This window comes from Haemaphysalis longicornis, unplaced genomic scaffold (assembly GCF_048455015.1).
Source record: "Haemaphysalis longicornis isolate Haplotype H1 unplaced genomic scaffold, Haemaphysalis longicornis Haplotype H1 scaffold_118, whole genome shotgun sequence".
Taxonomy (NCBI): Eukaryota; Metazoa; Arthropoda; class Arachnida; order Ixodida; family Ixodidae; genus Haemaphysalis; species Haemaphysalis longicornis.
The window spans coordinates 269,049-341,137 of NW_027526223.1; positions in this window are offsets into that span (position 1 = coordinate 269,049).

Below are 72,089 nucleotides of genomic sequence, written 5' to 3' on the forward strand. Positions count from 1 at the left end.
ATACCCCAGCATTTTGTAGATTACGGTTATTTTCTGTACGGCGTTTCTTCACTTTAGGAGCCCAGGAAGGATTACGGTCTATTAAGATTTCGAGGAAACTTAGGGTTCGCACATATTGTAGGGTGCGGCCTTCTAGAACCGGTGGATATAGTTTCTTGTGCTTGCGACTAAAAGCAATGGCGACACTTTTCTCGGAAGAACGTGGAGTCCTCTCGGTGAATGGTACGCAGATATTTTTGGGAGAGCTTTTTGTAGCCTTTGGGTGCATGGTACGGCGCGATCCCGACTCACTCCAGATGCAGATATCATCCGCGCAAAGTGTGACATGGACGCCGGGTGGGAGCACTCGCTTTAGGTGGATAAGAGTAAGGTTAAAGAGCAGCGGGCTCAAGACGGCTCCTTGAGGTACTCCTTTTTGTATAGTATAGTAGGATGTTGGGCCATCTGGCATGGACATGAAAAGTTGTCGCCGTTGCAGGTAAGTAGAAATCCAAACGTAGAGTTTTCCACCAAACCCAAGAACAGCAAGGAATGTAAGAATGGCATCATAAAAAACTGAGCCAACTGCCGATTTAACGTCTAAAATACGGCAATAGGAACGTATCCTTTATGTAATTCTTCTTCCAGATATGAAACTAGAGCAATCACGTTGTCAATGGCTGCTTTGTTTTCGAGAAAGCTGTTCATCTGAGGCGGATAGAGTTTTTCGCTTCTAAGGTACTAGGCCATTCTTCTGAATATCATTTTCCCCATAATTTTACTGACACAGCTTAGCAAAACTATTGGACGGAAGGAGTCATAAGTCGTTGGTGGTTTACCAGGTTTTATGATGGCCACCAGCTTAGCTAGTTTCCATTGGGAAGGTACTGTGCCACGGAGCCAGATTGTATTATAATATTCCAGGAAACGCAATCGAGAGTGATGGGAGAGGTGAGAAATGGCCTCGTAGGTTATTTCTTCTTGAGCCATGAAGAACGTTTGTTGGCTCGAGAAATGGCTGCGTTGAGTTCCTGTATGGAAACCTCCTTCAGTGAAAAGCCACCTCTTTCAGTGAAATGTCGTCGTGCAGCGATAACGCTCGGAATGGGTACAGGTGCTGAACATCGCTGCGCATTCCTTAAACGACGTGCCAAATTCGCGATAGAGGTTTGCGAACGTCCAGTCTTGAGCAGAAGTCCCGCCATCGCTGCCTCCTCAACTTTTCCAAGTGGTGTCTTACCTGCCTCTGCATTCAGCGAGCCTCTCGAACGTCTTCTGATTTCTTTGTGCGTCGCGCCTTACGTTCCGCACGCCTGAGAAGGGCTCGTAATCTTTCATAGTCTTGGTCTGTCTTCAAGTAGAGACGTCCGAACGTGGATCGGGAGCACTTCTGAAGGCAGTTGGTCATGATTGGAATCAGATCTTCATCTCGAGTTGCCACCGTAAATTAGATATTTACGTGGGCTGTGTAGGCTTCTTAGTCCCTGAGTTTGATCCTCTTTCCACCTCGACGCACAGCCGCATTAGGAGAGAATATGAGCATGGGATAATGATCGCTCCCTCTCGTTTCTATATCTGTTCTCTAAGCAAATTTTCGTATGAAATGGCTTGATACAAACGAAATATAAATGCAGCTGCTGATTGTAGCATTTTCCAGGAACGTAATACTGCCGTCATTCAGTGGCTCTATACTATATTTCATCATCAGCTCGGCGAGTCTTGCTCAGCGGGAATTTGATTCTGCGTTCCCCAAATTTCGTGGTGTGCATTAAAATCGCCGCAGATTAGGTCTGCTGAAGTGCTGGTGATGATACTTTCAAGCCTGGAAGAATCAAAGGCAGTCTTTTGCTCTGGGTAGGCAGCAATTAATGTGAATGGTTGAGTGCCAATTATAGTCCTCGTATCGACGTACTTTTCGGTTTGATGAGGTGGTACGGCCACTGCTGCAGCAGGTACATCATTGCGGAAACCTTTGAACAGACGGCTAACATAGTTTAAAGGATGCGATTGAAGAATATAATAATTTTTTAAACGAAATGGATTTCCAACGCGAGATTCGGATATCACGATAAATTGAACTTGGTGTAGACTTAAAAGTTCCCGAATGTCCGCATGTTTCGAACGCAAGCCAAGGGCGTTTTACTGAAAATTTGGACAGTTCTTGAGATGGGTGTTTGTAGACACTTTCGGATATGGGGACGGCGGCTGAGTCGTCATTGTTGGGGTATGCCATCTCGCTGTTGAATAGTGAAGTTAGAGGCTATGAGGGGCTCTAGAGCCAGAACAGCCTCGACTTAAGGGAAGTGCCGAATGGAAAGGTTAGCCCGTAGCAGTACCTTGATGGGTGCGAAGAGCATTGGAATAAGCAGATTCACAATGTCGGTCTGACCGGTCGGGCTTGTTGATTTCTCATGGTCTCTTCGAGAGCGTCGTATCGAGGGAGAGGATTGATCCTTAGAACTAGCACCAGAAGGGACTTTTGAAATTTTGGTCGGTGACCGTTCTTGGTATATTCCCGCATAGGACTTCATTGGAGATGCACTTTAAATCATACTCTCATATATATTTTTACTATTCAGAAGAAGGTCACATAACTTGTTATAAATTGCCAGCTTGTTCACCAATCTCTGCTCGATATGTAATATTTGCTCAGGTCTACAACTGCGACCGCCGCAGATGGCCATGGGACATTCCGTTCACCTGCATGTAAAAGCACTAACGCTTCCTCGGAAATTCCAGAATGTTAATAATGCGTGTCAATAGGTACGTGGAAATGCAAAGGTAATGGTAATAATGGCGTGGAAAAGTGCTAGTTTTTTGCCTGGACCCCTGTTCTTTGCTGAATACGAGCCGTTGACACGTAAGGTGCCATTTGCGCGCGCACAGGCAGGCGCACTAGTCCACACAACTATTTGGACATCCCCCCACTCTAGAACAGTTCCGCGGTAAATTTAATGCAGTAGCGCGCATTGAATGTAACTAATGACGGAATAATGTCTTTTTGAAGGTATATACGGATGTCGGAAGCTTGAATTACTGAATAAATTTATTGCACTGAAACTTGACAAGAAAGACCACCTGCGGGCATAGCTTGTCACACCTAGGGATGGACAATGGAACGCCTGTTGGTGTGGACGATGCGGGAAGGGGTTAGAGAGGACGGTAAAGTGGGAGAGAAGCTACAAAAGAAAGAGAAATGATAGAGGGGAGAGAAAAATTGGAGGCGAAAAGAAAAAAAAAGGAAAAGAAACTCACGCACAAACACACAAACCCAAGAGGAGTTATACAGAATCCCAGATTCACTGAATTAACGCTGCGAACGCTGATGTTAACGATGAAGCTGCACTCGGGTTTTCTAATTGCAAGGCTAAGCTCATAAAACTTCTCAAAGACAGAAGATCGATTCACTGTGAGCGCCAAATCATTTTCGCCGTGTTCCATTGCTGGCCACATCTGCTGGAACCTTATGTTACTTTTGAACTTAACACTGGCACGAGCGGCATCGCAAGCGTTTTTCTTTTTTTTGCGGTGTATTTTTTGTTTTGCTGTAACAAAACGTGAGGGGCCATTTACTGTTTAATAAAAAAAGAATGTAAATATTACCCATGGTTTAATGTTTTCCCTCAAATATGCTTAATACTATCGTTTTGCTCAGCAATACAGAAGTATTAACATTGCCACCACACTCAGTAGTTTAGAAAAGCTTTGCCTATATGAATGTCTTCTTCAAAGATTTATTTCAGTTGCTGTATGTGTGTGTGGCAGGTGCTGCCCTTCTCAGTAGGCTATGCCCTCTCCAGATTGATCTGACAGCGACACGACATTTAGTCCTATGAAAGCTTCGGCCAAAAATGGTTCGCTTTAAAATTCTTCAGTTCTTCATTCCGTCCAAAGTTATCGGCCGCTTTCTTGTGCCATATTTTTGGTTTTCTCAGGTTGTAAGGCCCTAATCGTAAAAACATTCTACCACAGTTTCGGTCAGGGCAACACGGTAACTTTACACCATTCAAACATTTTTTGTTGCTACAAAATTTATAGATGAGATGCAAAAATTTGTACCTCGCCCGATAGATATAAATATTTCTTTTTATTTGGGGTTATATACCACGTATACACCGGTAATTATCATTCTTACATGTTTTGCATGGATGCCACTGCAGATTCCTTTCAGTCAAGGAACCTATATTACGAATAGTTAGCTGCCAGTGAAGTAATACAAAACGTTGGCTTCCAATGTGCTGGAAACTCACATACATGACGGTTCGCAGTGTTCGAGCATGTTGCGTTACAGGGACTGCTAGTGCTTCGCTTTAAATGTCCCTTAGAACAAATGACACGAAGTTCTACCGATACGGCTATCTATAACGATGTTTGGCTTCGTCTCATTCATAGCAATACAACAATACATATTGCGTTTTATAAACGTAGCACATGACCACCTTGTTTATAAGATCCGTTGCTGCTAAGGAAATGCACATTTTCCCATGATTTAGTTTGTTTTGTGTGTCCAGAAAAGATGGAAACCCCAATGTCCTCTCTGACACGCCAGAAGTTTCGTAAGCGCAACAATCGCTACGAACAGGAAGCATCGATGTCTCCTGGCCAGTAGCATCGAACATGCACCGCGCTAACCGCAAGATGCAAGATGTGGGTACGGCTGGTACTGGCAAGCTTTTGTGCTTCATACAAGTTGAGGGCAGTGGGGCGTAGCTATGTGTGCACGTTTATAGGAGATATGAATATGCGGGTACAGTAACGTAGTGTATACAATCACAGTTCCTCAAAGGTTAACGCATTTTTATTATTCGTTCGACGATGGAAGGCCTGTAAAAAAGTGACGTGGTAGCGCTTCTTGGGAACTAGACCACTTTCTTTGAACTTAACTGCATTCGCAAAAACGTGTTATTGGCTTATTCACAGCTGGGCCGGGTGCGTTAAGATGAGCTGGCGGGAAATTTCTCCGTAATAGTTTATGTCTGCGTGTCGCACGTTTTGAGAGCTCAGTGTGAATAGTGGTGAACTTGAAATAATTTTCTGTTGGGTAGACCAACATAAATGCAGTGTACCGTTGGCAAATCGGAATTTCATGGAGGAATTATTATTGCTACATATCCTCGACTGACCCATCGAAAGAAAAGAAGAAGAACCACTGCCTTGGCGGAGAAAAGGTGATTCGCAACAGGCCTATTGACTCGGGAAATCGGCTCTGAAATCAACTCGAGAACTCCAGGTGAGAAAAGCCGAGATTATCTAGAAGTCAGGCCGCCCTCACACGAACATAAGACCAAGGATATACCGGGCTATGAATTGAAGTCCGTTCCGATGCAAGAGCAAGTGGCTGCTCGAGGCCTCCCCGAGCAGGGACAGCTGAGCCCACCCGGCCGGCTTCAGAACGACCTGCCGACTACGACGAAGCACCAAATCAAGAAAGCAACGGTGCGTCCCAGCAGTCATCCAAAAAAGAAAGAAGGGATTGGGTCTCCGCAGCAGCGGCGACGAACTCTGCACAAGAGCCCACAAGACCATGTGTTACCACCCCTCAACCTGTCCCCAACGGAGCAAATCGTCCGACAGAAGATGCTGCGACAGCCAGTGCTAAAGGAGAGGCAACGAAAGATCATGACACCTTCAAGTCGGCCAGGACAAAAAGCTACAAAGGTCGGGTGTGTTGTGCCGGGACGACAAAGCAGCGCCATGGACCCGGCAGCCGAAGCCTCAAAAAATGGTAGACAAGGGGACGAACCCGCCTTGACGATGACGCAGCGGAAACAAACGAGGCGTCAATCCCTCGATGGTGACATCCGGGGGAAACACCAGGATGACCGCCAAGGATTGCTTGAAGTGCGAGCTATACAGCCCAGCTTGGTGAGCGGTGAGCCTTTGATCAGTTCACCTACTTCAAGCACGCAACGTCCGGCATCCCTGAAGTCAGCACGGAGAACTACGCTCGGGGAAGCAAGCTATTTCTCACATTTTATATCTTCATTGGGGGAAAAAGTTCGAGGCTACAGCACAGGTTTTCATCCGTTTCATCCCGCCGATGATTTATTAGCAACCGATCTGGATGAACAACGGAATCTTCATCACCAGGGTGGGCATCTTGCGGGGTCTTTTCTAGTCCCTGGCACACACGTGGAGACCGACCATTCTGAGTTGATCGCAAAAACTTCCCCTTCACGCCAAGATTCGTCGCCCCCACGTCCCATCCTACTCGAGCGCTACCTGGCATTGCCCGAGCAGCGTCGCTCACCGAAAGGAGTGCAGCCTCGGTGGGCGAACTGCATCAGGCGGGCGCAGTACATCTGCCTCGCTCTTTCCGTTCTCGCCATTGCTGCGCTAAGCGCCTCAGTCCTCTACACCGTCAACACGTACGCTGCTGCAAATACCAACCCGCCACATGAAAGCGACGATGAAGTCCTGCCTACTGTTACGCCGAAGGATAAGAGTTCTGAAACCTCTGCCACTAGAGATGTGATAAAATCGACGAAGGGAGAAAGTCCAGAAGCAGAGCACATTCTTGAAATTTATAATGATCCTCGAGGGGCCGTACTGCCCCGTCAATCTGCCTCGAAAACTCCGGCAGGTGTTACATTGTTAACGGCTCCGAGTAAGAACGTGACCGCTGAGTGGGGGCCGTCTTCCACCTCTTCACCCCCAGACAAGAACACTGAAGAGTAAGAGAATTGTCTGCCGAAGAAAACAAGGGCTTTAGGCGATAAACCTTTCACACAAGAAAAATGCCTCCCGACTGTTAATACACGATTGTCGTCTGCACTATTCTTAAACGACCGAGTAAAGATCGAACTTAAGCTGGTATTCTTGTATTTTTTTGTTTTGGGAAATGTTCCAGTATGTTCGCTTTAAAGGGACGTTTGGCAGTTCACAACCCAACGAAATAGACAAACCCCAAAGCCCCTTGATACGCGTTTATTCCGGGTGCCAGATTCATTCGGAAGTATTGCTGGGCAGTATTTTTGTTAGTCCAGATGGATGGGGGCTTTAATGAGAGAAGAGCAGCGATCAGAAGAGCTAGCCGGGAGAGAAGAAGAACACACAGCAACGAGTCCGAGCGTCTCTCTCATCAAGCCGAGCAGCCGCTTGGCGGTGGCAGCAGCTTGCTAAAAGTGTGAGCCCCCGAATGCCATTTCACGTGGTATATACCCCCGTTCTTTTTCAAAGCATCGTCGCGATGCATAACAGAAGCAATTCGGAAGTAACAGTTGAAAACGTGACCTGGATGTACAAGGTATGCAAAAAACACAAAGCAAAAGAGCATGGCCCAACACACACAGACATTTTTGGGGCCACTGTCAGCGCGAGTGATACCGCTTGATGCGGGCAACATGAACCAGTTCAGGCAGTGTCCTACTACGCGTTGACTGCAGTTCCTTCGAGAAGAACTCGATAGTTCCCTTCGCTTACTTGGCGTATCACTTTGTAGGGCCCAAAGTAGCGTAGTAAAAGTATTTCCGAACGTCCTCGGAGTCGCACAGGGCTTCATACTGAGAAGTGGTCACCGGGTGTGAAAGTTACGTGTTGATGCGGTAAGTTGTAGCGGGGGCGCATCAATTGTTTGTTGGCGACGGATGCGTTGTTGCACCAGTTGTCGGGCCGCTTCGGCGCGGCTACGTATTCCGTGGCGTCTGGAGCAAACTCGTGGATTTTATCCGGAAGCAGCATCGCATCCAACATAGTCGCCACTTCGCGGCAGTGGACGAACCGAAAAGGGTGTAGTTCGTCGTTTCTTGAACTGCCATACTGTATGCAAAGGTCGCGTACGGCAGTATGTCATCCTAGTTCTTCTGGTCAACATCAACGTACATTTAAATCATGTCAGCGATTGTCTTGTTCAGCTTTTCGGTCAACCCGTTTGTCTGGGGTGATATGCAGTGGTTTTGCGATGGTCGGTATGACACTGTTTCATTACCTCCTCAGTAAGTTCTGCAGTGAACGCTGTGCCTCTATTAGTTATCACGACTGATGGGGCGCCGTGACAGAGAACAATGTTATGGACAAAAAATCTCGCAATTTCAGCCGACGTTTTTTTGGGCAATGCTTTGGTTTTGCAATAGGAAGTAAGATTGTTTGTAGCGACTACAATCCTCGAATCTCAGCTGATGACGTTGGGAATGGCCCTAGCAAAACCACGATGACCTGCTTAAATGGTCTGCTCGGTTGATAAACAGACTGAACAAAACCACTGGTTTAGTGGGCGGTGTCTTTCGCTGCTGATAGTCACGGAACGTTTTGACGTAGAGCTTGACTGTGGCAGCCAGGTTTCACCAGTAGTACTTTTGACGATGTCTTGCTGGTGTGCGGGTGAAACCCAGATGTCCCGACTATGGGTCGTCGTGGTAGGCGTGTAAGATGGCATCACGTAGTGGTGTTGGCAGCACAAAAAGGTTGGGTGCTCCAGTAGAGTCAAATTCTTTTTTGTAAAGGACTCCGTTGTGCACCAAAAATAACGGCAACGAGCGCTGCAAGAGCCGTGTAGGACGGGAGCTGTGACCTTTGTGGTACTCAATGAGGGGCAGAAGTTCTGGAACCTTCTTCTGTTCTTCAGCGAGGACTGATGGTCCAACCCTCCTAGAAAGGGTGTATCGTCTTCCTGGTCAAGAGTAATTCGCTCCAGCGGAGATCGTAATAGGCAGTCAGCGTCGGTGTGGCGTCTTCCGGACTTGTATAGGAGCGACACGTCCAACTCTTGGAGCCGCAGGCTCCACCGCGCGAAACATCCTGATGGATCTTTTAGGTTGGCAAGCCAGCACAGGCAGTGCTGGTCGCTGGCCACTCGAAGCGCTCTACCGTGTAAGTACGGACGGAATTTCGTAACTGCCCATATCACAACCAAGCACTCCTATTCAGTCGTGGAATAGTATGCCTCAGCGCGTGATAACCTGCAACTTGCGTAAGCAATCACGCGTTCAGCCCCATCCTGCTACTGTACTAGGACTGCAGCGAGACCAATGGTACTCGCATCGGTGTAAAGTTCGCTGTGGGAGTCTTTGTAAAAGTGTCCTAAGATAGGAGTGCTTTGCAGACGCGCCTTAAGCTCATCGAAAGCTTCGATCTGCTGAAGGCCCCAAACAAATGGCACGTCGTCCTTTGTTAGATGAGTGAGGGGCTCGGCTATCTTGGATAAATTAGCCACGAAGCGCTGGTAGTAAACACAGACGCCCAAAAATCGACGCATGGATCGCTTGTCAATGGGCGTCGGGAACACGCTCACCGTGACCGCCTTGCCAGGGTCGGGGTTGACACTCTCAAGACTAACCACGTGGCCGAAGAACTTGAGCTGCTGAAACACGCAGTTATAGTTTCTGGTGTGAGCGACAGTTCCGTTGAACAGATCGTGTTCAACACGGCATGCGGGCGATCGAGATGTTCGTCGAAGGTCTTTGAGAAAGTGACAATGTCATCCAGGTAAACTAGGCAAGATAGCCATTTCAGGTCTGACAGTACACTGTCCACCATTCTTTGGAAAGTCGCAGGGGCAGAGCAGAGACTGAACTGGAGCACCTTGAACTCGTGTTACCCATCTGGGGTGATAAATGCAGTCTTTTTTTCGGTCCCGCTCATCCACTTCGATCTGTAATTATCCGCTCCTTAAGTCGATGGTGGAGAAGTACCTTGCATGGCGTAGTCAGTCTAAGGAGTCGTCAGTCCGAGGCAGAGCGTAAACGTCTTTCTGCGTAATTTTGTTTAACCTCCCATATTTCATGCAAAATCAGAGAGTGCCATCTTTTTTATGCCACCAGAACCACGGGTGACGCCCACGGACTCGTGGATGGTTGTATAACATCGTCCTGGTACATTTCTTGGTCCTGGCGACGCATTGCATCTCACAAATCTGCAAGCACCTTTGGCGGGGCTTGCAGACTTGTTTCGCTCGCCGTTGAAACCATCATGTCCCTGGTTGGGGCGGACCTGGATAGCGCTGCAAGGCTGCCGAACTCAGGCTGAAGGCTTCGCAGGCGCCGGCTGGTTTTGTTGACGGGTTTTTGTCCACTGAGGTGGAAGCAGTAGCGAAGATATCGTCCGGATCAAAGTTCATGGACAGCTACCCAGCACGCTCCACCGAAATGTCACATCACACAGTCCGGTCCGAATGAAAGGGGGCTTTAATGAGTGAAGAACGGCGATCTCAACAGCTAGCAGCCAAAGCCAGGAGAGAAGAAGTGCATTGTTGGCTTATGCATTGTTGGATTGTTCTATTGTTGCAGAAGTGCTTTGTTGGCTTGTAGAAATTCAAGGAGGTTGCTTAAAGTCACTGGCGCCTGCAGCACGTGTATCACCACCCCCCCGCCCCCCCCGCACGTGTGTCGGGTGGCAGCTTCATTTATGTGAAAAACACGTACCCCGTGTGTAGCATTTGCAGAGTTTCGGTATTGCTGAACGTGCTTCTGAGCTCCGGGTCAGCGGTGCTCGGGGCGATGCATATTCGGCCTAGGTTCCAGCACCAGCTTGACGAGATTATAGAGCCTCAAGAGTGTAATTTCGCACTTCCCGTGCAGTGCTGAAGTCCATTCATGGGTGGTTATCTGGGTAACACTTAGACCTACCGTGGGCTTGTAGATGACGGCATAATTACCGCTGCTATCCGTGGGTTTTGTTGCTGCTGTGACTACAAAGCCGCGCGGCCGGACGTGACGCCAGCCCTTGGGTTGTCGGGCAGGCGGGGACTTGCTCTTTTTCGAAATACGTCCGCCTATTGGTTGCAAAGGTTAGGCGTTTTTTCTGCTGAGAAGGTCAAACTCTATGTTGAAGCACCAGTGGCCGTCGGCGCCAGGGCCTTCTTTATAGAACGACGTGGCTAAGTAGATAGACCTGCAATGCATGTCTAGCGACGGCGGTGTGGGTCGATAAATTCAGATGGCAGTATCTTACCACATTTGAAGTCGAATGATTCGTCCTGGCGCCAATATGTAGCTTTTTACTTCCGTGTCCACTGGGGTGGTGGTTATCGCTTAAGGTACGCGTTAAAAATGAAGCAACAAGGCTGTATCCCTTGCGAGGTAAAAGCAAGCACAAAAAAATTACACCATCTTCCCGTGGGGAACCCTGATGAGGATGCGAAGCATCGTGGCGGTTCCGTGTGGTTCCATTGTGTTGCCGTTATGTTGAGTGATCTGGTTTTTACTAGCGCCAGAGGGAATTCCGCGTCCGGGTCCACACCGGTGGCAAAGGCACGCAAGTGCTGTTGTGTTACGGTGAGTAGGCGGTGGTTCTCGAGGCTCCGAAACTCGTCCATCATGTTCTTGTCGATGTTGTCTCTGTGGTAGAATCGGTAGTCTCTGTCAGCTTTGGTGAGGTAAAGGTTGTTGACACTGGTGCACCGGCTGAGAGCAATGTACACGCCCTCCTCTTCGCAGCTTTGTCTTCTCGTTCTTCTTCTTCTTCTTCTTCGGCGGTTCCCCTACGGGAAGATGACGACGGTGGTTGAACGCGAACTTATCTCGTGATGGATTCTTTGGTTGGCCAATCCCTAGGGGCATCCTGCCACAATCAGCATCATAGGCACTGCGGACGGGGCTGGTTGAGCTGCAAGGCGCGTGGCGCCTCCCGCCACAACTTTCCCACGGGAAATTCAACATCCCCCTCTAAAGTTTTCAGTTCGTCGTTTCCGTTGACGTTCAGCTTCGCGTGCCTTCGTTGTATCAGTAGCTTCTTGACGTAGTTTGAATGAGTCAAGGACATAAGGCGTGTTCGTAGCACTTGCTCCTGTCCCGGATTTGTAGCGTAGTGGAAAGAGCACCGCGTACCTCCCGTTGCGGCCAGAGAGTCGTGGGATCGAAACCGGGCGCCGCTAACTACCTGTTTTTTTTATAGTGTAGTATGGCGGAGCTGTGGGTGTAAGGAGGAGAGTTGCGCATGCGCAGTGAGTATGTGGACGGCGGCGCCATCAACGACGCAGGACAAGGCGAGCCTAAGAAATTCTCCGCGTTTAAAAGAACTGAGATCCCGCCCGCTCGTTCTCTTCCAGGCAGAACAAAAACAAGAGATAGAAAGGATGCGCACTTCCCGAAAAGATGACGCCCGAGAAGTGGAAAGGCGGAAAAATTGAATTCTATTGAAGGGGGTTAGAAATCTAGGAATTATATACGGGGTTAGCTGGGTGGCGTGGCTTCGTGCCCTGAGCCATGGACGCCATCTTTGAAAGTTTGTCGGGCTCGCCTCAGGTTGCTGTGAAGAGGCCGCTTTTCCGCGCGTAGAGGCGAATTTCGTCGAAAAAAGGTGCACCGCTTTGTCATAATACCAATGGGTATTTAGCTAATTAGGGTCTTTCCACGTTGCCTGTAAGGCATCCCTACCACCGCTGAAGCTTGAGCTGCGAGCCTCCTGACTATTAAAAAAGACAATCAATCAGTCAATTCATTGAACAAACCTCCATCCATTTCATCGGCAGAGGAGGGAGATGGGAGAGTAAGAGTGAGGGGTGGGAGCTGAGTGCAGAGGAGAAGTTACGGGGCCGGACTGGCAGAAGACTATAGTATTTGGACTGTATTCGCAGTGAAGCAAGGTCATAAGCGACCAATTTTTTCTTTGATATTCGTGCGGTTATTCTCGGAGAGAGAACAACGCAGAAAAAGGATAGTTGAAACGTATACCCTTACACCTTCGCTGCTAAAACAGTAAATTTTTGTTTTTCGCCGCACATAAGCAAAATCATGTCTTTACAGCACACTGTCAAATATTGATGGCAGTGAACGCAGCAATAATTGGCGTTGGCTGTTTCCCGGGATAGGAAATTCGTCGGGGCTTTTAAAAGTTTTATGTGTTTTGAAGGCGAAATCTCGGCTTTACCTTTTAATTACTGCTTTACTGCCACTTCAAGTTTCTGTCTCTTTCATCGCTTTCGTTTCTTTGGCTTTTCGCGCCAATGACTTCAACCGGCTCCTCTTCTATTCAAGTGGCGTCACGTTAAGGTGTCACGCGAGACGCACTAGTCCACAACTTCTGCGATTTAACTTAATAATTAAAATCGGGAATTTTGTCTAGCGGGACCTCCTGATTCCGGACCAGTTCTCCAAGTGGGTGTGGGTCACGAAAAAAGGAACATTTCTCTTGCCGCCGGTAAAGTACAATGATAATAACACTAGTACTGAATCGGGCTGCTACTCTGGAGACTTAGTTTCAAATCCATTGGTACGCACATGCCTTTTTATGTATTCGCACTTTACCTCAGCGGCGGTTTTTTGTGGACTCAGCAACAACAATTAAGATTTTAAATGTGCAAATGTGTTTGGATCCGCGTGCTAGAACGTATCAATTCTCGTGTTACAGCGAAAAAGAGGCGGTACTGTTGCGTTGTGTGCATGCCCATCATTTTACAAAGGCGCTGTCAGGACGGGACCATCAAGAGTCTCTCCGTCAGGCCACGTATTACCTGTGTCAAACTGCATGTTCAACGAACTGCTACACACACATCGCTCCCATTACGTAAGCTGTTATAGAACTATCCCGTCGTTTCGAAGGTGAAAGAACTAAGGGCTGACTTAGGCAACGCGGCCACTGCTTTTCATCTTTTCCCTGACCCTAGCAGGACGATCGCCCATGAAGCGCGTTGGAACGCACAATCGCACCTGTCGCACAATCGGAATGCTCCCCTATATGGGGGAACTGAACGGGCGAATTAAGTGCGGGGAACTGAATGAATACCAAACTATGGGGCATTCGTTCCTCAGAATGTGGACGGTGCAAAGCCACTGTTCGTTTGCATTTTGCGGGACATCGGATAATCTTGGTGTCATTGTAATTCCTTTTATTGTGACTGTTGATGTAGGATAGTTCCAAGAGGAAGTAGGGCAGGCCAGTTATTTGGGAACTTGCAAATATTTGAGAAGGAATGCTAGAGGCCAAAACAAGACCACCGACAGTACTTGCTGTAGACATCCGGCGTATACGAAAAGCCGATGTGTTTTGTATGTCAAAACGCTAAATGAAGGCGGGCAAGTTACTTAAGAATTGTCGAAAAAATTTTATGCTGCATAAGACGGCCGATTAGTGCACGGCGGGCCAACGCAAAAACCTACATATTTCGCATGAAATGCGTAAATGTAGGCTAAAGTGGTTAAGCGCTACAAATGAAATGTAAATAATGGTTACATCCGGCACACACACCCTTAGAAATCTGTACAAAGTAACGAAAACAACAAAGTTCCTCTCGCTAGATATGTTGAACAAGGGGTGGGATTACGCTGAAATTAGCTGAAGTTTATTTCTACAGTTGGTGCGCGTATAGTAAGTTTCGGATAGTTAATCAGTTATTACTGTACTCACGAGATTATGCATATATTGTCGGTTGCGAACCAATAACCGGCATCCAGGAACCATTTTGCCAATGATAAGCAGCGGGGCACGGATAACCGTTGCCTAAGTGTACACGGTGTACCGTTCACGGTGAGCAGTAGTACAAGAATCACTTACCTTTGCTATAAAGCGCCGTGAACAAGGCCACCCTTCAAGAACTACCTTGCCTGTAGTCAGACTGGCGGTTTCCGAATTTTGAACAGCGCGCGGCAGGCAACCCCTACCGGGTAACGTATTTCCGAACGCTTACCCAGGCGGCACAGAAAGTTTGCCCCAAGACCGGCCCGTCTATGGCCGCTTTCTGGCATGTCCGGCCAGCATCCAGGTTCTGGCAGCCACTGATCATGCGTTGAACGGCCAACATTCGGCAACCAGCGCTTCGGTATTTTTCCGTCCGCCCGTGTCCGGACGCACAACGGCAGCTAACCGGCTGCCAGATATTCAGTTCTCTTACGGCTGCCGATGTTGAGAAAGAGAACGGCCGAAGTACGGCCTTAGGGCATCCGTTTTTTCTTCGGGAAGCGGTAATCGGCCGAAGCACGGCAAGGACCGGCCACAGAATATGCGTATTCTTGCGGCAGTTGGTATTCGAAATGAGACCGGCCGGAGCGCGGCTGCCGTGCATTCGTTGTTTCAACTGTAAACCGCGCGTCCGGCGGTAGAATATTCGTTTTCTTCTGGCAACCAGTGTTATGAAGGATACCGGCCGACGTACGGCCCCAGAATATACGTTTTTCATTCGGTTAGCTGTCCTCGGCCGAATTACGGCAAGCGAATGGCCACAGAATATTTGGCAACCGGTGTTCAAGAGGAGACCGGCCTACGTAAGGTATCTGGTTATACGTCATTTTTTCGGCAAACGGCATACAGCCGAACAACGGCACGCGCCTGGGCGCCGAGAATTCATGCACAGACGTGTTTGGAAGGAGACCGATCGGTTTTTTCCTGGTGGGAGAAAAAGCCGTTAGGGAGCCGAACGACGGGGACGCGTTTTTCATCCGCTCCGTGTTTCTACGTTTTAAATGAACGAACATCGTTTGTCAAACAGTAATGAGTGTTCTCGGTGAACGGGCAAGGTGCAAGGACTCACTGGACATTAGCAGGGAACCTTTTAGGCCATCGAAATGTCATTTATTGCCACAAGAAGATTGTGCCACACCGACGGGTGAGCTAAGCCTCGCCAGTCATCGCCGCTACCACGCATCTGCCGCCAGCTTCGTCGACGCATCAGCTCGAGGCTATTCGGCCCCTCAAGAAATGGAGAGCATTGGAGACATCGACCCGGCAGAGATGTCCGATCCGAGATAGATGGAGATGGTTCACTTCACCAGAATAACTGGCCTTCAAGGGCGTCGAGCAAGCGGCCACCACGCAGGAGCTAAACCGCCACCATGTCAAGGACTCCCCACCAAAGAAAGGCAAGTGCGAGCGAAAGCGCAAGTTATTCTGTTTATAATTAAATTGCTACAAGCAATGTTGCACTATGTTGTTGGTGATAAACGTAGAAGAGACTCGCTCGTGCATTGGTAGGATCAACTTCATGCCCTGCACTATGTTACTCCATGGGATTTTACGACTGCCTATTTAGAAAAAAATATTTTAAATTTGCGATAACCACAGAGCCTTGTCACTGACGAAGCCTAGCTGTTAAATTACTTCCGATGTTTGAAGGTGAGCTTAGCTGCTCTTGGGATATGACTCATTTGGTTAAACATAATCGCCAGCATCCTAGCAAACACGGATTTTGTCAGGATTTTCTTGCTCAACGCAGATTGTTGAGTTCACGCACGATTTGGCTCTTGCAATAGATAAGCTTAAAGTGGTTGACTGTATATTCTTGGACTGCAAAAAAGCAAATGATGGTGTTCCATATCACCTTCTGCGTAGTACATTTCATCCTATAAACTGATGAATCGGTTTGTGCATTGTTATTACTATTGGCCCTATAGCTTTGTTCAAAAGTACTGTGTAGTTTACCGGACTGTAGCGAATGAACGTGATTCCGTATACCCGCAGCTTTATTCGAATTTAATAACATCCTGGTGTGCTGATTCAGAAAAGTTTTTGGATGTTAAACAGTGTGTTGACGGCACCTTTACAAGAAAACCTTCATTCCAATTGAATACGTATACCGTAAATTATGCTGCTGTGACAACGGCCGAGGAATAAATACCTAGGAGTTTATTTAGTGAGTGGTTAGAGGTTAATTAGGCAGGTTCACACCATAAAAGTTACGGCTGCATTTGTTTTTGGCTTTCTGAGACGAAATTTCAGTGAACCTCCATCTAACTGAAAAGAACAACCGTATTTCACTCATGTGCGCTCAATCTTGGAGTACGCATTTGTTTTCGTGGATCCCTACACCAAAGAGCTGGTTGATACGCTCGAAAACATACAGAATATGTCAGTGCGATTCGTATTAGGTAATTGGCACGCTCAACTTAGCATGAGAGAAAGTAAAAGTAAACTGAAATGGCAGGACGTGAAAAATCACAGACGAAACCACAGGTTGAACTTTTTTCGTAATATCTATACATTGAAAACAGGAGTAGAAGGGGAGAAGTATGTCCAAGCGCCATTCTACATATCGCAATGTGGGACCGCTAGCTTAAAGCAAATTATTAACTTTCCTTTAAAGGTGACGCCTTGCGCGATTCATTTTATTTTACATCAATACTGCAGTGTAATTATCTTCCACGTATGATTGCATCAACTGTTTATATTGACGATTTTCAGCGCGCTTTGTAGAATTATTTTGTTATTTTGTCTCATATTTAATGCTTAGTGTTATGTATCTCCCTTCTGTAATGCATGCAAAGGCAAGCAGGCATCAAATAAATAAATAAATAAATAAATAAATAAATAAATAAATAAATAAATAAATAAATAAATAAATAAATAAATAAATAAATAAATAAAACAATGACTAAATAAATGAATAAAAATAAACAAACAAACAAACAAATAAATAAATAAATAAATAGTAAATAAGTAAATAAATAAACTTCCAGAGGCGCAAGTTTGCCTCCGACGGGTTCAGAACCCTACGCATTCAACCTTGACCAATAAAATATTTATTGCCTTATTCGTTGCAGTATGCAAGGTTTCCTGTATACATGCTACCATTGCTATGTTATTGGTTTAAAACAAATTATGTAACTCTAATTTTACGCCTTTCCTTGCGTGAACACAGAGGGATACAACTGCAGCCACCTGAAGCAGGGCGTCATTCGCAACGCGTCTAGAATTTTTTGAACGTAGTATGACATTACAAGAAAATCAAGTGCTTTTGGACTATTAAGTGGTGTGAACGTATGCTCATGAAAACAACATTAAAATAGATTGAAAATGAAAGTACCTGTTCGCTCCTTCTTAGGATCAGCCCTGCGCAAGATCATCAGAAACGTTGATCGAGTAGAAAATGTCTTTGCAAGAAAAATGGGCACAAACTGGACATACTTTTTTGTGAAGGAGTTAAATTAAATGCTCCTGAGTGTTTTGTTGAGAACCAAAACGCTTCGTAACGGCATTCACGCCGGTTTTATATACATCAAAATTGGTCAAGCAACTGTTATAAAAATAGTTTATGTAGTCATAGCATGAAAGTGTTCCGGAATATTGCCCTAAAAGAAATTGGCTAAAAGCGGCGTAATTTATCTCTCTTAAATTCAACCCACTAAAGTATGCGCCCTACGCCCCCCCCCCCCCTCCTCTTTCCCCGTTTATTACAGGTAAGCTGCCCCACAGAGGATATCAGGACCTGGACAATACATCTATTCAAGCTTTACAAAGAACTGAACATTTCCTGTGTTCGGCAGTAAAAGAGGCACAGCAATTAAAGGAACGACAATTTATGAGCACTGTTTAATAAATGAATTTTGCTGTCAACTGAGGCTGGTAATTAAGCAAGGCTGCGTTGAAAGCTTGACGGCTGGTGGTTGCGCGCGAGCTCACTTTGATGTGGCTGCATTGGACGCAAAATGCTGGGTTTGTGCTGCTGCTGCACTGCGCGAATGAGTCATCTGCTTGCGCGACATGCAGTGACCGGCCTCAGTACAGTTAACGTACTCTGGCTGAACTCCAATGCCCGTAGCACGGCCGTATTCCCGGCAGCTTTAGTCCGGCCGGAGTCCGACGGCCGCATCTCGGCTGTCCTCCGGCGGCCGTACTTCGGCCGTACACGGGTGCCTTTGGAATGGCCGGAGTGCTACGGCTGGAATATGGCCGTATGACCGTAAGCCGGTCGACTGGCCGACGGACACTGGCCGTTGGACAGCCATGGGAGTACGGCCGTATACGGCCAAAAGGCCCACATTTGGACATGGGCCGAACATGGCTGCCGGAAAACGGCCGGGCAGAAAATCACCGGCCAAAGTACACCGGCCTGTTTTAGGCCGAACAGTCCTGAGCTGCCTGGGTTAGCTTCCCAGCTCCTTCCAGGTGTCATGTTGCAGAATGTTAATAATATAGTCACGACAATGGGTCCATTTGTTAACCGACCGAACCAATGACAAATCACCGTTAAATGCGCACAATTGGTATCAGAAAACATTTGGGCAACGAGGTAATATAATCATAATGTTTTGACCCGCTGCGGCTTGAACTCAGGCCGTAAGCACCAGTGCCCAGAACTTGCTTTTTTCAAGCAATGAAGGACCCTGCCAGAACCATAGCTCGGCAAAACTGGATGCCACTCACTCACACTCACTCAAAAAATATATTTATACTGAAGCACTCACTCGCACTCACGCTCGCCACTCCGTCCTCACCACTCGCTCTCACTCACACTCACGCTCGCCCCTCCGCTCTCACTACTCGCACTCACTCGCACTCACGCTCTCCACTCGTCCCCACCACTCGTACTCACTCGCGCTCACGCTCGCCCCTCCGCCCTCACCACTCGCACTCACTCGTGCTCACGCTCACCACTCGTCCCCACCACTCACACTCACTCGCACTCACGCTCGCAACTCCGCTCTCACTACTCGCACTCACTCGTGCTCACACTCGGCGCTCGTCCCCAACACTCACACTCACTCGCGCTCACTCTCACCACTCCACCCACAGCACTCGCACTCACTCGCGCTCACGCTCACCCCTCGTCCCCACCACTCACACTCACTCGCGCTCAAGCTCACTATTCGTCGTCACCACTCGTACTCACTCGCGTTCACGCTCAACACTCCGCCCTCACCACTCGCACTCACTCGCGCTCACCACTCCGCCCTCCCCACTCGCACTCACTCGCGTTCACGCTCACCATTCAGTGTCACCACTCGCACTCACTAACGCTCACGCTCACGACTCGCATTTCCTATTTACACTCCCTCGCAATCGAACTCACCCCTCGCAATGGCCACTCACACTCACTCGTACTCACCACTCGCTTCCTCCACTCACGCACTCGCCACTCCCATCGCCCGCTTACGCTCACTCACGCTCACTCACAACCGCCACTAATTCGCATTACAACTCGCTTTGTTCCTTTGCAGAACGGGAATTTAATTTTAACTTCGCTTTGTTTGTAACCCAGATGAATCGTTCCATTTTGTGGAGACCTTAAATGTGGCCATATTGACACCGAGACCACAGTGATGTCGTTTCATGAAGCGAAAAGGAAATTCGGTGTTTTAAGAGCTTCACATTGGCTATGGGGCGTGCCCCATAACAATCGCTAACTCCGAAAAACTTGATTCAACTGACAAAAAATCAAACTGTTCTCTTAAGAGAATTAAAACTCGAAGCTTTCTCCCGTGCAAACTGAGTCAAAGCCTCAGTTTAAAATCCCAACGGATTCAACAGTGTCGAAATGGCGCAATCGGATAGACGTCGGCTTCATATCGCGGGGGACCCAAGCGCGATTCGCCCCATTGGAAAGGTTTTTTTCTTGAGGCGCTTCATGTGCCTTCGCTTATCATCATCATTGCTTTGTGAAACCCACTATAAAGTTCGCTTTCCTGCGGTGCTTTTTACTCAGACGCCGACGCCACCAGTGAGGAATGGAAAGCTTCATTTCAAAAATGGCGAAGCTTGCATTAGGTCGTGTAAGGCTTGAACCACATCGAGCTGGGTGATTTCTTTCTATGAAAGCATTGATTGGCCCACTAACACGCATTGCATTAGGTTCGAAATTATTTATTTACACGTTGCCAGAATGCAATCCGGGAGTTGTTTTCGAGATGTGCGATTTATGACTCTTCGGAGCACCCAAAGGTGGTCGTGCGTACTAGGATGAGGTCTGAAGCCGGTTAGCGATGGATGAAACCAACCAGTGCGCTCGAGATGGAACTGAAGTCGGTTGTTAATTAATCGGTCGATGACCTTGCACATGATAGGAGTTAGTGAAATAGGTCGCAGATTTTCAGGTTTTCGCGGGCGTCTTTACTAGGCTTCGTGATGGGATGAATGATGGTCGTCTTCAAGTGCTCGTGGACTTGTCCCGTTTCCCATGATTCGTTGACAACACTCAGAAGGGCTTCATGGCCGTGCGTTGGCAGATTGCGGAGATCTTGCCAAGTGATTTTATCATGGCCTGGAGCGGATCTAGATTTGCCTTGAGCGATGGCAACGTGAAGTTCTCCCAGGGTAAAAGGAGTGTTGAGTTCGTCTAGAGGGTGTGGTATGTCTATGTCGGGAAGAGATTTTAGTGCCGTTTTATCCTTCGTAGCATGCGGAAAGAGAGTCTTGATAATAGTTTCTTCTACGTCATAATAGTCAGACTGCAGTCTCATTTCTCAATGATAGAAAGCTTTGCTTTACCGCAAAGGCTGCGAAATATGCCCCATTATAAGTGAAAAAGGCCTCTCCCTCTTGCCGGAGCCGATGGCAAAGATTTTGCCAGTTTTCACTTTGTAATGTCTTTTGGTAATCGTTGATTTTCTTGTATAGTCGTTTCAGTTTAATGAGGTCAGGGTGACGTTTGCCACTTTCTTGATACTACCTGGTGGGACATTCAGCAGTTCGGAGCAACCTATCCATATGGATATCTGGGTTGTCAACCTCAACAGTGCCGATGACAGATTCGGCAGGAGATGTACGAGCATCGGAGACGTTATGTATAAACACATTAAAGAAGTCAGCACGAGTGAATGCAACCTTGCCTTTGATAGCTTTCCATGCTCTCGCTTGGAACGCGTGGCCGAACTATGTACACTTCGGGGAACAAAGTAGGGCAGTAAGCGGGATGCGTATTGACCGTCTTGACATTGCTTTTGGCGTCACTCGCGAAGTGCTGTGAATGCATATTCTTGTACCGCCTTTTGGTATCCATTCGGTGCCGTGAACCGTGAATGGCGCTAAAAAAAGGTTACTGCTGATAAAACAATAGTGGCGGAAGCGGTAATACCTTGCGTTATGCAACTACTACGACGGCATGCGCTATCGCAGCGCGTGATGTGTATGAACACTGAAAGCAAACGTTTTAGTTTTACGGGCCTTCGTGTCTGCGCTGCGCATAAAGGGTAATCGTACTCATAAGTTTACTCCTTCCACTGACAAAAAATGTCATGACTTTTTTTTATTTCCGTGACTTTTCTTACTGCTAAAATCATTTCTTGCGACGCTTATTCTCCCACGGCTGCCCGAGCGAGAAACCTGTACAGAACTATGGCATGCTGCCTTTCGCGATTGTGGCTGCCCTTCGCGCAGCAGTAGCGGCGCTGCCACTACTTCTTTCCTGCAGCCTTTTGATCCTTTCAGACCCTGCAACTTGTAATTATAACTGTTTCTTAAAAAACTTCCGCAACACAACGTCGAACCGCACGCAGCGCGTGTGTTTTTACGTGCGCTGAACGTCCGGTCGCGACATCCACGACCCAGAGTTTCTAAGCGGCGGCGAGAGGCGGCGCTGGAGTCGCGCGCAAACTGCAGTGTCCGGTGCGAACGCGGGTTTTCTTCTGCGGCATACCGGGCATACGTCGCGTTGGCGATCGCGGGGGCGGCGGTGTGGCGGCGGCGGTAGCGACCTGCACTTTCTCGTTTCTGCCGCGCAACAGATTGCCGCGCTGTCCGGGCGCCTGGTTGTAGCTTACGAGGGCTCTCCTACTTAGGTTGGCTTCCGAACAAATGCCGCCAACATCTCCTAAAGTTATTCTCTTTCTCTTTGTGTATGGAGGGAGGTGGGGGCGCACAGTTTATCGTGTACGACTGCGTGCTGGGCTGACCAGCAGGCCTTCGGCGACCGTCGACAAAGTCCCGGGCAAAGGCGTCCGTGTGTCTAGACGGGGGGGACAGTATTTCAAAGGAGTATTGGGGGGGGGGGGGGGGGGGGGGTGGAGGAGGCGAGGATACACGGCGCGCCAGCCAGCCCGTATGCGCGAACAAGCGCTGTTTCGAATATGCGTCGGTGTCGCCGACTACGAGAAAAGGAAAACAAAAAAAGCAAAGGGTGGGGAGAAAGCAGGCGCCGGCTTGTAGGCGCCGCCGAGGTAAAAAAAAAGAAAACTTCGTGGAGCGAAAGTGGTGGTGGGATCCCCCACGACAGATACCAACGACATAGAAGCGCGGTTACGCGAAGAATGGACCCAAACTTAGGACATAATTGCAGTACGCGCGTTGCGCAGAAATGTACCGTGCTTTTGATCAGTTGAGCCATGTTAAAAATACTGCTTTACTGTTAAATTTGAGGTTGTGAAAGAATTATAGTACAGCGTGACGTGGTTATAACAAAAGCGTGTAGGAAGCTGCCAGATAATTCTAAGCGTGCAGCTGTGGCAAAACTGCAAAACAAGAAAATGTTAGTTGAACTTGCACAGTGCTTGCGATATATTAAACATTTAAAATTCTAATATTTGTACAGTAGAAAGATCTAAACAAAATAACTAACTGTGCGGCCGCTGCAAATATTTTACTTTCTCAATGTGCTTTTTTATGCTGTCCGTTTCTTTACCGATTTCAACAACTTATTTTTTACCTCTTACGCAACCTTTTCTTTACCCTCTGGTATTCTTTAAGAAAACGTGTAGTGAAAAGTTGAGTTTTATCTGTGCCATAACTGAACTTGCTTGTGTATATCTTTTTTTCTTTTTCGTCCATACTGCACGTGTTTGAAATTGAACGGTTTGGTTCATATTTTGCTTTATACTGTCATTTTACTACCAACTATTATTGCATTAACAATATAATTTGCCAATAGGTTTTACATTTATTTGCATTTTTAAAAACAAATCCTTTCGTTTTTAAGCGAAGCTTTCTTTGCCTGGCTGATGGAGACCGTTTGCGAAAACGCACTGCAGGAAAGCCAACTTTTTGACTATGATGATCGTGGCGGGTGAAGTGAAAGGAGTTTGAACCCCAGCGATAAAAATTGAAACCCCCAACGATCAAAATGCACGCCTCAAAAGCTTCGCGTTTCAACCTTATTTGTCGTTAGACAAATGACATTTGAGTTTTACAACAGCGAATGCTGTTTAAAATGGTGGTTGGGCCGGCGAACCTGCGCAGAAATACCTCGCCGAGCGAGGACGTCGTCGTGCGCGCCGACACCGCTCGACCTTGTCGAACGCTCTGCCCCAGCCTGCCAGTCATGGAGAACTTTCAGCGGCAAGTTCGGAAATCCATGTGAGATGCAAAAGTCCGGTCTGTAATGAAGGGAGAGATGGTGCAATAGAAGAAGAGCGCCACTCCCAAAGACGAGCAAGCGCGGCGCGAAAGCCGCTACGCCGCTACTCGAGAACGGAGGAGACGACTTTGGTACAATCCCGAATATCGCGCCGGTGAAGCAGCAGCGAAACGTCCGATCCGGAGTTACGAGCTCACGTGCATTGTACATACATAATGACCGAGTGTTCATTGCTCTTTTGGGGCTAACCACGACACCACGCAGAGAGCTTGACCGTGTCTCAAAGCATAACCAAGCAAAAAACTTGGCCGAGCCTCCAACCATAATGGCGGATAAACTTAACCGAACCGAAAATAAGTCGGGTGGGGCCGCCAGTTTCGCTGTTTGTCCACTCTTCGCGCAACTACAGTGCGAAGCTGCTCCATTTTTTGTTAATATTCTGCATTAGGCTGTTAGCGTAACTTGAGCGGGTTTTCGCATGTGATCACCGTTATGTAAAAATACCCTTTCACAAGGGAATTTATTGAATTGTAAAACAATAAAGAAGTAAAGAAAAGTCGCTGGTTTTGTGAGCAATAACGATGCGTTCCTGATTACTTTGTGTGTGCATACACAGTAATCCCCCGTTATAACGAACTCAGCGCGACGGCGAAAAATTTCGTTATAAGCGGTATTTTGATATAAGCGACCACTCGAGAAAACTAAACTCGTTGAGCTTTATTTGCGCCACTACTGCGAGGAATCAAACACAATGTATTCTTTGAAACACAACTTTATTCAGGTGCAAGGAAGGCAGTGAGCTTTGGCTGTTTCATGTTCTTGCTGGGCGCGAGCAACCCCTTCTCTAATGTGACCAAGCAGTGATTGGCGTCCGCACGCCTCGCAGACTGCAGAGCGAAGGAAGAGGAGAAGGCTGTGGCCGCTTTTACAGGGGGGTGGGGGCGCCAAGGAACGCTACGAGAGTTTCGCGCTGGAAAGCGCCGCAAATTCCACAGCTGGAATCTGAGGTTGTGTTTGTTGAGCTCAAAAAACGTTTACCCGCTCATTGTGAGCACACAGCACAATCATGAAAACTGACCGGTTTTAGGGGCTCTGCATGATTACTGGGCAATTTTTTCCCGAGGTGTGCAGCCGTGAAGTTTGCAAAACGAGTTTTTGGGCACCCCGCTCTCGACGACACTTCGCGCACCGTCGCGTCCACGCCATGGACCAATGTCTAGGAAGAAAATTCAATCACCCTAACACGCATATCGACCATTTGTCTTAAATCGGATGGCGCAAAACGACTATGACGGGCTCGAGAAAATCGCCGGGGAAACACCAGCTTGTCAACTCGCCATATTCACCGCCTGACTCGCCGCTGGGGCATCACTGCTCGGCGCCGCCTCCGCTCGCCACTTCACTCTAAGCGGGTCCAGCTCTTCGTGCGCTTCGAGTAATGCGGCCTAAAATGCATGCGTTTGGGTTGGGACCAGAAGAAATTTCGAATAAAGCGATATTTCGAGTAAAGTGATTTCTTCATAATGAGGGATTACAGTATATGTGCGCGCGCTTATGTTTTGTACGCGTGGTTTTACCTCTTTCCTGTGGAATTCCTCAGAACAATCAGAGTAGTCGTCAAAGATAAAGATGTTAATTACATTCATAGAGGGCTAAGACAGCCTTAATTTACGTGGCCGGTGTAGCAGCTCACATGGTTTGTGTAGATATTTCGTCAATAAAAGCTGCCTCTTGTGTCCCGTCCTATCTCGCGTGGTGAGCATTAGGCCTTTATTTTATTTTTCTTATTTTGATTGTGTCGACGTCCCAGTAGGGTTCCCCGATTTTCACAAGTATCAATGCATTGATTTTGTTATGAGCGGCATTAGCCTTTTTGGCTGTCTACGGAACGAGTTTTCTGGGCATAGAATGCGTACTTATTTGAGCTAGAATTTAAATTTATCATTAATGGGGTCTCACGTTTTCTTAAGTCTATATACGGTTATTATACCCACCTGTCCTAATACCCCACTTTCAACGGGGTAAACTTCGCTTTTGGCAAGTGAAAACAAAAAATTCTCGCAAATTTTTCGCAAGCCATGAATCAAAGCTTTTCAGGACTTATGTAACCTAGTTCGTTCACGCTCTATAAAACAAAAAAAACACTGCAAATTCTGACAGCGGTAGCAAACATAAAAAAAAAGATCCGTTCGGAAGGAAAACTCGGTAAAGCTGCTGCCATCTTTCAAAGCACTGGCTAGCGTGTGCGATTAATCCTATCGCTTAGCGCGCTATCCACGGCACTAAATTTTCCCAATGAATTCATTACAGACAGCCCTCCAAACAGTTTATTCAAAAGAGCAATCCAAGCTGGAACAGGGCTCACAGCGGGGATGTCCAGTAAAACTGGTAAAACACCGCCACGAAAGGATAGAAAGATGGGAGCAAGGTGTAGCAAGGCGGGCTTGGCCTTGAGCGCCGTTGATTGAGCGCTGGGCAGAAGAGGCGGTGGAGGCAGGCGGCGCCGTCGTGTCGCGGCGGCGGTCATGATGGCGACGATGGCGACGAGCTGCCGGGCAGCCGCCACCCTCCCCCTTCCCCCCACATTTTCCCATCCGCAAGCGGCGCCAGCCTGCCGCACAGGAGCACAGCTTGATCCTAAACTACGCCGTCACGTGTTCATTTGGAAAGTTTCCGCGAAATAAGGGGAAGGACGGGAGGGAGGATCGGATTCACTAGCACCCCTAAAAAAGCTACGCTTGAGAGTACTGACACTTCGTGCACCAGGAAGCGTCTGGGGCCATTTTGTTTCTGTCTGTCGTGCTGCCACATCTCCCAACGAAACCGCTGCTGGTTGTGACGGGCAGAGTGCGACCGGGCGCTCTAGCGTCCGCGCTGTAGAGTTAAAGAGAAAAGAGAGGCGCCCACAAACAAAACGGCTGCGCCAATGTGTAAATAATTATCACGTGGTGCCGACCGACCAATGAAAATGCTGGCGGCACACAACAATCAGAGAAAAGAGTGCCGCTACTCTAAAAGCCTTTATTTAGTAACGTTAGAATTAACCGGGCAGTCGGCACCATAGCACCGCACATTTCGCGAGTGCACCCGCCACTCACGAGTGGCGAGCGGGGCTCACTACTTGCGAGTAGTGAGTGCACTCGCACTCGTGAGTGGTGAGTGGGGCTCACCGCGAGTGGAACTTGCACTCGTGAGTGGTGAGCGGGGCTCGCCGCGAGTGGCACTCGCACTCGCGAGTGGCGAGTGGCGCTCGCCGCGAGTGGCACTCGCACTCGTGAGTGGTGAGCGGGGCTCGCCGCGAGTGGAACTCGCACTCGCGAGTGGCGAGTGGCGCTCGCCGCGAGTGGAACTCGCACTCGCGAGTGGTGAGTGGCGCTCGCCGCGAGTGGAACTCGCACTCGCGAGTGGCGAGTGGCGTTCGCCGCGAGTGGCACTCGCACTCGCGAGTGGCGAGTGGGGCTCGCCGCGAGTGGCACTCGCACTCACTCGCACTCGCACTCACCAGCCCACAACGATGGCGAGGCTCACTCACCACTCACTCATGAGTGGTGAGTGGGGTGTGTGTGAGTGCACTCGTGAGTGAGTTTGCCGACCTATGGCCAGAACTTTACCTAGAGGTCTCAGCAGTTGCTTAATAGAATAGCAGGTGGGGGCACTGGGCAACGAGCGTTCGAGTAAGGTCAAATAATATGGCGGTGGTGATGATGACTTTAGAGGATTCTCTTAACAAACTCAGAACATACCCACTGCATGGGGCAGACTACTGTTAAAATGTTCCATACTCATCGCACCTTTTTATAGGGAATCTGACTCGCGGTTTTTTCGTGAACGCCGCGTCAGCTAAATGCGCTCTGCAGCCAAGCTAACTCCCTCGGTAAAGCTTTGTATCTCGCAAGTTATTTAAAATCTTTAACATAACCATTGCACCATTGAATGCTAAAAGTACTCTGTCATTAACGTGAGTTTGATTTATTTTTCCTGATAAGTTCTCCGAGGAGTTTCTAACTTACTAATTCCGTGGTCTCCATACGTGTACTTGCACTACACGATCAGTGACAGAAAACGGTTGTAAGTACTGTTTGTTCGTAACTGTTCCTATACTAGTACGCACACGTCGTTAGAGTGCCGAAATTACACCTCTGCGGAAAGTTTTACCTCAGCCTGTACGTATCATGGTTAAGGGCTAGGCCCACTTTTATTAAAAAGGGCCCATCTCCCCGCGAGGGGGACTCGAGTAAATGCGTCGCATAGGGGGTGGGTGTATTGCGTTAACGTTTAGTGTTTGGGGAGTTGGTGGTAGTGAATGCGTTGTATCAGCAGCTTCTTGACGTAGTTTTAATTAGTCAAGGATATAAGGCGCGTTCGTAGCCTTTCATTCTGTGTCGGTTTTGTGGCGCAGTGGGAAGAGCACCATGTACCTCGCGTTCCGCCCACAGGTAGTGAATGCGTTGTATCAGCAGCTTCTTGACGTAGTTTGAATGAGTCAAGGATATCGGGCGCGTTCGTAGCCTTCCATTCTGTGTCGGTTTTGTGGCGCAGTGGGTAGAGCACCATGTACCTTGCGTTCCGCCCGCAGGGTCGTGGGGTCGAAAGCAGGCGCCGGTAAGTATTATTTTTCTATATAGTGTAGGGGGAGGGGTGCGGACCTGTTGTTGAGAGCGAGGAGGGTAGCGTGATGCGGGAGAGAGGAGTGGGGGAGAGGGCGCGCCTGCGCGCTGAGCTGTTGCGGACGGACGGCGGACGCTACATCTGAGTTAAAGAAATGCTCTGCATTTAGAAGGCGTAATGGAGCGGAACGGGAAGTTGCTTTGTAGTGCATCTACTTACGGCAGTAAGTAGATGCACTACTTGTAAGTAGATGCACCCCCCAGCATAAGACGTGGAAGATTGGCCAAGAAACGCTGGTGTTCGGACGCCGGACCACCGTCGACGCCGCGGGACATACCCCCGAGCATAAGACGCTCCGCATCTAAAAATCAAGGCGAGACACAAATTATATGGCACTGGCCTGACTACGTAAGAGAAAATGCTACAAACAGGATAAACAGTTAAAAGGCCTTTCCGCCATGCGAAGGGGTTTGTCCAAAGAAGCTGTAAGCATCGTGTTAAGAAAACGTCTTGTACAGATTGACATCCCTCATTGTCGCGCAGTGTTGATGGCAACGATTGCTTTGTCTCCTATATATCATTTACATCGGTCGGCATATCCGAACTCTTGAATAATGCCATTTGAACCCGCATGCACCGGTGGATGGTTGGTTGTACCGATGGTCGTGGCATTGCAAGCCCAATGTCTTCAAAATGGAACGCGCAAACTCCCTTTTTGGTGCGCACATGTGTGAATGTGGCTGGCCGAAAAAATTATGCACGGACTGACGGACACAGGCCCCGAGTTTCGGCACCAAGTTGTGGGAACAGAAACCCCTCGGGACGAAGCTGGAACATAAGTCGAGAGAGAGAGAGATAAAACATCTTTATTGTCCGGCGAAATTGACGCTGCCTAACGTTGTGTCAGTCGGTCCCTCGGCATCGGCTACCTACACGCACCCAGCCCCCGAGGGGACACTGCTTTCGGCCGCTGACGCTCGAGAGCTTCCAACACTTGCTGGACGGCCCTAGAGAAAGCGTGTTCTAGGACTCTTTTCCGGAACAGCTAGCGGAAGATGTGAAGAGAAACAAAAATCAGGAAAGCTTGCATTCAAAAGCTTGAAAGCTTGCGCAAGACTTGAATGGCGGAGCTGTTGTAGGCGAGCATGCCCAGACACATTGTTAGTATTCAGTATCACTGGTTATTTGCATAGTTGCGGTGCTAGTAACCGTCATCTTATGCATAGGAGAGGTCGGGGTCTTCTTCGCGGCGAGTTGTGGATGCAAAGTCATGCTCATCCTTGGTAACCTCCACCAGCTCTTCGTGACCCACTCGAGGCAGCAGTGGCGAGATCTGCAAGTCGTCTCGCGAAGTATTGCCGCACTTGTAGCCATGTCTCCAATTACCCATAATGGCTTCCAGAGAACGGAGTGGCCGAGCTAGCCTCTCCCAAGCAGGGTGTGTTTTCAACTGTAGCGTTAGCCCGGGAGTTTTTTATAAGCGTAATAGCGTCGTTTGACGAGAGCGCTGGAGTGTTTTTTTTTGCTAAAGCCACTGTGCGAGCCTGGGAAGCATGGCGGTAGCCGCGAGGCAGGCGCTCACTAGCGCTCGGCATTTTCTCACTCCTTGGGGTTTTCGCTACTATGTATTGCATAACACTGCCAACACCCCCACAGCCAAGAACGAGTAAAACACTGCATTTCCGCAAAAATGCAGATATCGCGGAACTTCCACTTGTAATCATTGCAATAGCGTAGAAAAAAGTGGTCGAAAGAAAATTTGAAAAAATAAAAAATAATGAAACTATAAAAAAGTACTTAAACATTAAATGGCGGACCCTCCATTTCCATAATCAGGCAGTATTCGCTGACGTTCCACCTGCAATCGTTATAATATCGTTAATAGAGACAATTGATGGAACCAAATGTTAAAAAACTCAAAAATAGGAAAAATCTAAAAAAGTACGGAAAACGGCCAAGCGTGTGACGCCCTGCATTTTCATATTAATGCCGATTTCCTGGGAGTCCCACATGTAATAGTTATAAACGCGTAAATACAGAGGATTTGTAAAACAAAATTTTGAAGAAATAATAAATAACAAGAAAGATAAAAAAGGCGGAAAATGGTGCACTGTGTAACACCTTGCATTTTCACAAAAATGTCGATATCGCGGAAGTTTAACCGGTAATTGCTGTGGTAGCGCAAATGAAGATAATTGGTGGAACAGAATTTTGAAAAACTAGAAAACAGGAAAAATAGAAATACTGAAAATGGCAAACCGTGTAACATTCGCATTTGCACAATAATGCAGCTTTTCGAGTAAGCATCACCTGAAATCGTTATAATAGCGTAAATAGAGATAATTGGTCAAACCAAAGTAAAAAATAAGGAAGAATAAAAAATACGGAAAATGAAATCATTTAACGCCCTGAATTTCCGCAATAATACAGATTTCGTGGAAGTTCCACCTCTAATCGTTATAATAGCGTAAATCAAGGTGATTGGTGTAACAAAAGTATAAAAAACAATAAAAAGAAAAATATAAAAAAGGCGGAAAATGGTAAACTTTGTAACACACTGCATTTCCACAAAAATTCCGATATCACAGAAGTTCAATCGCTAATCGTTGTAGTAGCGTAAATTAAGATAAGTGGTCGAACATAATTGTGTGAAAAACTAGGAAAAAATAGAACAACTGATAATGCTGAACCATGCAGCGTTCTGCATTTCCGCAATAATGCAGATTTCGAGGAAGTTCCCGTGAAATCGTTATAGCAGTGTGAATAGAGATAAATGGTGGAACAAAATTGTGAAAAACTAAAATACGAAAAAATACGCAAAATGGCGAACCGTTTCACAACCTTCATTTCCAAAAAATGCAGATTTGGAGAAAGTAACACCTGTAACCGTTGGAATAGCGGGAATACAGATAATTAGTGGCAGTACTTTTAAAAACCAAAAAAATTGGCTGTAAGGATCTCACACTCAAGGCAAGCGGCATAAGAATGGTACGCCGCCGTAGACAATGCTCTAGATTTCTGAAGACTTTTTTTTTTGCTTGAGCCACTCCGCGTGCGGGGATGGTCGGCGGTCGCCGCTAGGCATGCGCTCAATAGCGGTCGTCATGTTCTCGCTCCCGAATTTTCGCCAGTTTTTTTTTCCTGACGCAGTGTCTAGAGTGCCTTCCAGCGACATCCCAATATTCTCAATAGAGTTTCTTCCGACGACATCCCAAAACGACAGTGTCTAGACTGCCCAACACGCCGGTCGTTTTGGTGCACGGGTTCCGGCTTCGCTTCTTGATGCCAAGAACGGTGGTTGGAGACCGGATCTTGCTTCTATCATTTTTCCTCTTAAATATAATTTAAATTTACATGGCTTAGGCTAGCTTTGGTGTTTTGAATGACTGCGTTGTGTATGTTAGGTTATGTTATGTTAGTTCACGTTAGGCTACCTTGCTTTACATTAGGTAGAGCGACGTAGTGCCCAGTCGACGTCGATATACTGGAGGGCTTATAATATCTTGGGATGGCACTCTCGACACAGCCTTTCGCTAAAGCCCCGGTGGGGGCCGGGGATGCTCGGCGGTAACCATGAGGCACGGGCTCACGAGTGCTTGGAATTTTCTTGGTATTTTTGATGCGTTACGTGCCACACATTACGGCTAGCTGCGACAGCTCCGCTGTAAGAAGATAAATGTGCCATCATGTGCTGCAGGATAATGTTGTTGATGGCAGTAACAGGGAATTAGCCTCAGACCATCAAAGATGATAGATCGTCGTAGCAGGCAGATGGCGGTTAATGGCGATGGAGCTGCATAATGCTACAAAGGTTCCACAGTGAGGTCTCAGGGTATGTGATCACTGTCGCTGTGCTTTCCACAAAGGCGACATTGAATTGAATTCAATGAACAGGATTGTCTGTTGCTTTCTCGCTGCATGCTTGTATGGACTTGTTGCTGGTGGCGGGCCTTAGTGCAGGGCGCCGGTGGTTTGGGCCGCCTGCTCGCCCTCGCTGGTTAGCACCTGCTCCCACCATGCTGCACTGAGATGTTGTATGTGTGGTGCTAGTGGGGACTCTGGCCGCATAATCACGGGACATGGCATAGTTTGTGCGTATTTTAGCACCATCGCAATTCGGGTTTACCCAGCCTTGGTGGCTGGGTACATTTTACTGAGGAGATACAAACTGGGGTATACATTCGCTTGTTTTGTTTCCATTCTACAGCCTCTCTGTCGCGCTCACCGAGGGGTCTCCGTGGCTAATGCGTCGTGCCGCTGAGCCCAACGACGCTGGTTGGATTCCCCGGCTGAGGCGGCGCGTTTCTGATTGAGGCGAAAAGCAAAAACGCCCATGTGTTCGAGATTTAGGCGCACGTTAAATATTCCCAGGGTGTCAAAATTAATCCGGAGCCCTCGACTACGCCGCGGGTCATCGCCTCTGTAGCGTCGTCGCTTTAAACCCCTACAATCAATCGTCAATCTTCGTCGAATTCTTCCGTGCGTTTCCGTAAATTGTTTCCTAGTTTCTCTGTAGATTTCCAGCAGGTCCGTGTAAGTCAACGGTACTGGGCTAAGGATTGATTCAGTGGCTCAGTCTGGGTTGGCGCTGTTCTGTGCCTATCTTCGCATCACCCCCTTAGTCCTGCAGCTACCTGCGTTAGCTACTGTCTAAAGCATAAAAAGCTCGGTCATCGTGTATTCGTTTGAGAACGAGCCAGTTGCTTTTCAAGCACACGAGTCCGCCCACTACAACGTCTAGTACGAAGTAGAATGGCCAGGAGCACCGACTTCGTCAATGAGGAACGCCTCCACTCTGAAATAATTACCTCTGACTTTTTGCGCTTAACGGGTCTTTAGTGATCACCTTTCCTATTGTCGCATGGGCCAGTTTCTCTCTACAACATGCCCTTACTTCCTCTTAATTCCTCACCCGCAAACTCAAAGCCTCCGAAAACACTTTGAGGTGCTTCATAGCAAACTAAAATGAAGAACAAAGCAGGAAAAAAACACGACTTCCCCAAGAGCGGCCAAGTGCGACCCGGGCTTGGAGCATACATGAACGAGCGCGGACTAGCTGATATGAGCGCATCCCTCCTACTCCAGTGCGCCCGAGTGGTAGTTGCGAAAAAGTACTCTGCAGGTATTTGGGTCGTTCGCCGCCTTAGTGATGTGAACTCTGAAATCACACCGGACGATAGGGTGCACTCGTTGGGACGCAGGCGAACAACTGAGTTCGTGGACGTAATTATAATCATACAGTTTCACGCTAATATATACTAGAAGGAAATTTGGCGCTGCAATCGCGGGCCATCGTGAGCGCCGCCATTGGAGCTGGTGGCGTTCCTCGCCTGTTTTTCTTGGCTATCCACATTTTTTTTTTGTCTCAAATCCAAAATAAATAAAAAAGGTGAACATTTTTCTTTATCTTATAGGAAGCTTCCAAAGAATCGCTTACAAACAAATCCATTTGAGGCTTCAATTTTTAATAACAAAGCAAATTCGAATAATCTTTCGCAGTAATATTTTGCTTTCTTGCAGCCTGAGGCAACTTTTCAGCATGTTCATGAGTCGTGCCAAGGACAAGTGGAACGTGCCTGCCCGAAACATGACAAAACGCTCACTGATGCGCGGCTCCACTAGACTAGACTAGACGGCAGTTTTCCGTCTAGTATACACTAATATGAAACTGTATGCTTAGAATGAAGCGGTAATACGAGAAGGCTGACCCAGAAACCTTGGCACCCGAAACGTACTGAAGGCCGGACCGTTAGGTTTTTCCGCTGGTGGCTGTGGGTGCGCTTGGCAGTGACATGCGCTATCATCTCCTTTTGGCTCTTGTCACCTGTACTTCCCAATGCACCCTAGCATCAAGACGATGCTCCATCTGACGAGAAGGCAATGCCATTCCATGAGCTGAAGCTCATTCCATGAGCGCGGCCTCTACTCAAGAGGTCAATCCTGCCATAGCGCGATATGTGCTACCTCGAAGAACAAGAGGGGGAAGTGCCGACTTATCATCCTCAAACAAACTGCCTCACGCAGCTCTTTTATCCCACCCTGTTTGATATGATTCCTTCCTATATCAACACTTAGCACACAAACGTGGCCGCCATTCTTCTTTTCGTAAAATACGCCTACAACACCGCCGTTCAAAGTATCACCGGATTTGTACTGTTTTTACTTGCGTATGACCGCCACATAGCGTTCGGCCTGGACGAATTTTTTTCTTGCTCAGTGTCTTCAACAGTCAACATGACAGATGCATTTGTTCTCGGAATGCACATCGCTGGAACCTTGTCCGGTATGCCTCTAAACGTGCCAAAATGGCTGGAAGTCTGGCTATGACACAGATTCCCGAGACTACACCTTTGACCCAGGGGACCAGTGTTGCTTTTGAGGTCTCTATCTGTCCGATGGCTGTGTGAAAAGTTTATGCCCCCGTTTATTGGCCCATACAAAGTAGTTCAGTGAGTTACTTAGTTGTTCCTATGTGTTGTGTCACCGACCATCGGTGCCGTTGCGTTGAGCCTGACTGTTTCACGTCTAAAGCGGCTCTTTCGCCGATCGCCATCTTTTTGGCTTGCGGCAAGGTTGGCCGGGCCAATCTCCGCGGAAATTACGGTGAGCCCCGTCTTCATACCGATCACTGCAGTCGCCATTCTCTTCACTTACATCCGCGAGAACCACGACTATCACCATGGTCGTCGTTGTCGTCGTCATCGTCATCGTAATCATCATCATCATTCACGCCGCGCCACCGCCTGTCACCACGTCCCGCGCCTCGCGCGACCGTCGTCTTCGTCGTAGGCTCTGCTAATTACTCTGTTCGCAAGGTCGGATAAATGGTCACTTCTCCTTGAGTTTGCATCTTTCTTGATGCAGGCGCATTCGCGAGAAAGACGGGGCAGAATTTAAAACAAAATGTGCTCGATGCCTCTTTCCTAGGAATCTGTAAAACACGAAAGTGAAATGTGCTTTTACTGGGTCAGTTCAATGTTTATTCTGCATCAATATGAACTTTCACATCGCTATGTATAGTTCGTCGGTGCGACACCGTCAGACGCACGAACATTAGACACTGGACTGCCCGCGACGTAGCACTGCGTAAACCCGAATGAAACCACACGCGCTCCCAAACCATGCGAACGAAACCGAACGGGTTACCAGCGAGTCGTCTGGTGGACTCATGGTCCGCTGGAGCGAAAGAGGAATGATTTGCGGGGCTTTGTTGTCGGTGTGCTTGGCGACCGACGACCTGTTGGCGCGTCGCTCTGGCAAATGTGCGACCACTGCGTTTCTGCTCCGTGGGGTGCACCGCAGACGGTTGCGTTGCGATGAGCTCAGCGGGCGCCAACTGTCGGCGCTCATTAGCATCGTGATGCACTACTGTACTTAACCTTTCTTGACGACAGCTCCATCTAAATGGACGGGGTTATAGGAAGGATATTGGCCCCGAGTACATACTGTGGCGCCATCTACGAATGACGTCACTTGTTGGACGCCGGGTCGGGTTGTCCTCTGCTACAAGCCATTTCCTGTGCGCATGCGGCCGCGTGTGTTTTTGTGTGTGTGTGTCTGTGGCCACCGTACCCCCCCCCCCCCCGCTCCTTGTGGATTTGATGCAAATTACGCAAAAACGTTGTCTGAAACCCTAAATAAAAGCACTGCTATGATGCGCAGTTTGGCTTAAGGAATGCCTATTACCCCTACAATGTTTTTCATAGTTATTCCCGGGTTTGATTAACGATCACTGCCGTAGCCTGTACTCTGCACGGCTGATATGTTTACTTTTCGCGACAACTTGTCCGCTATGTATAAATGGTATACGAACGCGAGTTTTCAACGCCTGCGAGCGGGTTTCGACATGGCTATATTTAGTTTTCATTAGGACTTCGGCGTGGGAACGTATAATTGTAACGTGGGCTCTTTTATGTTTACAGTGAGCCTGCCTTCCTCTAGCATCAATGACACTAACGATTGCTCACAGAAGGCGAGGCTGTGTAGAAGGCGAAACTCGTCGTTAATGAATTAGGGTAATTGGGAGTTTTAAAATAGCAGAACCGAGCGTTGGGGGCCCCCCAAAGTGATGGGGGAACCTAAACGAAACACGCGCGCGCGCGACGAAAGGGTCTTCTCGAACCGCTCGCCGCCGGCTTCGGATGCACGTACCGAATGTGGGGAACTTTAGGCTTAACGTCGCGGCAGATATTTCTTCGCCGCTATCGTTACAGTTGCGAGTGAGAGTCCCTAATACAACTTTTCACTTCACTGTCACCCTCTTTCGTGTATGTGTAACTTTGTATCCGCGTCCGTTTAAGCAATCGATGATCAAGAACCTGCCACGGCCTCTGCCGATGCTTGCGCGCAGGCACATATCCTTCGGCCGCTCGCCGCACCGCGCGTGAACGGGCCGGCGGTTCCGGGACCGACCTTCGGGGACGGTCGGCGTAGAACGCGGCAGATATTTGAGCATCGCTTTGAAAACCACAGCTGATGACACTAACTAGCACAATTTTTCACCTCTCTAACATCCACATTCATCGCTGTCGAATTACATTTCCACAATTAGCGTGATTTTAAAAAAGCGGCGACAAGTTGTTGCTGCCGCGACTTGCGTCGGTTCGAGCGGCTCCGTCGGCCGTGCGGGCAAGCACGGCGGTGTGTGCGCGGAGCGTTTCTGGGAGCAGTAAACGCTTCATGATTTCTTGCTTTACACATTTGTTGCAAACAAGGAAAATCTAGAAACTTAGCTTCGCAATCATCGTAGTCTACATTGTTGATCAGGGAAACGAGCCGCAGCTTACGCTTCGGTCGCACACGTACGCCACCACGCTCAAGTTGTTTGCGGAGAATGTACCACAGTTGATAGGGTTACAAAATCCCCATGACGTCAAACTGCGCTTGACGCACCGAGAATTAACTTCAAACGACGGAAATTAACACGAAAATACTTTTAGAAAGCGCGTCCTAAGCTAAGTGTCACGCGCTGCAAACCAACTGTGCAGCAAGGTAGGAACGGTGATTCTACAAGTGACGTCAAAACGATCGCAGCGCCAGCCTCTCCAGTGGTGGGCCTCGCGGCCAATATGGTGCGTTCATACAGCGGCATCTGCTTCAGCTCACAGTGCTGTGGGTAAAGCGCCTGGCTACTCCGGTTACGGCGACGGAGATCACGGCTCGAATCCTGGCGCAACCACGTCAATGGAACGTTTTCTGGCGATGTCATTCCCGTGACCAAATACATCAGCCAGATCTTGTTTGATCCCGGCATAAAACACTTTCGTGTTAATAACGCACTTACCGAGAATCCATTTGCAACGTTATGTAAGGGCCGCCTGCGAGGATATATGGACATGCAGTGGCGCAACTTCACATAATTTCAAACCTGTGTTTTGGAACATTGCAGTCATGACTTGCGTACAATTTGAAATAGTTTTTACTATTGTGTTTGGTCACTAATGTTTTGTCACTAGTTAGGAATCAGGCGTTCACACCTAAAAAAGCTGCACTACATTGTAAACTCACTTGTTTAACAAGAAATATTAGAACGTTAGAATAATGCATGGTCAGGCTTGAAAACGCCATAAAAAGGTTTTGTACACAGAAGTAGCAATAACCATAATAAATTGTACTTTGACACTTTCTCAAGTCTGCGCAGACCGACTGCGAAGCTATCACCAAGGTGTGATATATTCAACTAGTTATATAATCAACTAGCTAAATTGTAGAGGTGGCCATAACCGAAACCAGGAAAGGAACCCGAAAGAGGCAGTAATAAATAAATGGCTTAGTAGGTATGATATTTCCAGGGAAAGGCACATTACACGATAAGATCTTAGTATCACCTGTACTTCCCGCTGTACGCACGAACAGCGCTGACGTCGGCTGTTAACATCTTTACGTGCCTTGGTTTGTTGTCTTGAAACCGAGGCATTTTTAATGCACTGTCACAAACATTGCAAGAAAAAAGGTTGCGGAATTCCATTTTTAGGAATGTTTCAAGTGAAGGTAGTTTAGTATGCCTGACGTTTCTAGGAAACGAACGCAGCGTGATTTTTTTCCCTTTGCGGTCAGTGCACTTCCTGACTACCACGAGCACCAGTTCTGTGTTTCACTTTACTTGCAGTGAAATAAAAGTGCTGGAGCTGCAAAACCAAGTGCAACGTCTTTAACAATTGCGCGGTGAGGAAATACCTTGCCACTATATGTAGAAATGTCGGATAGAAAGCAAGCGAAATAATTCGTATTTCGCGACGTGTCATTAAGCGACAATATAAAAATAGGCACAAATCGATATTGTTGCCATCATTACAAAAGTGGCATGCACAGCTGAGTAGCTAATCAAACACATTCCTTTTTTTAGAATACCCAAGAAAGTCAGAATTGTTTGCATTGCCATAGCCGTAGGGAGCTGCAAACAGGGCACGAGGCGCAAAAGTGCTCTAAAAGTAAGCTATCGCGACTGCTGATTTTCGTTTATTTTGAAAATATTGCCTTCATATTCAGCGTTTAAAATAAGTAATAAGGGTTGTGGTTTGTCAACGTTTGGTTCTAAAAATATGAAGACGAGCATGAAACGAAAACCTGTTGCAATGATATTAGGTCCTATCTGGCATCCACTCCGTCCTAATTGTTATTCGCATCAGGTGCTGATGTGATGTTTGCGTTGGAAAACACGTGAGTCACAGCAATGTCTGACTGATGCAAAGCAGTTGAAAGAAAGGCAAACACAGTATTCTACACACTGACTGTCCTTCCTGCCTTGAATTGCTCCCACAACACCAAAAATATACGGCGTGTTTTACTTTCGGTGGCTACGACTGACACATTTAGGTGTAGCCTAGTATATGCGGTGCCTCCTCAAGATGAGCAGAAGTTGCAACTGACAGAAACATGACTGCAACTGGCACTCCAAAAAACTAAGTCAACAGCAATTCACAACGCCGCGAAGTGAAAAATTTTGCGGCATTGACTTTCAGTGTTAGCTTCATTCCAAGGAGTGATTGTTCTTATGCTATCAAACCGCGCATTTTTGTCGTGATATAGCATGGTATTATGCGCGAATCAGTGATCTCATGGTAAAAACTGCTGAGTGAAAGGGTTCTGCCAACATGAACCACGACGGGCAAGCTGCTGGAAGTCTGCGGTGCTGTGCCACTAGGGTTACCGTCATCCGCGAAATAAACTCCACCCTGAAATATTTTTCATACAGCTCTGTACAGTATCGTTGGTGATCATGTATGCAACACAGCTATCCATCTAAAGGGTGTGTTGTTCAAAATTGGAAACACACTCGGGCATATCACATTTCGTGCTACGTTAGGAAACCTCATTCAGATAAACATAAGCGGTGCTCTACGTTACAGCCTGCCCGTTCTGTCCAATACAAGCAAAAGCAACTTAAGCGCTATTCAGGCGATATTGGCCTCGAGGACATACCGTGGCGCCACCTACTAGTGACGTCACTTGTAGGACGCCGAATCGTGTTGTCGTCTGTCACAACACATTTCCCGTGCGTATGCGGAAGCGTGTTTTTTTTTTTTTGGTTGTGGCCACCGTCTCACCCGCTCCTTGTGGATTTGATGCAAATTACCAAAAAAGTTGTCTGTAAACCAAATAATTCGGGCAAGCAATCGCCGACTCGCTTGTTCCCGGCGACACCGCCGCGTTTAGGTAGTTGCTACCACCGCGACCCACAGCTCTTACATACGCAGCCAGCTAACGCCAAGGACGATGCAACTGATTCCGAGAAAAGTACGCTGTAAATTCATTATGAAATACTTGTGACGGGACATGTGTGTGCAAGCAAACACCTTGTAACAGCGACCGAAACGCGTCGCTCACTTATGATCTCACCGCGCGAACTGCTCGTATTGCCTGGTAAATGAATGACTTCGCGAGAACTTGTTGATCAGATTGCTTCGCCGCACATGCTTAAAAGTATTGTTATGGTCTGCAGTTTGGCTTAATCAGTGCCTATTTCCCCTACGATGTTTTTATAGTCATGCCCTGATTTGATTAACGATCACTGCCGTAGCCTGTACTCTGCACGGCTGATGTTTACTTTTCGCGACTTGTCCACAATGTATGAACGGTATGAACGCGAGTTTTTAACGCCTTCGCGAGCGGGTTCGGACAAGGCTATATTTAGTTTTCATTAGGTGCTCGGCGTGGTAATTTATAATTGCAGCGTGTTTTGTATGTTTACAGTAAGCCGGCATTTCTCAAGCATCAATTTCGAAACTCACGACTTCTCACAGAAGGCGAGGCTGCGTACGAGGCGAAATACGTCGTTAATGATTTCGGGTAATGGGGATATTTAGAATAGGAGAACCGAGCGTTGGGGGCCCCAAGAAGTTAGAGGAACCCAAACGCAGCACACGCGTGCGCGACGGGAGAGCCTTCGCCAACAGCTCGCAGCCGGCTTCGGATGCACGTAATCGGATGTTGGGAACTTTAAGCTTGGGGTCGCAGCAGATATTTCATCGCCGTTAGAGTTGCGAGTGACAGTCCCCAACAGAACGTTTCACCGCGCTGGGAACTCTGTAAGCGCGGTGATTTCCGTTGAAGCGATCGACGATCAAGATACCTGCACGGCCTCGGCCGATTCTTGCGCGCAAGCATAGCCATCCTTCGGCCGCTCGCCGCACCGTGCGTGAACGGGATGCGCTGCCGGGACCGACCTCCGCGGTCGGTCGGCGTAAATCGCGGCAGATATTTGAGCATCGCTTTGAAAACCACAGCTGATGACACTACCTATCAGAATTTTTCATCACACCAACATCCACTTTCACCAATCTGTAACTTCTTTTCCACGACTTGTGTGATTTTAAAAGGCGGCGACAAGTTGTTGCTGCACCGCGACTTGCGTCGGTTCGAGCCGCACCGTCGGCTGTGCGGACAGGCACGGCGGGTGCGTGTGCTTCTGCGAGCAGTTAACGCTTCACGATTTTCTGCTTTATACATTTCTTGAAAACAAGGGAAATCTAGAAACTTCACTCGGCGATCGTCGTAGTCCACATTGTTGATCGGGGAAACAAGCCGCTGCTTACGCTTCGGTCCCATGCGTAATACGCCACCACGCTCATGGTGTTAGCGGATAATCTACCACAGTTGATACGGTTATACAGCCACCATTAGGTCGAACTGCGCTTGACGCACTGAGAATTAACTTCAAACGAAGGAAATTAACACGAAAATACTTTTAGAACGCGCATCCTAAGAGAAGTGTCACGCGCTGCAAGCCAACTACGCAGCAAGATAGGAACGGTGATCCTACAAGTGACGTCAAAACGATCGCAGCGCCGGCCTCTCCGGTGGTGGGCCTCGCGGCCAATAAGCCCGAGGTTTCCGGATGTGTCTTGGTAAACCGCGTTGTGCCTCAGTAATGGCAACCTTATGCACCGCAAGAGATCAAATGATAACGACCTACGTGGCAGTGGATGCACTCCGGGCTTACATTAGACATCTCGCTCGGCTGCCTCATCAGCACGTTGCATCCCTGCCATAAACGAGACCACGGGCATCCACCGCTCACTGCGAGAGCCTCCCCTCAGGATACACACCTGTGGCACGACCATCATCACCCCTTTGGTGCCTCTCGAAGCTAGAAGTGCATCTAACCATCCCGGGAATAACCAAGAAATCGGATGTTCCACCACAAGGTCTTCAACAGCTCTCTATGCAGTTTTAACATGAAACCTACAGAGACCAGATGCATGTTACACGGAGGGCTCGGTAACAAAGTCCACTTCTGTGGGAGCTGTTATCGTGCCACCCAGATCTGTAGACATTCAATTTAAGCTGTACTGTTTAACAACGTTAACTTCATCACACGGCTATTCGCGAGGCTCTTCTGTACCTATAGCAAGAATTACCATAAAAATGAGCTCTGCTTTGTGAATCCAGGCCAGCTCTCGAGTGTCGGCACTCCGCTCTTCGCCGCGGCCAGTACGAACAGCTTGGGGCCGAAATTCGCCAAGAGTGCCTTCCTTGTAAGGCATGGACGCAATATTATTTTTCATTGGCTCCTAAGTCGTTGTGGCATTTCGGGGAATGAATGTGCAGACAAAGCAGTTAATTATGCCCCTGGAAGTGCCCAATTGGCCGACATCCCATCATTGCTCCATGCTGCTTCAAGGTCACTGCGCTCAATCGCCCGCGAAATCGCGCTTACTCTTCTGGATACGCCGGAGTTTTGAAATTCCCGCCCGTAGTTGCTCTACCCCGACATGCAGCACCACTTACCCATTAACATGCCACGCTCGGATGCCACCATACTTTGCCGCCTGTGGATAGGAGTTGCTAACACCAAAGCTTACTCCTTCACTATCAGCATCGCTGGCAACCCTGCTTGTGACGTGTGTGCCACGGAAGAAACACTAGAACACCTCTTGTGTCACTGTTCCCGGTTCGCAACCTATAAACCACACTCCGGAAATTCGAAAACTAGCCGTCAACTGCGCAGACTGTTTTCAGTCACAGGCGTTGCTCATCATAGTCCTAAAAGGCCACAAAAGCATTACATCGGTTTTTAAAGAACACAGGCTTGTCTGAAGGATTGTAGAAACACCGTGTACCATTTTTTATCCATAATTTGGTAAGTTTACCTGTTCAGTTCAGTCCTTATTATTGCTCATGGTTTTGTTTTTTAGTTATCTTTCGTTTTTTTTCTTGCTCCTCAAGCTATATTCCCCGTCTTTTCAACACCCTTTCTTTCTCTTCACATCACTCCTTTAAAACTTCCCATGTGAAAGGTAGCCAACTGAACTGCAAAACCTCCCTGCCTTTGATTCACTGTATTATCCTTAATTCCTTCAAACGTCCCCATACAATCTGCCCAACCCCCGATAACCCACGACACCTGGTAGCACCTGCGTAACTACCAGTTGACTGGAAGCGAGTGCACGGCCAAGTAAGAGCAAAAGAAGACGTAGTGGGAATGCTGGTGACGAATGCCTATGCTATTGAACGGAAGGAGAGAAAAACAGCTAATGCTACTGCTAAAGCGAGCAAACGTGACCACTCATACGGTTAGAAGGCAAAGCAATGTTGGAATGTGGTACGCCGGGATATGAGCAATACACGTGCTGTGGTTATCTAAAGCCGAAGCAAAACATGCGCATTCGGCCGGGCTTTATTTTCCTAGGATGGGGCTTGATATGTCCATTCGTTAATAAAAGCGCGCAAATGAATTTTTATTGTTTTGTAATGATCAGACGGCCGTCTTGAGACCAGCATAAGAGGGGAAAATAGCATCGGGACTGAATTTCATATTTCCACGGGCATCTAACTCTATAGGCGTACTCTAGTCGAAGCCAGACAAACGGCAAATCCGGGAAAGCCTGACTGATGATGATGATTGTCGTGCTTGATGACTCAAGGCCTACTAGGTCAAAGAGCGCCAAGAGAAGTGCAGTGTGTTTTAAGTGCGAATGCACTTCTTAAGCGAGCCTGAAGCGTCCGCCGCCGTCCGCATTCCGCCGCCGTCCGCATAGCAACAGCAGCGGGTGCGCGCGCTCCTCGTCTTCCTTGGCAACGGGGGGAGATGGGCGCGCGCTGCCTGGCCACTCACATGGCACATACCCACGTGGGGGATTGGCCAGGAATCTCCTCGTCTTCCTTGGCAACGGGGGGAGATGGGCGCGCGCTGCCTGGCCGCTGACATGGCACATACCCACGTGGGGGATTGGCCAGGAATCGGGCGTGAGAAGGGCTAATGCACCCGCTTAAAGGAGTACTGACACGAACTTTCAAAGCTGAGATCCGCTCTAGCAATCAAGTACAACGACAACACAAATAGGTGTCTGTGAATAAATGCATCTTTCTTTCTTTGTAGTTCTGTGTGTGTGTGTGATCTCTCTTTCGCGAACGTTAACGAACCGCGCAAATTCATTTCGTGCATTCGCACTTTCACATTCTTCCCCTCGGGGAAATGCGGGGATTTTTTTTTTGTTTAGAGGCGCTCGTATGAAAATTGGTTTATAGGGGCAATCGTTCGTGATTAAAGCGAATATAAAGCAGTTTGCCCCATAGTACGTAAAGCCTTCGGAGAAGCGTGCCTTGAGGGAACGCTTTGACGGGGCCGAAAGGCGAAGTTCCTGAGCTTTACAGAACAAGCCCTCAACACTGTCCTTATCGCGGAGAAGCAGGCTGTGGTTACATACAGGATTGAAGTTTCTTTAAAAAGCCAACATGCGCAAGGTGATCTACAAGTCTTTTGAACTGACTCTTGCGTCACTACCCTTACCAAACTGGTGCTGGGTGTTGTGGCATACGTTTTGTGTATAGGTCGGAGAGAGAGAGAGAATAGTCTTTAATGATACTGGTGAGGTTAGCCTGGCCAAGGCGCCTAGCTTGCTACACCAGATGCATGAAAAAATGAAATCAATGAACAGATGATGATAATGACTGTGACGAAGAAGACGTGCTCATTAAGAGAGTCCTGTTTAAAGAGTCTGATGAAGTCCTGTGCTTCGCAGGAAAGACAATGGAGCTTTTGTCGCCCGAGACGCCCGTTTGGCGTTCGACCAAGGGCCTAGCACGTCACTTAGAGTTAGTCCTCTATAAAGCGGTTGACCCAAGGACACTAGAAGGCACGTTCTAGCTGCTCTATACCGCGTACACTCATATAATACGTGGTTCAAATCCTCGCGCACGTCACAAAGAGTGCAGAAGGGGGAAGCGGCTTGTTTCATCTTGAATCGAAAATAATTCGTGTAAACGACATTTAGCCGCACGCGGTGAAGAACCGCTTCGTCATGCTTGGAAAGACCGTCAGGCATCCTAAAGGTCCCGTGCGGGTCTATGGAGTGAAGCGGCGCGGAATGTTGCGGCGCAACAGCCCACATAGATCGCTGAAATCTCCAGGCAGCCTTGGACGCTAGGGCAGAAGCACCTTTTCTGGAGAACGGTATCGGTATCACTGGCCCGAGCAGATCATGCGCTATCGATGCCGCAGTGCCCGCCTTGACGTTCCCAGTTATACCGCAGTGGGCAGGAATCCACTGAAGCTCTATATGATGGTGTGCATTTAGAGCTTGTAAGTGCAATGCATGTATGTCGAAAGCAAGCTGATCTTTCGGGTACAATTTTAAACACTGAAGGGCCGCCCGAGAATCCGTGAACATTGCCAACTGACGTGCTGGTTGTTGCTCGATGATGTAGGCGAAAGCAGCACGCAGGGCGGCACGTTCGGTGACCATGGACGTCGTCCTGTGGCTAAGCGTTGCGCTGTAGGCGGTACAGGAGGACGGAATCCAAATTCCTATAGCTGATGAGCTGGCTGTCACAGATCCATCCGTGTATAGATGGGTGTGGGCCCTGTATTTTTGGAAGATCAGTTCCAAGGCGAAGAACTTTAAGGCAGGTGTGGCGATATCCTTTTTGCGGGTAATGCCTGGCACTCCAGTAGTAATTTGTAGACGCGGGTACATCCAAGGCGGTTGTAGCGACGGAGAAGGGTGCTGGTAATGAAGAGGCAAGAGGTCTCGCACTTCAGTGGCTGAGCTGAGTGCAAATGGGTGACCTTGCTGCCGTGCTACAAATCGCAGTTGAGCGCGAAGGAGCTCCTGCGCGCCAAGAGCAAGTGGTGCCAGTCGTCGACACTCCACCATAGTTCCCACCGTGGATGTGGTCTTCGGAACTCCTATGCACTCCCTCAGGACCTGCGCTTGCATACTTTGCAGGACTCTCGCATTTCCTTTTGAGAGGGGGAGAAGAACAGGAAGGCTGTAGCGTAACAATCCTACGCACATGACGTCATACAGCCGAAGGAGAGACGGGACGTTGCATCCGCCGGCGTTACTAGATAACATGCGGAAAATGTTGACGAAGGACGCAAGCTTGTCTTTTATATAGCGGACGTGTTTTGACCAAGTCAGAGACCTGTCAAATGTCACACCCAGAAATTTGTGGTGCGGTACATAGGGGATAGTGCAGCCTGTAACGGTGAGTCCATAATTTGATGTATCACGCTTCGTGAAAGCGATGGCAGCGCACTTGCCAGCTGATATATCTATGCCTCGGGTTCCTAGAAACGCCTCAATGGAATTGATTGCCCGTTGCAGTCTCGCACGCAGTACCCGCCTGTTGCGTCCAGCACTCCATATGCAGATGTCATCCGCGTACAAAGATATTTCCAATGACTGCGGTAAGCACTTCTCTATGCCCATCATAGTGATGTTGAAGAGCGTTGGGCTGAGGACGCCACCTTGGGGAACGCCACGGGTCACTCTGTATAGCGGTGTGTCACCAGTGTCCGGTGACATGTAGATGCATCTATAGGTTAAATAGTCCGAGATCCATGCATACATGCGACCCCCAAGGCCCGAAGACCTCATGGCCGAGCATATAGCTTCGTGGTACACGTAGTCGTACGCAGATTTGATGTCAAGAAACACAGCGATTGTAATGTTGCGCTGTGATTTGGCTTGTTTTATGCTGTTAGCAAGGGCTATGGCATTATCAATGCTACTACGTCCGTTGCGGAAGCCAGACATCTGTGGCGGGTATGTGTTGCGAGTGGTCAGGTCCCAGTCCAGGCGATGGAGCACCATTTTTTCCATAAGCTTGCCGACGCAGCTCAGGAGGGCAATAGGACGGTAGGACTCCATGGAAGTCGGTATTTTGCCTGGCTTCAGTACAGCCACAATACGCCCGTGCTTCCATTTTTGCTCTAGGCGGCCAGTTTCCCAAGAACGATTGAAGATGTCTAAAAGGCACTTCTTTCCCTTTTCGCCCAAATGGGAAAGGGTCGTGTAGCTGATATTGTCCGGATCAGGCGACGTAGCTTTCTTGACAGAGGTCAGCACAGCGACGAGTTCTGCCATAGAGAACGGTTCATCCATGGGTGATGTTATGGCTAGGGCAGGCGCACTTGTGGGCGACGAGGGTCTTATGTGTGATGTCGGCGAAGAGGTAATTTTTCTGCAGAAGGCGTTTGCAGCGTCCAGGTCACTGCAGTTCGTGCATAGCGAAACAGAGTTGAAGGGGTGAAGTTGTGTCGGTGGTGCCCGGAGACTTCGAACCAGGCGACATATTCCCGAGAGTGGCTTCCTGGGGTCCAACTTAGAGCAAAAAGACGCCCACTCACGCTTGGCCAACTTGTTCATGTGCCTCTTAATGGCCGTCTGTGCTCTTCTAGCGTCTCGGATATCTTCCGTTGATTGCGTCCGGCGCACTCTTCTTTCGGCTCTCCGACGCACTGCACGAAGTCTTTCAAATTCTGCATCGGCGGTAGTATACCTTTTCTGTAACCTCAAATACTTAGTGCAGGCAGTCCTGGCCGATAAAAGTGTTTGTACTAAGTCGTCATAGGATGACGAGCAGTCCCCTTTATCCTCTACTCTGGATTGGAAAGACGTCCAGTCAGAGCAACGCAGTGTCCGTTGAGAACGACTGCCCTGTAAGCCATCCACAGTGACGTAAACTGGAACGTGATCGCTGCCTTGCGTTTCCATGTCAGATATCCAACTCGTTCTAGATAGCAGTTGCGATGACACAATGGTGACGTCAAGGGTGCTTGACACGGTACCACGGAAAAACGTTGGTTCTCCAGTGTTGAGTACAAACATGTCGTACCGTTGAGCACAGTCAAAAAGCCGCCGCCCTTTAGCTGTCACTTTTCTTCCTCCCCATGAAGGGTGGTGGGCGTTAAAATCACCCGTCATAATGTGAGGTGCTGGGGTAGCATTAATGATGTCTTCAAGTCGATGTAGGTCCAGTGTGACACGAGGGGGTATATAGGCAGCAATAATAGTAAAAGACAAGCCACTACCTCGCACTGTAGCCGCCACGTATTCGTTTGATGCATCGGGTGGAATGCTATGTTCAATATTGGCCAGGCCATTACGCAATGCTAGAAGGACCCTTGTTAACGCCACTCCAGTTGACGATCGTAAGACCGTGTAGCCCGAGAGACGGATATCTTGGGATAATCGCGACTCCGAGATGGCGATCACCGGGAAGCGATGCTTTTGCACGAAACGGCGGAAATCAGAGAGACGATTCTGGAGTCCACAAGCATTCCACTGAAATATTGTTGGATTATTTCGAATTTCCTGCAGTTTTAACGGTGAGGCCGCGCGAGTTACTCTAGGTACCGCCATTGAGCAAGGAAGGGCGAGACAAAATCCAGGAGCGTAACAAGAGCTGTAGCCAATGGTGACGCAAGGGAAGCAAGGAAGCTGCGTACAGCGTCCACGAGTGGCAAAATCATTGTCCAAATCCCACCGAAACTCCGGTCAACTTTTCGACCACTATCTTCTTTCGGCGGAAGTCGACGGGCCGACTTCGATGTCCGCACAGCTGGAGTTGGCGGCGACGCTATCGCTGGTGCCGATGCAGGCTCCGCTGTAGGTGAGGAGGTATGGGCAGGTTGGACACTTTTTAGTGCAGACGCATGAGTAACCACCGGCGCCCTCTCCGGTTGCGTTTTCGCGGCAAGAGCCAGCTGCTCACGCTGAACGACCGGTAGCGGAGGGAAATCTTCCTCGACATTGATAAACGTTGAACTCCCAGTGGACTGGTCTTGTCTAAGCAGGACGCCCTTTCTCCCAGTGCTGCGTTGCTCTTCTAGGGCAGACTTCGCTGACTTATAATCGACGTGGTTCACCGACATGATTTTAAATATCGCTTTCTGATGACGTCGTACAGAGCACTTATCAAAGGTCGATTCGTGCTTTTTTTCCGCAGTTGGGGCAATGAAGAATTTCAGCGGCGCACTTTGTACTGTCGTGACTGCCTCCGCATCGTGAGCATCGTAGTGAGAGCTTGCAGACTTCAGCCACGTGCCCGAAGCGCTGGCAGTTCTTGCACTGTCTGGGTGTCTCCACATAGTAGTACACGCGGTAGCGCGTGTATACAATGATGACGTGCTCAGGAACCGTTTCAGTGGCAAACACAATCTCAACACTCTCAGAGGTTTTTCCAAGTCTCCGGGCGCATTTTACTGGGGCCCTGAGGCGCAGTGCACTGAGGATGTCAGAATTGCTGAGGTTTGTGGCAACACCTCTGATGACACCCACTCCGCAGTTGATGGGGCGTGGCTCATATGCCTGCACACGAATTCCAGCAATGGAGGATATTTTTTTCAAAAGGCGCTCCGTGGCATCAGCATTGCGTGTATCAATGGCCAGAAGATTAAGTCTATGATTTGGTCGTACTTGCAGTACACCAGCTGGAGCCAAAGTTTCTAGTCCCTCCTTTATGACAAGCGGGTTGAATCGAGTGATAAGTTTAGATGTATCATCAGGCTTGATCACTACTACGACCCCATGCCTCAGCGGGCTGGGGACGGTACTGATGTCTAGCGGCCGGTACGGGGCGCTTGGAGTCACGGCGGCGCTTCGGGGGAAGCACATGCTGAGGGAGGTCTGATTTCTCAGAAGAGACCATGGCTTCATTAGCGTAAACAACAGTCTCGGAAACAGAGTTAGACGTTTCTGACATGCCATCCATATCGTCTGGTAGGGGCAAGTCTGAAGGTACCACAGGACTCACTTGTCCTGGTGGGAGCGACGTCCCAGAAGTGTCTTGGTCGTTGCCGCAGGGGCTTAATGCAACTGGTAGTGGTCCCCAAGGAACGATGAGCTGAGGGGCAGCGAGGATTCCCGGGATTCCCGGCGCTGTGACCGGGTCTGGACGAGCATCGGGTGGTTTTCCAGGAGCCGACGTAGGCGGCGGAAAACCCAAGGCCGCGCCCGAAGCCGGAAGCATTCTTAAGCTCGCTGCACCGGAAAACCAGTATACGGGACAAGCGTATGCTTAATAAAGAGAAAATAGCTGAGAGGAATCGGAGGAATTGGAGCAGGAGGAATCTCCGGTTATAGCGAACTCTAATATGCGCCGCGATTACTTCGATATACCCGTCTATAACGGTTTTTTTTGTTACGAGTTCGCAATACGTGGGACCCCCCCGTGCCATTTCCAGATAACTATACGAACACATTAAGTATGCCAGTAACTTACCAAACAATCCATTTTTTGCGTGCAATAAAACGACTTTCCGTCTGAACCGTTTACATTGCAAGTAAGGTGTGATTTTTGTTTTTACTTTCGTTTTGACGGCACCAACTAGCACCGCATTACCTACACGAGACATCGTTTGCACCAGTTGAAGTTCATGTCTTTCAATATCGAAGCAATATTGGCGGAGAAAATCAGCCTGCAAAAGCGCTTTATAAAGCGCCGGACGGCTTTACGTTGTGGCATCCTCAGCCTCTTCAGTGCTTTTAGCAGCACCGGCTGCCATGACATCGGCGATGGTGTGTGCGCTAGAGGGGCTCACAGTGACGGCAACATCGTCGTCAACACTCAGGAAATCTTCTGAGGACACTCCTTTCGGTACATCATCGGAGAATGTTGGCGAGCTCTTGGCGCAGTTCGCCGATGATGCCGTCTTGGTCAGGACTCGCTGAATGGATGGGTTCCGTCGTAAATCCCGTGCGTCGGAAACAGTTACGGAAGGTGTCGGGCGTCACGTCGGTCTATGTGACGCTCAACATCTCAATCATAGAAAATCAGCACCTCAATCGCCGCTCCGAGACAACGCTTTTAGGTGGTAATTGTAGTTGCGCCGAGTTCAATATATCCGATGTGAACTTCGTTATAAGGAATATGCTTCGCATTGCATTTTCGCAACAGATTTGCTTTTGTTCGATATATAGTGTAATTATTTATATCCGGGGTCGTTGAAATCGGGCTTGACTGTATTGAATTAGCACATGAAGTACAGAAAGAGCCCCCCGCCTCTACCACAAGTTGGCCGCAGTGCACCTTTTAAGAAATGTCTATGCGTGCCATAAGCGTGTCATATCCGTGCCCTATTCTTAAGCGGCAATGTGCCACTTCCATGAATCTGTGTTGCTTTAACACCAGAGCTTTTTAACCTTTGAGTTCTGCCATCAGACAATCCACCCCAGCTGTAGGCTGCCTCGTATAGCCTAGACACCATCTGCGAGAGAACCGAGCCACGTAACCTCCTCGCACCCCACGCCCATAGGGCGGAGTCCGAAGCATGTGCGCGCTCCGGTCTCCTGTCCGAGCCACGGACGACGAGTCTAAAGGCGGAGCCCGGTGGTGACATGACAGGGCAGTAAATGCTCAGAACACCCGGTGCGGCGATAGACCTCTCGCTCCGTGAGTACACGAGAGACTACTCCGTGAGTACATGCTGCTGCCTTGGGAAGACCGAAGAAAGTGCTAATGCCCGAATAAGAAGCGGCTTACCAGAAAGAGCACCGTACTGCTATGCGAGAAGCGATGCGTCGTCGCTGACCCGGCGAAACATCAGCCAGTTGCAGAAGATCCCGAGTTACGAGCTTTCGTACATTGCACATACTTTAATGGGCGAGTGTTCATCGCCCTTTAGAGGGAAGCGGGAGCTAATGACGACTGCGCGCATAAAACTTGACCAAGTCTCAGAGCATAACCACGCAGAAAACATGGCAGACTCTACAACCATAACTACGCATAAACTTAGCCGAATGAAGAAAAAACTAGGTAGGTCTCCCAGATTCGCTGGTTGCCCAGTCTACGCGCCCATAGTGCGAAGCTGCCCTAATTTTTTTCTATTGTGTACCTGCCAATACTTTGTTTAATAACAGGAAGTTTGTTTTCTGTTTGTGTATTGTTACATTGGCGAAGGCGGGTCCGTGCCGAATGGTGGCATGGTGGACTAGCGCCGACCCCAAGGGCTGCGTTGGTGTTGAAGAGAAAAAGCCGAGAGAAACATTAACTGGTCTACTGCATTGCGAGAGACGAACAGCGACGATATAGGAACAACATGGTGTTCAGCTCGAAAATTTGGGTAATTCTAACCGCCAATAGGTTGGAATTTACACACACACACACACACACACACACACACACACACACACACACACACACACACACACACACACACACACACACACACACACACACACACACACACACACACACACACACACACACACACACACACACACACACACACACACACACACACACACACACACACACACACACGCACACACACACACACACACGCACGCACGCGCACACACACACACACACACACGCACGCACACACACGCACACACACACACGCACGCACGCACGCACGCACACGCACACACGCACATGCACACGCACACACACACACACGCACGCACACACGCACACGCACACACGTACTTACGCACACGCACACGCACTTACGCACACGCACTTACGCACACACACACACGCACACACACACACACACGCACACGGACACGCACACGCACACGCACGCATGCACGCACGCACACACGCACACACACACAAACTTTTGCGAGCTTGCCTTAACTTGCTTGAGGAGGGCGGGCTTTTATGCAGCACACAAAGCTTCCCCGCACTGCACCAAAATTGTAGCGCGCGCGCACAGGGTGGCGGCGCGCTGGATCGTAACATTTTCTCCGTCGGGGGTTCAAGATTATGATGGATAAGAGTTATCAACCGTTGTCCGGAGGGATGCTCTCTTAGAAATGCACTCGACAAACGCTCGACACAAGACGTGGGCCAAACGGCATTGCGCCAGTCTCAGGTGATTTTGCTGAAGACATCCAGCTGGAGTTTCACCGGGTGGGTCACTGGACGAAGAGTTGTTCCCCAGAAACGTCTCTATCTCGCTCAACGAAGTGACTGAACAACACCAAAAACGCAACTGCATCGCCGGCAAACGTGAAGACAGCCATCGGCGCGTTCGAAGCAAGGGTTTTTTTTCGAAATAGCGGTGAACTACATCGAGCGCAGGAATGATCAAAAAGTGGATGATCAGCAGGAGGACATTATAAGGAGGACGACTACGGCGGAGTGACGAAACCCTATTGCTGGTCGCAGAAAGCAGGTCTATCAAACAAAAAGAAATAATGTAAAGGGCGAAGCGGAGGAAAAGTTAGGATTCACGAAATATTATCCAACAATGGACCGGAACTAAGTAAGGAAAGGAATTATAGGAGGAAAACGAAAAAAAAACGCAAAACGAGGTCCGAAGAGAAAGAACAGCATACTGTCATCAGAGAAAAGAAAGCAGAGGACGGGAAAGACAAGCAAGTTCGAGATGACACCGCTGAAGCGATGGCAGAGACCGGCGTGGATTCGAGCTTCACTGCAGACGTTAGCATACCAGAGGTAACTCAGCAACAGCGGAGGAACGCACCAGAAAAGGACAGTGTTCGCGACGACAGCCCAACACAAAAAACGCTGAAGCAAGGAAACACGTCCAGGCAAAAGTGAGCTTCAGTACGTTCTCCGAAGATGACTTTGCTCCTTTGGTGCATAGTACTGTGGAAAGCAAAAAACAATGAACGCTGAGGTCAATGCATTTAGAAAGGGAGAACAACGTACTGCAGGGCATATTAGAATTGTGTGCAGAGTGCGGTGACGACTTAAAACTAAAGGCTCTTTCGCAAACCATTTTGCATGATTATCTCAAACCGAAGTCTATACATTTTGAGGCGGTCAAGAATAACGCCCAAATCAACGGTGAAGTAGAGGGGTGAGGGATGATTTGTCATTGAGTTGTCCCGTGAGGAGTGAGGGATACTGCAATACGGTATTCACAGAGGGAGCAAAGTACAGACCAACAGACATCCTTCGAAAATCGGACAGGCCAATTGAAGCTCCATTCACGCCTTAGATATCCTGAAGCCACCAGAAGTAAAAAAAAAAGCCAAAATCGAACCGGCTTACAGGGGTCTGAAGTGACGTTAATGTAAGTCTGAACAGGACAGCAGTGGTTGTTTCATCGAATCCAAAAAAGCAATCCAGAAGCTTCAAGAAAAACGAAACCCGTATATGAAATGCGAGAACTGACGGTGAACGAGCCGGAGAAATCGTTATCACAGCTCAAGATTTTTAGTAACCAAGAAGGTAGTGAATGAAAATAACAGTGAGGACACACAGCTGATTAGAAAATGGAAGGGCAGGAATAGAAGAACGGCCATCATCCAAGTGAGAAAGCGAGTCTGTAGCGTCCTGTTGGAAGGCAGGAAACCCATCAGCGTCGGCTAGTTGGTCTGAGCTGGAGCGCTGAAGTGGAAAGGGCAAATACGCTACTCATGCGATTAGCCTTGAAGGTAATAGCAGCCCATCTTGGTGTCAACCGAAATTAACAGGGCTTTTTGTTTCACTCCAAGTACTTCCCATAACTTGCTTAGTAGTAATGACTATTACCCAAGGCAAGACCTCCTAAGGTATCACCTCAATGCACAAAGCCTTAAAAACAAAATTGAGGACATTGAAGCGGACCTTCATAAACGGAAGTATACATTTGACCTTAGTGGTTTTTCTGAAGCTTCATGCTCCTCAGATTCCGGTATCACTCAGCTTCTTTTTTATGAGGAGCAGGAGCAGGTAGCCTTTGTTGTGGCAGGAAGACTCTGCGTCAAGTGGGGAAGTGAGAGTAGAAGGTGGTGTGTTTGTAGACTGGGACATCTTAAATGCGGACAGTTCAACCGAAAACAGCTGGGCTCCTTGAGAAGGCTTGAGAGGCCGCGTGAAATATCTCCACGTTTCGGAAAGACAAAGGTGCACTTTGTGTTAGTTTATATGTAAAAAATACTCCTACCGCATGATATGTTTCATGATTCCACTGTTTGCAGGATCATATAGAAACTGTCACTGTAATCCAGCGCAACGCAGCTATCTTGCTAATCTATAATCAATGTATACTCAAGTATAATCGACGCATTTCTTGAATTGATGCACCCTTTTCTCAAATATGCAAGCACGAATAAATGGGAAGAGATAATATTTTGTCACCTGAATATAGACCTTAAGAAAAATCATTCAACAAAGCAAAATTGCGAAATAAATGGGTTGATTGGTTCTAAAAATATTCAACAATAAAATGTTATTGGTCCTCCCACACGAGTTACAGAGCATTCAGAAACTTTAATTATTTATGCTGTACTGGTATACTGGCGGGTAACACCTTATCAGGTGTATTTATGTGAAAAATAAGTGGTCATTTGCCCTTCTTTGCGTTATTTCTGCTAAAGAGAGATTTCAGAGACACAAAATCGACGCGACGATTTAAAAATGAAACTGATATTGGTAAATATTGGGCTTTGATCGCTGCGACTAACTGTACCGTAGTATACTGTGACCAAACCCCGCTAAAGCCGACGAAAGTTTCTGAGAAGCATGCCTAAAAATTATGACAATGTGTTTCCACAAGTAATACTTAAAAAGCCCAAAAAGCCAATAAAGCTTGGATTTCACCAGATTCGTATAAGCGTATAAACAAAAAGAACAGATTACTTGCTCATTTCTTGAAAACCAAAAAATCAACACGATATTACAGAGTTTAAAAAATTTCGTAGTAGGCTGAGTTCCGACCTCAAGAAGGCTAGGTCAGAATACTATGAAAATAGGTTTTCGTCAGGGACGCACAATCCTAAGTTGCTGTGGGAAGAATTCAATAAACTTGTGGTTGGTAGAAAAACGCCATTACCTTCAGAACTAATCATAAATTGGATTACTTGTTCTGGCCAAATTGTTGCAACTGAGTATAATGATAATTTTTGAATGCTGGCGCTACCGGCAGCGTTGAGCATCGGCAATCGTCGAAGCCCATTAATTGAGCATCGGCAATCGTCGAAGTCCATTAATTACTATATATGTCCTACATGTAGTGATTCCTTGTTTCGAACGCCTACACTAGAAGAGGAAATCACACTTATAATAAATGCATTGAAAAACGGTTGTTCCCCAGGGGGACGACGACATTAGACCTGTACCGACGAAAGATGCTGTTGATTTTATTAGCGGTTCACTAACTTATAAATCTAACAGAATGATCTTTACTGGTATATCCCCCGACAAAATGTCCCGCACTACCGTTATTTTTTAGGGAGGCAACAAAACTGACTTCCATAACTATAAACCGATTTCTATATTACCATTTTTTCCGAAAATGCTGAGCGTATTACGTACAAAGCTGGATAAGGAGATTTCTCATAAACGAAAATGTGAATTGCAAACAGTAGTGTGGATATCAAACGTGTAAGTAAACGGAAACTGCTCTACTAGACATTAAAGAAAAAAAATACTGTCAAATTTCGAGCAGAAGCTGTATGCGAACGCTATTTTTATAGACGTTCGACAAGTTATCGACTGTATCAAGCATGACACCTTTATTAGATAATTAGAAAGTTTTATGGAATTCGTGAATTGTCTAGTAAACTCTCAGAAAGTTATCTCAGCAAAAGAAAACAATATACACAACTTCATGAAACTCGGTTGGAGGCAGAAAAATGAAATACAGAGTTCCCCAGGTATCAATGCCCGGTCCGTTGCTCTTCCGGGCCTGGATTGTTGATATCGTAAATATTTCTTTAACCCAGGATGTTCTCTACGCGGACGATACAAATATTTTCTTCTCATGACCAGACTTTGAACTGCTAGAAAGGAAAGCTGATGTTTGGCTTAAAGGAGTACTGACACAAAATTTCAAAGCTGAGATAACTATGTAAAACACTTCCTTTTTATCAGTAGATATCTCCCAGCAAGTTTCAACAGCAACCGTTCAGCGAAACATATTTAAAATCCATTTTAATCTTCGCCCGCACGAGAAAGCCCAGAGCGGGCCGACGTGACATCATCTGCTACGTGCCCCAAACTGCCGACGTCGGGGCTCCCGTGACGAAGCCGACGCGCTGGCTGTGGTTGGCTCGCGCTGCTTGTGCGTGTGTACACGTCATGGTTTTGGGACTGACGTCATGCTGTCCGGGCCTGTGGCGACGGCGAAGACCTCGGCCGGTCTGGGCGCGCGCGTGCGCTCGCTCGCGCGCGCTTCCAGAGAGGCAGCGATACGGCAAGAATGGTGACGCCATGTGATACATGCTGTCATGGCGGCCGCTCGGCGTTTTTTTGTCGAAACCGAAACTGGCACGAATAAACGACGCCGTAAATGAATGTTTACGCTGCGCTCGACCGTCTAATCTGTCATTCTATGATTAGTGGGCTGGTAGGCACGCATAGCAGCGAAAAAAACGTAACATAAAAATTTTGTGTCAGTACTCCTTTAATAAATAAAATATATTGCTGAATATTAATAAAATTGCACTCAATGTGAAAGTAACGAAATGTATGATGTTTGCTCCGAAGAACAAACCCATCCCGCGTAAGGCCAAACTGCAGATTGACCATTCACAATTTACGTTCACAAGTACATGTCGGTTCTTTGGGGTCTGTTCTAAGTCTGACCTAAACTGGTCGGACCATGTCAATCATGTCTGTTTGAAGATGTCTACGTTATCCGGTTTGATACACAGACTCAGACCAATCTTACCAATGTGGCTGACGAAACAATTGTATTCTTGACTTATTTTCCACACCCTCTGAATGGCAATTTAGTACGGAAATTGGGTAATAAAACTGACACAGATCGGCTCCGGTAACTTCAAAGGAAAGCTTTATGACTGGTATGCCTTGTATCTGAACAAAAAGTTCAATTTTTCAGGTTCTCTAAAGTTTACCCGGTGCTGAAATTTATACTTTCTAAGCAATTTTTCTTTATGACCAAATTAAGAATAACTTTGCACTCTCCTTTGACAAATATTTAAAACGAGAGGTGGCGTATAATTTACGTACGACCTTCCTAGTCGGACCTAGACGTTAGAGAAACTATGGTAGCCAAACTATGCATAATCAAATTGTATGTCTCTGTAACAGTCATCCTTCCGTAATTGATAGAGCTTATAACTCTAAACCTATCTGGCAATACAAAAGGACAATAAAACTTCTTTTGCTAGATACACCTGATCCTAAATGACTTTCCTGCGTGTTGTACATTGTATGTAATAGCAATATATTGTGGTATGCATCACGTAAGTTAACTGTTTATCTTCTAAACACATACAATTGTAACACTGTATCGTTTATATGCGTGATTAGCTTTCGTTGCGCATGCAATCAACAGCTTATTTGTATACTGTACAAAGTATGCTTAGTTGTTCTGCCATTATCATATATTCGAAGTGTTCGTTTTTCTTTTTCTACTACAGAGTTTTTGCACTGTTCTGTTTTCTTTGATTGCATCCACTCCTTTCACTGTTTTGTTTTCTTTGATTGCATCCACTGCTTTGATTGCATCCACCCGTAGCGGTGGCCTCGTCAGGAGACGTACGAGTCTCCTATTGCCACAACATGCATGTATTTATGTCCGAAATAAATTGAAATAAATGGAAACTGAATCGCACCTTAGGTGCGCCCATTTTCTGAAGGCTGCTGCGACCGGTTGAGATTATATCGATCATTCCTTGAGACACACCGCGAGCGCGCGGAGAACCTTGCCCGAATTTCCACCGCTCGGGCAAGGCGGGCGCATTCCTTCTTGGAGCCCCCGAGTTCTGTGGAGGCCCGGCGCAAAGCGAGCGTGCGGCGCTGCCACTCGGCACGCTCATACTGGACCCCTTGCCGCACTTATTGCCGGAAGCTTCACCTCCCTGGTCCTCCCTTGTCCCTTCTCCGTGGCCGGCGTTGACTGGAGATGCCGGCGATCCCTCTACAACTCTCCGGCCAGCCTGTGCGCCCTGCCACCTCTCTTGGAGTGCTGGGATTGGTCATTTCATCGTCAGGGTAAGCTCTTGTGTCTTCAATCTGCCCGCCAACAAGCATGCCAAATTCTATATCTTACCCTACGCATTTCACAAAAGTCTGGAGGTTCCTGCTTCAAAATCGCCCGCCTCTTGGTGAGGTGAATACTTCAGCCTCGACTTGTTATTAGGCTCAATGTTAGCACGTGACCCAAATGGAGTGGGCCCGACTTTAAGCAATTATTACAGCGGCAATGCGAACGATCAGCTACCTCCCTCAAATGACGCCTACGCCATCTCTTCAGGCAGAAGCGCAACTTAACACCCTGGATGAGCTTGTAGATCACGCTCGTAAGCAAAAACTTAATTTTGTTGCTTAGGCAGCGGTGTTGGCCATCTAGATGGGCCGTTCACTACGCATCTTACCAGCTGACCCTGTAACTGGGCCGCCCTGGCTGTACCATCAAACGAGCGACAACCGACCACGCCCTACACTTCACAGTCGGTCGACCGGAAACGCAGGCGCGCATTCCGCGGGCGTTCCATTACTGGCGGCTGTGAACCAGCCCCAGGTTGTAGCGGTATTTGTGGACGCTGGGGCCCAAGACGGCGTTTTAACTACAGTGAGAGGATCTCCCTCTCATTCAAATGCGAGCCAAAACTGCACTTATGAAACACTACACCCATCTCGGACGAACGGCAAGCACTACTACCGGCCCTTCTTCAGTTCCCTGGAAGTTTTACTTCACGAATTTACACGGATTCAACGGTGGTCATACGGGATTTGCGCGTGTAGCCTCCTACTCGTCGTGTCTGAAGAGACATTCATAAACTACTGGACACCTACCGCTGCCCTCTCCCACTGTCGTCAAGGTCACTGCTCAAAGGGCGCGACGAATAAGTACACCTAGCGACGCCCCGCAGAATAAATAGCAAAGAGCCAGACGGCGGGCGCGTGTTGATATGTTCGATATATCTTGGTTGTATGTTTTTACGATTCTGTGACCTTTCTGGAAGTTGTCTCGTGCTCGAAAACTGCTCTGGCGAATACTTCCCCCATGTATCAAGTGCTTCTGTGCGGTTTCCGCACAATTACGGGGCTGGACTACTACTTTCGGCCTCGCATGTGCTTGAAGTGAGAGAGATAGTACTTTGCCGGGCACGTGTACGCCATGAAAGAAATTGACGGGACCGACATCGTTGCGACGTGCCATTCTCAGCAAGAGGAGCATATCTACAGCGCTTCTTTCCAGGTCAGTACCAAGTTTTTCGGGTCTCACGGCCTAATCAAGTGACTCCAGCGTACACAACGGTCCTCCATGACAGGGGCGTGTTTGTGTTGTTGTTTTGTCCGTTCTCGAAACAACACTACAATTACTTTTTCTGTGGCCCATCTTCAGCTCAGTTTGTGTTGTAATGAATTAGCACCGCATTCTAAATGAGATTAGCTGATGAGAAAAAAACCCCAGTTCCACCCAGTGTGAAATCTGCTGATACAGCAGAGCTGCGGGTTCTCTTTCTTGTGAGTAATGTTAGAGTCGCCTTAGTTGTAATGCTTGTACAGTTTGTTCGGGCGGTTCAGGATTCTCCCTAAAAATACTCACTTCTCCTGCCCCTTCCCTGCTTAAAAAATAACCTCAACTTGCAGAGTACGCAAAACATATTAAAGGCATCAAATAACGCGTGTGAATGCCAAATTGCCTTTGATACCGTGCCACCCTTTCGCTTGAAATGCATGGCCGAACTCTATACACATCGGGGAACAAAGTAAGGCAGTAGGCGGGATGCGTGTTGACATTGCTTTTGGCACGACCCGCAAAGGGCTTTGGGCACACATTCTTGTGCCGACTTTCGGCATCCATTCGGTGAGTGAATGTCGCGGGGGAAAAAAAAGGGTTACTGCTGATAAAACAATAGTGATTGATTGATTGATTGATTGTAGGGTTTAACGCGCCGACGCAACGTAGGCGATGAGGCGCGCCGTAGTGGAGGGCTCCGAATTAATTTTGACCACCTGGGGATCTTTAACGTGCGCCGAATTCTCCTACACACGGACATTTTTGCTTTTCGCCTCCATCAGAAAAGCGACCGCCGCGGCCGGAAATCGAACCCGCGACCTCGTGCTCAGCAGCGCAAGATAAAACAATAGTGGCGGAAGCCGTAATATCTTGTGTTATGCAAATACTACGGCATGCGAATAAAAATGTCGCAATCTGTGATGTGTATGAACCACTGAAAGCAAACGTTTCAGTTTTACGGCCCTTCGCGTCTGCGCTGCGCATAAATGGTAATCGTACTCACAATTTCGCTCCTTCGACTGACAAAAAAATGTCATGGCTTTCTTACTTTACCCTTCGTAGTGCAGAAATATATTTCTTGCTACGCTCATTCTCCAAAGGCTGCCCGGAAAACCTGTACAGAACGATGCCAGGCTGCCTTTCGCTATTGTGACAGTCCTTTACGCAGCAGAAGCGGTGCTGCCACTAATTCTTTTCTGCAGCATTTTATTCCTTTCGGACACTGCAACTTTCCATTAGAACTGCTTCTTAAAAAACTTCCGCCGCACGGCGTCGAACAGCACGCCGCGCGCGTGTTCTCATGTACGCTGAACAGCCGGTCACGACATCCACCGACCCATATTGCTAAGCGGCGGCGAGAGGTGGCGCTGCAGCCGCGGGCAAACTTCAATGTCTGGTGCCTATACTCTTACCGCACAAGTTGCGGCGGATACTTTCTCTCACCTTACGTCGGTTCTACTACCACTGCCCTTGCTGACAACTGACCCACAATTTCGTCAGCTAAACAAAGATCTGCGTCCCGCCACACGCACTCTCGTCCCACTGTGTAAAACAGACCTTAACAGTGGGTTCGATCGCTGGGAGCAGGTCCTGCTGCGTAGACTTCGAGGTGGGGTAGCCCTCTCTCCTGCGGTAACCCGGGCGTGACCCCAGTGATACCATGCCCCATTTGCCCCATTTACCAAAAACTGCCCTTTCTGCACGGCTCCTACCGAAGACGCCCACACCAATCACCTGCTATGGACGTGCCCTTCTCTGAGTGCAGCGAGATCCGGACATCTTCGCGGCGCAGTCCTGCATCCTGGGAGACCCCCGATCTACAGTGATGGCTTTCGGGTCCCCACCACCACTGTCTTCTCGACTTCCTCCGGGAACGGGTGCCAACTTGTACCTGTAGAACCTTCTGCTAAAGGGCTTACTATTGCAATTAAAAGTGTCATCGTTCTTTTTTCGACTCTCAGGGTGACACCAGATGCGTACTTCTAGGTGTTAGAAGACGGCTTAGCCACACGAGGCACCGGCATCTCTACGAGCCCCATTTGCCTGTGCTAGCCATGGAATACCTGAGCTTGTGGCAGCACGCAAACGACTAGCTCAGTCGCGAAATCATCATTGCTCCAAGCTGCACCGAGAAAACCGTCTAGGGTCTCTATTGCTGGCTTTGTCCCAACTTCGCTCGAGCATGAATCCCATCCCGAGAGAGATAGAGCAAGAGAGAGATTACTTTACTTGAAGCCAGAGATGGGTTCTGAAGGGTAGACGACTTTATCGGGTTCCCTCCATCAGCTGTCAGCCAGCATTCCTTGGATCCTTGCAGCGGCTCCGGCCATACGGACTGCTGTGAGTTGTGCCTCTTGTGTGGAGCTGAGCAGAATAGTCTCCCATTGTTCTGCAGTCTTCGTTTTGTATCTTCTAAGTGTATTTACATCGAATTAGCCTTATAGGCTGTCGTATTTTTTGGAGCTCATGGCAGGACCAAATCATGTGGTGTACGGTGGCTCTGCTGTTGCGCAAATAGCAGAGGCTTCAGTAAAGATCTGGATAGCACCGGTTTAGGGAAGCAGGGCTTCGAAAAGTGTTTGAAATCCTCGCCGCATAACTGCCTCTTTCCTGGTGAGGGTGTGCTGGGCCGGTAGATATGTGCATCTCGATAACCTGTAGTGATTTATTATATCTCTGTATGTGACTAGCCTGTCTTTGTGAGATCTATAATGTGTGCTTGTTCTTGGCTTTCCTATGCGGTCTGGTGGTGCAGTGATGATGGTGGTTCTGGTGGCGTCGTAGGCAACACAGCTTCGTTGACCAGAGTTCGAGCGGTTGCGTGGCCAGTTCATTCCCCTAGAGACTGCAGTAGGCCAGAGTTCATGTCAAAAGAATTTTTCTTTGGTTAGTAGTTTGGTTAGTTACTAGGGCGAATGATGTAGCTATAATTGACTACCTTGAAACGCATATCGGATCCTTGTTACACAATGTTGAGACCTCTTGGCAATCGTTTGTTAGAACCATACGTCATTGTGTTGAAAATTTTGTACCGTGTCGAAAAACTTACAAGCATCGTGCAAACCCTTGGATTAGCCGGGAAATAATCCACATGAAGCGTAAAATTAAAAGGCCTTGCAAGAAGCATGTACCAATGACACCCCAGCTTAACGTACTGAAAGACAAACTACAAACAAGCTTGGCACAAGCAAGAAACACTTTTTATAGTAATACGCTGACTGAATTTCTTCAGAATAGCCCTCAAAAATTTTAGAGGTATTTAAGCGAGTCTAAGACAGGGATTAGTAAAATGAAGGTTAATGGTGTAATAATAACGGACGCTCCTACTATTGCTGAACATTTTAATGCATACTTCCAGAGCGTTTTTTCTCAAACCGATAATTATGAACTTGAGAATTTATTCGTTGACTCAGACAATGACCTATTAGTGACGCAAGAAGGCGTATTGCACATGCTATTACAACTTGATCCCAAAAAACCTCCGGGGCCTGACGGCATTCCTAATGCTTTTTTTAACCGCTACGCTGAATACTTATCGGAATTCCTAACTGGACTTTTTAATCTTTCAATTGCTACGGGGGAAATACCGGCTGATTGGGGTATAGCACGTGTGAAACCAATTCATAAAAAGGGTGACCCTTTATCGTTTGAAAATTACCGCCCCATTTCTATTACAAGCAGTTGTTGCAAGCTTCTTGAGCACGTTATTGCTAATTACGTCTATGAATTTCTCAGTGAACACAATGTACTATCAAAGCATCAGCATAGCTTCAGAAGGGAGTTATCTACTGTTACCCAGTTAGTTACAACTGTTCATGAATTTTCACGTGTGCTTGATGTTTCTGGGCAAACTGATGTACTGTTTTTAGATCTTTGTAAAGCCTTTGATAAAGTGCCACACGGGAAGTTGTTACACAAATTACAGCGTATAGGATTACCTACAAAAATTGTTCAGTGGATTCAGGCTTATCTTCAAGATAGACGTCAGTATGTAGTGATTAATAATTTTTCATCGACTGTTCTTCGTGTGTCCTCTGGAGTCCCACAGGGAAGTTTGCTAGGGCCACTTTTGTTTTTAATTTATGTTAATGATTTAGCTTCTGTTATTCCTGAAAATGTGTGTGTGCGTTTGTTCGCGGATGATTGCGTCATTTTTAAGCAAATTTCCTCACCGTGTGATCATGTGGCTTTACAAGATGCACTTATCGCTATCGATAACTGGTGTCAGAACGGGGGCATGCAGTTAAACACTAAAAAAACTGTGCTTCTGCGCATCACCAGGAAGCTAAGTCCTAGTCAATTCCACTATACTCTAAGAGGCACTAACATAAATAATGTAGACAAATATAAGTACTTGGGGGTCACTCTCACAAGCAAATTAACTTGGTCGACCCACATAACTGACATTACCACTTCTGCATTACGTAAGCTATGGTTTCTAAAAAGAAAACTAGCATCTGCACCCTCGCGTACTAAAATTCTAGCCTATAATGCCTGTGTTCGTTCTAAGCTTGAGTATGCTTCCATTATCTGGGATCCGCATACCAAGAAAGATATTATGAATCTGGAACGTATTAACAGAAAGGCTGTAAGGTTTATTTTTGGCAAATATCGTAGGTTTGATTCCCCGACCACCTTAATGCAATTAAATGACATTTCTACTTTAGAAGCTCGGAGAAAGTTCAGTCGTCTTTCCTTTCTTTACAATTGTTTGTGTGGTATTGTAAAAATTGATCTCCCTGACTGTGTTAAACCGCTATCAGTACGACGTACTCGTCATGGTCATGAACATGCTCTAACCCCAATTTTTGCCCGATCAAATGCTTTTAAATATAGTTTTTTTCCTAGAACTGTCGATGACTGGAATTGTTTGCCGTGTGACATCTTTCATTCTAATAGGTTTCTTGGTGACCTTGAGCGTCACCTTCTTTCTTAAAATTTTGTTTCTTTTGTATTGTTGTCTGTTGTTTTCTACAATTATGTTTTGATGTATCCACTCCTGCTTGGGCCAGCACATTGGCCTGCAGTATTGTGAAATAGTATTCGGTAACAGCCAGGCTACTGTAGGGGAGATCCTGCCTTTCACGATGTTAAGTTTGAAGGACTTCGATTAGCTTATGATTATGGTTGTTCGGGTCGAATTTACAGCAAGGGCCATGGCCATTTTCTCGCCCTGGCTTTGGCCGGCGTGGATGCCGATGTCATTGTGACTCCGTCATTGCTGACGATTGCAATTGCCATAACGTTGAGACAAGAGCCGCCGTCGTGGCTCACAATGGGTTCGGAAACGTTCGTCATGGGCTCGTGCTCCAGCTTGTAATCTTTCCCCGTTTAGCTCTGGGTGCACATTTCTTGGTAGTGGCGAAATGCGAATGTATTTTCGCCATTCGTGTGGGAGGTCAACTTCACTTGAGAGGAAACTTGCGCTTGAGATTCCTAGTAACTGCTATATTCCCGTTTTGCTTTTAGATAGGCGTTCCGATTGGGCTGTTTGTTGCGCAATTATTTCTTCAATCCAGTTAATGATGCCTAGTGCTTCGAAGCGTGTGTTGGGCACGGCAACTGGCAATCCCATTGCTCGTTTACAAATCTTCTTAATTGAGCCATTATTTTTATTTTCTTGTCCTTTTTGAGTTATAGGAAAGGAATGCAGTAGGTGATTTTATGAGTACGAAGGTGTGTAGTAACCACATGAGCGTGTCTTCCTTCATGACTCTATTCTTGTTTGCTACTATGGAGATGACTCGCATCGTGAGCTGAGAGCTCTTCTCGAGATGAAGGGTTGTTTCTTTGTTGTGACCATTATATTGCAGTCGTATGCTAAGCATTTTAATGCTGTTTATGCCTGGGATCTTCTGGCTGTTGGCGTAGACGCAGATTTCGGGATCCGACGGGTCTGTCTCCCGTACCCTACTGGTCGGCCGGTATAGGCACCGGACACTGGAGTTTGCGCGCGACTGCAGCGCCACCTCTCGCCGTTGCTTAGCAACTCTGGGTCGGTGGATGTAAAAACACGAACGCAACGTGCGGTTCGACGTTGTTTGGCGGAAGTCTTTAAAGAAACATAGTTATTATTGCAAGTTCCGGGGTCCGAAAGGATCAAAATGCTGCAGGAAAGAATTAGTGGCAGCGCCGCTACTGCTGCGTGAAGGACTGCCACAATTGCGAAAGGCAGCCTGCCATCGTTCTGTACAGGTTTCTTGGGCAGCCGTGGAGAACAAGCGTCGCAATAAATGGATTTTAGCAGTAAGAAAGCCAGGACATTTTTTGTCAGTGGAAGGAGTAAAATTATGAGTACGATGACTGTTTATGCGCAGCGCAGACACGAAGGGCCGTAAAACTAAAACATTTGCTTTCAGTGTTCCTACACAACGCGCGCTGCGATGAATCGCATGCCGTCGAAGTATTTGCATAAGACAAGGTATTACGGCTTCCGCCACTATTGTTTTATCAGCAGTAACCTTTCTTTAGCGACATTCACGGCACCGAATGGATCCCAAAAGGCGGCACAAGATTATGTTCGCAGCACTTTCCGGGTGAGGCCAAAAGCAATGCCAAGACGGTCAATACGCATCCCGCTTACTGCCGTACGTTGTTCCCCGAAGTGTACAGAGTTTGGCCACGCATTCCAATCGAGAGCGTGGCAAGCTATCAAAGGCAAGGTTCAATTCACTCGCGCTGACTTCTTTAATGCGTTTTGCGTACTCTGAAAGTTGAGGTTACTATTGTTTAAGCAGAGGATGGGGAGCAGGAGGAAATATTTTTTGGAGAATTCTGAACGGCCTGAACAAACTGTATCACAATTAGCCCCTAAGACGACTCTAACATCACTTACAAGATAGAAGCCGAAACTAAACGGAATCTTCGTAAAGACAACCGCAGCTCCGCAGCAGATTTCCAACTGTGTAGAACTGCGTTTACTTTGTCGTCAGCTAATAATGTTTTGAATCCGTTGTTAATTAGTGACAACACCAACCGAGCTGAAGAAGGGCAACCGAAAAAGTATCTGTAGTGTGGTTATGCGAACAGGGGAAACAACACAAACACGCTTCTGTCGTAAAGCGCTGGGGTCACTTTATTAGGCTGCGATACAAGAAAAAATTAACCCTTCCCGGGTCCCGGACGTACATGTACGTCCTCTGCAAACACCTTCAAAATGGTCAATAACGTATATGCACGTCATCGCTTGTATGTTAAAAAAGCGCGCCTTTTTCGACAACTTTCCTTGATTGGCATGTGCTGCTACACTGCCGAAATACGCCAAATTATTTTCTTGCGCCGATGGCTCTTCTTTTTATTTGTTTTTATGATTTACTTCAGAGGCGCGCCGGCTATCGCTTACGCATCCGGTAACGAGGGGGCGCGCTGGGTATCGCCCACCTAAGGCCCCTTACGCCCACCGGGCGCCTCCTGCTTCTTGCGCCTGCCACAGACCAAGGGCGCCTGCGAAAATGTTGAGGCTCGTTTCTCCTTTTTTTGTATTTTTTAGGAGCGGCGCGCCATCTATCGCTCACGCAACCGGCCGCGCGCGCGCGCGCGGGCGCAGCGGCTGGTTTTTGGAATGTTCCTCCGCGCGCTTCCCGCTTTTTGCGCCCGCGAAACTGATGTCTGATTTCGATTCACTCAAAAGGTGCCGGCTTATTACTCTCTCGTTTTTATTTAGAATTTTTCTTGTGTTACTTATAAATAAACCACATGTATGTAACAACACAAAATATTTTTTGTCAGTTTATGATCACCCTAAAATTACGATAACTTTTCATCGAAATAGATTCATTCGAAGAATTTAAATCAGCAATAAAAAAATAAACCCTGGGGTGGTCGCTTTGACGAGGAAATTAGACCCTCAAAGGGTTAATACTGACCTGAATTGGCGCTGTAAATAAGCTTCCCTTGCTGAGAATGGGACTTCGCAAGGATGTCTGTCCTATCAATTTCTTTCATGGCGTACACGCGCGCGGGAACGACATCTCTAACTTCTCGCGCACGCGAGGCCGTCAGTACTAGTAGTTTAGCCCCGTAATTGTCCAGAAATCGCACAGAAGCACTTGAGACATGGGGAAACTATTTGCCAGAACAGTTTTCGAGCACGAGACACCTTTCAAAAACGATCGCAGAATCGCAAAAACAAACAACCGAGAGGTGCCGAATATGTGAACGCGCGTCCGCCGTCTGGCTCTCACCGTCCCAAAGTTAGCTCAAGCTTCCGCGGGGCGGCGCTGGGTGTACTTATTCGTCGCGCTCTCTGAGCAGTGACCGGAGGACAGTCCAGACTTTCTTCTCAAACATACTCTCGCACCGTGTGTACTGCCTCTTGTAGGGTGTCTTGAATTTGCCCATCTCTGCCGCCGCCGATCCACAGCGTGACGTCGTCAGTGTACAGACCAATGTTACTAGAATAAACTCAGTTAAGCTCCGCCGGAGAGGTGGTCTGTGTGGCGGTCGCGAGAACTAGTGGCGCTGCAGTCACGTCTTGCGCTACCCTCGGCGCGTCGTCTGCGCGGCGGTCCACCGCGCAGACGTACCGCGGCAGCTTTCTAGTAAAGACTAGAGAGAGAATCAACTTTTACTGAGCCCTTTAAAGAAGGTGTGTGCGCGCAGGCATCAGATGGGGTGGTTCCCTAGTCACGGGACTCATATGTGTCCAACAGCTCCTTGCCCTGGCCACCAGTCCATACTGAGTGACGAGGTCGGGGCTGGACAGCAAGGTGTCCCATCACTAGAGGGGTTTGGGGGTAGGGGTGGGCGGAAGGGAAGGTGGGGGGTCTCGAGTATTGCGCACTCCAATATGATGTGCGGGAGAGTGCCTCTGTTCTCTTTGCAGAACGGGCACGAGCTGTCGTGCTCAGCCGGGTAGATCCTGTTCAAGCCCGGGATGGGGACCCCGCTTTCATGCGACGAACGATCGTCTACTGTAATCTATCCAGCTGCGGATGCGGACCGGGAAGCCTACATCGCTCGTTTCGGTACATTTGGACTGTGTCTTTGTGGCTCGTGGTGCGGTGCGGTAGCTCGTCCTCGACGCGGGATGACATTTCTCGGGCGTGGTGGTCGGCGAGGAGGTTTCCTTCCACCTGCGAATGAGCCGCGACCCACGCGAGCTTGATCGCGCGTCCCGGTGGTCTTCGTTTGTTTAGAATGGCTAGTGCCGCAGGAGAGACTCTCCCCCTCCGGTAGAGTGCGTATGCCATCTTGGAGTCGGTTACCACGGTCTTCGCCTCCGGCGTAGCCAGGTGCCGTGTTTCGGGAGAGAAGCGTCGACTTACAGTGCCCGAGGGTCCTCTTCCAGCTGCCGGGTGAGAGGTATGGCTCGCGCCGATCGCCTTTCGTCGTGCCTTCCCGCTTGCATGTTAGGGGGGAGGGGTTTAGTCTCGATTGATTTTTGCCACTCCTTGGGGAGCGCCGCCGTCTTTGGCTGTGGTTCGATCTGCCATTTGATCTTTCTCAGGACGGCCCAGCCGTGCTCGGTCTTCCTCAGCCGTATTCGTTGGTTCGACACGTGAGCCTCGATCAGCTCTTCCGAAGTGTGGAGCGTGCCGATGTCCATCAGACGTTGCGTCGACGAGTACATCGGCATGCCCATGTCGGTCTTTGTTGCTTTTCTTATGGTCGCGTTGAGCGCTTCCCTGTCCACCTTCGTCAGCCGGAGGTACGGGGCGGAGTAGGTGACGGGCGACACGACAAAAGCCTGCACCAGGTGCAAGGCGTCTTCTTCCTTCAGTCTTCTATTGCGGTTGGCAACTCTTCTGAGCATGCTCGTAATCTGTTAGTGATCTTGATTTTTGCCAAAGCCACCGTCACCCTGCCATCGCTTCGCAACAACAGGCCCAGAATGCGGATCTGCTCGGTCAGCTTGATCTGCGTGCCGTCGATGCAGATGGTCACGTTCGGCGGTGCCTCCTTCTTCGGTCTGCCCGTTTGCACCATGAGCAGCTCCAATTTCTGTAGAGCGCAGCTCAAACCGCAGGTCTTGGCGTACTCATGGGCGGTCGTTGCCACTGTCTGTAGCACCTCCTCCGCCCAGGCGTTTAAACCCGCGCGACTCGTCCATGCCGTAGGCGTAGAGCACGTGTTCCATGCCTTCGATCTGCTTGAGTAGTTCGGGCAGGGGAAGGAGTGCCAGGTTGAAGAGCAGAGGCGACAGTACCGACCGCTGAGGGGTGCCCCGGTCTCCGAGCTCCACGGGCTCCGACCGTTCCTCGCCTGTCCGCATAGTTGCCGTCCTCTTGGTGAGAAAGTCCTTGATGGAGCCGACGGTCTTGCGGCCGCATTCAGTCTTCCTTAGGTTCTCGAGGACGCTCGCGTGAGAGACGTTGTCAAAGGCCCCCTTGAGGTCCAGTGCCAGTACCCCTCTCGATGCGTTCTTCGAGGCTTGACTACCAGTTCGTTAAGCTGGACGAGGACGTCCTGGGTGCTCAGGTGTTGCCGGAACCCGTACACGGTCGCCGGCACCTGGTCCGTCTCGTCCAAGTACGCTTGAAGTCTTATGAGAACCATGCGCTCCACGACCTTACCCTTGCAGGACGTGAGCGAGAGCGGGCGCATCTTTTCTACTGTCAGTGGCTTTCCGGGATTCGGTACGAAGCGTACCTCGGCCTCTTTCCATTCGGCAGACAATCGCGAGCTCTCCCAGGCCTTGTTGATGTGACCCAGGAGCCCGTGCGGCGCCACGTTTCTCATGTGCCCGAGCAGCTTGTACGTAATACCGTCCGTTACCGGTGCGCTCATCTTATTGCTCTCGTGTATGGTTTGGGGGAGCTCCGTGATCGTGAATGGCTCGTCCAGAATTGGGTTTTCGGGACCGTCGTACTCTACGGGTATCGGGTACTGACCCTCTTCCGTCTTGAGGTAAGTCTTCTCCAGGTCTTTCAGCAGTCGCTGTCCGTCCCCGTCGTAAGCGTTGAGGACCTTGGTCAGGTTACGGTTGCTCGCAGTCTTGCTGCTCAGCAGGTCGATCAGGTGCCGCAGCAGGCACCAGGTCTTGCGCACCTACAGCTTGCCCTGCAGTCTGTCGCATATGCTCAGCCAGTTTTCGCGGCAGAGCTTGCTTGCGTACTCCGCGATCTCCTTGTTTAGGACCGAGATTCGTTTCACAAGCTTCTTGTTGTGACGTTGGCGCTTCCACCTCCGCGTTAGCGAGTGGCGCGCTGCCCACATGTGTGTGAGTCGGGCGTCCATGAAAAGGGTTTGCGCCGTCGTCACGATCTCTTGGGTGAACTTGTCAAGCGCGCTCTTCTGGGCCCAGAGACGAAAAATAAATAAAATAGGTGAGCCCACAATGTGAAAAACCGAACTTACAAAGGTAAAGCTTAGACCGATCCGCTTGAAGTCACCATCTCTAAATAGAAATGCATTTATTTATTTATTATTTATTGATGTATTTATTTATTTATATAGTAATTCGAAAATACCCGTAAAGGCCCTCACTACGAGGGTATTACATAGGGGGCAGGATACATCGAAAACGAACAATAAAAAGAGTACTAAGAGCATGTTAATAGGCAAACAAGTGAAACAAAGCGGGTGCAGGCAAAAAACAGAAAAAAAGCAAGAAAGAAGAAAGAAAAACAAAAACAAAAAAGAAAAAACAAAAACCTACAAAAGCATCGTTTAGTAAAGTTAACAAACAAAGTGTTTAAAAGATCTTGGAATAGACTCTATGCAAAATGCGCCCTGCCATCTCACGTCGACTCCGGTAACTAGGTCCGCCATTTTGGTACGGTCGTTTGAAACCGAAACCAATTAGCAAAACATAGAAACCGGGCATTGACTGCTCTTGGTGATGGA